The following is a 63,547-nucleotide window of genomic DNA, read 5'->3' on the forward strand; positions in this document are numbered from 1 at the left end:
CTTCTGTGCTTTCAGCATTGTAAATCACCATCATGTCACCTGCTGTCGTGATGTGAAAACTCCCAATCATCAGGTTCATTCCACTGGAAGCTTAGTCTTGGGCAAAACCAAGATGTGGCTGCTAACACAGTGACTACAATACATGGAGCCCCATTTCTAGGTATGGACCACCCAGCACCTCTAAGCTGATGGTCCATAATTCCGAGCAGGAACACTGCTTGATTCTGCACTCATCCCTAACCCCCATTTCAACCAAGTCTGGAGCCAGTGGCTCACCACAAGAGACTTGCTGCTGAAAAACGCCTTCCTCATGGCAGGGTCTTAAATGAATGTTTAAACCCGAGACACAGCCAGGGCTTAAAAACAGGTTTTTGGTCATCATTTTCTCCCCCTACAAGGCAAAGTCTGGAGGGCTGGAGACAAACTGCTGCTTCCAGACTCACCTACTCATTGGCAACTCCTGGCAGTTCCTAAAGTGGCAAGGAATTGGCTCAAGCAGCCTCTGTAGTCACCCTCTCTCCTGGAAGCTGGTTGGAGTGGGGTACAACGGCTTGCTCCTTAACTGCTGGCTAAAGCTCTGCTCAGTGGCATGTCCTAACTTCATCACTGCCTGGCACCCACCCCCATGACCGGTGCAATGCTGTCAGGCAGCACCTAAATCACTGAAGTGCTTTAAAAGCAGCACGCAATAAGAAAATAAATCATGTAAAGTGCTGCTGCTTCGCCCTGTGCTGTCGGAGGCCTCAGATCCATCCCGGTCCCAGCACGTGGATGAGTCAGGATAGGGATTAGCAACGAACCCTCCCGCACGCAGACCATGGCTTCAGCCAGCTCCACTCAGTTCAGAGGAAGAAGAGCCACAGGAAGCTACCAAAGTGGACACTAGGAGCACCCAGATGATGAGCAAAGGGTGGATGTTACAGGCCAAAAAGCAAACCTTCAGTATGACTTTCAACTACCCCCTTTATTTCAACCAGCATCATAGCCAAGGAGACGAACGAATTTATCTTCTCCCAGCTGTCCCATCATGAGCTGTATCTACCTTGGAGCAGCTGATGGGCAGCTCCTGATGGACTGGAACACAGCCTGTCCAGAAGCTGACTCCAGCTCTGACACCGATATCATCACCTTGTGCAACTGATCACGTAGAGGTTTCTCAGTGAAGCTCCACATCTTCACCTCATCCATCTCACCAGCATTGCCCAACACCCAGCTGTAGAGAGGCGAGTAACAACCCAGCTTCAGAATGAGCCCCAGGAAGAGGGGTCTCTGCCTGCAGGGACAAATCCTGTTCTTATTGGCAATTATCATGACCCATTAGCTTATTGTCATGTGAGTATTACACAAGGGGGTATTTATAACTCCCAGGTGAGCTTGTCCAAGCAGGTCACTGGATCCTTCTCAAGTGAGAACTAAGATGAATCAGCACCACAAGAAGCAGCTCTCCTGCCCACCAGGTGCAAGGAGAGGAAAAACGATTTCTGTTGAGCCAGAGCCAAAGAATTGAATTTCATCAACCCCCTCGTCTAACCCAGAGACCTGTGTGCATTTCACTAAGGGATCATCGAAAACAAAAACTGAACCTTGGATGCATCAGGAGCAGCATTCAGAGGTCGAGGTGCTGGATCTTTGGCACAAGGGTGCAGCCTGAAAGGCCTTGATGTGATTTATGGGAGTAAAAGAACCAGCACAGAGCAGCTTTTGCAGCTGAAGCTGACAGAGGCCGTAGCACTGATGGAGCTGAGGACACTGGGTTGCGTCAGGCCAAGGCATTCTGCAACATTCAGTACTATGTTCTGACCTCAAGACGTCTAAGAATCAGAGTGCAGTTTGTGCTGCAGAGTCTGCAGGGAGGGGCAGAACCGCTCATTACATCATCCACAATAGCTGGAGCAAACCCAAGGTACACACAGCTTTTATCATGCTGGAGAGAGAAGCAACAACCTTGAAGCCAAGGACCAGCTTATGCTCAAAGGAAAGGCTCAGAACTGACTTCCCAAGGCCCCCGCAGCACTCAGGGAAGTGGCAGGACCTCATATAGGCAAAGCAAGGCTGTGAGTCACAAACCTCCATCCCACAGGGGGAATGTATGAAGTCATCTCAGGAAGAGCTGGGCAGTTCACTGTGATATAGCAGAAACAGTATGAGAGAGTAACACCGTGTTGTGCCAGCTATGAGGGGTACAAACCCCTCCACTGCAGCCGTGGAAAAGCTACTGGAAACAGAGAACTGGGTTGTGAAAATGTGGAAGCTGGGGAGGGCTGGGAACACAACAGATTCCCTGGTTTCAGAGTCATGCCTGCAGCTCCTCTTGTAGCTGCACTGAGCTCATGTCAGGCAGCTCAGAGAGTCTCAAAAGAAGCCGTAAGTTCTGGGAATATATTTCTCCAGGATTTTTCATGGATGGGTTTGCTTGCTTGGAAGAACAGGCAAGGTACCACATGGACCTGGTTTGAGTGAGAGCACCTGGATAGTGCAGCGCGTTGTAGGAGCAGGAGAAGGGAAAAGGTACAGGTGAAAACAGATTTTGGGTGCCATTAATGCTTTACTTCTCTTCACATATCACTTACTGGCCTCAAAACTGCACACCCACATCATGTGGGTGAGAAGCCAGGACCTGGTGAAGGATGGGCTCCTTTAGACTGGATCCTTTATGACCCTCTGGGAAAGCTGATGCCAAAGGTTAACAAAATCCATTGAGATCTGGCAAGGTGCCCCAGGCTGGGGAGAACATGGTGATCCCTCCATGCAGCCACATCCCCAGGGTAAGGCCCCAGCAGGGAGATTCACCGTGAGCAGTAAAAGCAAAATGCAAGGCAAGATGCACCCACAGAGATGTCCTGTAGCTCAAGGCAGCAGAGCGATGGCTTTTACAAGCTGTGGTAGCAAACTAAGGAGCTTAGCACAAGCTCGGCCTGCAGGAATTCACTGTCCTAGATGGAAGATGTTGGGTAAGGATGGGTGAGTAGCCAAAGTGGGATGCAGTGGTGGTGGCTTCCATCAGCAGCTTATTGTTGCATCAAGGAGAAGAGAGCTGCGAAGGGATGGAATAACCTGGGGGCTGCATGGGTACCACCTGCCTGCAGGGGTCCCAGGGATCCCAGGGCAGGAGCTGTGGCTCAGGGAAGGTTTTCCAGGTGGCCTTTTCCCAAGCCTGGGTTCCTGGGCAGCCTCTTTCCAGGAAGCAGGGATGGGGAAGTCCAGGAGAGACTTACTCAGACTTCAGGATGCCAAAATTAGGGCAGCTAAATCCCAGCCTGAGGGGTGGGTTGATAAACCAGCACAGGAAGCACAGTGGCCGTAAGCTCAAAATAGCATCCAGAGAAGATCCTGGGATGTGGGTATCCTGCACAGACCTGTTAGCAGGTCTTCGCAGTGATCTCCACAGCTGGAGGAGGAGCTGATGCTCTGCTCCTGCACAGGGAGCCACCAACCAGCTCCACATCTGTAACTGGAAAATATCAAACCATGCCGGAGCATCTGCCCCTTTTGCAGGGGCTTCCTGGAGATGGCTACAAGTCCTGAGGCAGCTCTAGATGCAGACCCTAACCCCATACCTAATATCTATTAGAAAACCAAGTCGATAAGGGAAAAGTGTCACGGGGAACTAAATGAGGTTCTAGATTGGTTTGGTTACATGATTAACTCTTCTGCATGCTCTAGTTTCAATACTGGCTGATTCTCTTGTCCTTCTAACAGATTCCACCTGGAAAACCAATCTGTCTGGGAAGTTATTTGCTGATCTCATCACATTTCCCAAGTCTGACAGTTTGCAGATGCAGGTGCCTGAAACTTTGCACCTGAACCCAGGTATTTTAGTAACTGAAACAAAGGAGTAATGTTGAATTGCTGTGCTCCCTGTGAAGCCTGAGCACTGCAAGTCAGACCAGCCGTGTGCTGAGCAGAAGGTTACAGCTTGACCCCTTGACAGGCATCAAAGGGTAACAAGACAGTCAACAGGGGACCTGGTGCAACCACCAAGGCAGAGCCCTACAGCTCTGGCTAATCAATCCTCCGCTGGGTTCAGTGGCAGCAATGGAGCAACCACCCCAGTAAATCCATTCTGGTGCTTCACTCCTGCAGTTACAGCAGTTATCCTCAAGTTTAACCTATTCCTCACTCTCTGGAGCCAATCCACAGCCTGCCATGGATGAGGGGGTAACCAAGCGCTGCTGTCTGCTCCTGCCAGGCTTCTGCATGTTTGAAACCTCTTATCATGCTTCACCTGAAACTTCTCCCTGGGCTGCATCAACCCCTCACCAAGGTCTTCCTCCCCAGGAGGCTGCCCAAATATGGCCACGGTGCTCCAGCGAGGCCCCACATTACTTCATCCCTCGCATATGCAACACACCTCTTTATACACTTCTGGATGTTTGCCTTTCTCACAACCCGAGGTGTTCTCCCTTGTGCGGAGCGGGAGCGCTGCGATCCCCCCCAGGCTTGTTTTCCTCCCAGCCCCTCACCCTCCCCAGCCTGGAACGTGCATTTGCTCACCTGCACCCTCCTCTGCAGCAGCTTCTCTCAGACCTTTCCTCCAGTTTGTGCTTCCCATCCCAAGTGTGTCTCCCACAGTGCTTGCAGGCCTCCCAGCTCTCCATCCCCTCCACATTCAGTGGGCAGACAAAATCCCACCTCTATCGTCCCCACTGTTTGGGAAATACTGAATTTCCCCAGCTCTGGAAAGCTGTTTCCAGTTCATCCCAGTAACTATGAACAGGTATTCTTTGAAAGGAAGAAGTAAGACTTTATGGTCACAGCTTAACTTATTTCTCCCCCGTCTTCTATAAGCTAACACATAATACATTTGCACCTATCTGCCTGTGCCTTCCTCCTCCTTCCCAAGAAAAGGGAATGCTTGTCCTCCCGCCACCTTTCAGAGACTCACCCATCCTCATGTGATCTCAGAAGCCATTGCAGACATTCCTTCTGCACCTTGAGGTAAATTGCATCATTCAGAGCTATTGAGAAAGCTCTGACTTACCTGAGCTGTCCTCGCTCTGTTCTCCCCTCCTGCAGCCCTGCCGTCACTGATGATAAGATTTGCTTTTCTGCTTGCAGCTCATCTGCTTAGTGAGGACCACAGGAGTTGATAAGAAAGCAACAAAGCACTTAACCTGATAGGAATCATCAGTAGCTTTTCCTTGTCCTGGGAATATTATCATGAAATCTCAGCCTGGTTTGTGTTGGAAGGGACCTTAAAGTTCATCCAGTTCCTACCCCCTGAAATGGGCAGGGACACCTTCCACTAGAGCAGCTTGCTCCAAGCCGTGTCCAACCTGGCCTTGAACACTTCCATTAGTGTATGTGGAGATGGGCTTATTGCCACCCCTGCATCCCTGCAAGTGGTACCTCGATTTACACAACCTCTGTTCAGGTGCCCCAAGTCAATGTCACACATCCCCTGTGGGTCTTGGTAGAGCCATGATGGCCAGAGGCACTGCCAGTGAGGACAAGGTCCTGCTGGAATGGGCACACTGCAGCAGGAGCAGCTCCAGCAGCACACAGGAAGCTCAAGGACCAGGCAAGGCCAGCAAGGCTTGCACACCGCTGCGGTGCATAGCAGAGCAGGACCGGTCAGTACTGTGCCATCACTGGAGCACCTTCCCATGGCAGAAAGAAACCCCAGGGAGGACCCAGCCTCACAGCCAGGCTGGGCACAGCAGCCAGCACCCACCTCTGGGAGCAGCATCAGCCTGGCTCGCTTTGATCCACAGAGGCACCCAGGATTAGCTCCTTTTAAGGAACATTAAATACAAACCTTTCCCTGGAGGCAGCTGAAGTTAACCAGAGCTCACACAGAACGTGCGTGTGCACTCACCTTCCTCTGCCTGGAGCTGGGCCATGCCCATGAGGAAACACAGGGCACATCCCACAGCCCTGGGCCACACAGGGGAGGCAGCCGGGTCCCTGGTACAGGAGTGCCCTGGAACCTGGGATCATGCCTGCAGTGCTCCAAGCCCATGGGCTTGGTGAAAGCAGCTCATTAGCACACTCTATCAAGAAATACCTCCCAGCTCATGAGTAGGAACAATCGGAGGGTTAGCTGGCCTTCAGCTTTCAGCTCTTCCTCAGGAATCACTAAAGGCCCTCCTGCAACTGGAGGATGGGAGAGACAGGCTCAGAGGTTGCCCCAGATGATGCTCCTAGAGGTGACCAGGGCTGCGGGTGCAGAGCAGGGACACCATCCCAGAGCCCAGTGCAAAGTAATGGAGCCCTGCAGCTGAGCAGGGACTTGGGCAGCACCCATGAGCACCCAGAGAGACACCAGCAAAGGCATTGGTGCATCCCAGCAGGCAGGGGTTTGCCGTTTCCATCTCTCAGCAGCCCACACTTTGTTACTCAAGATTGCTGCACCCAGCATCCAGTCAGAGCACCCACAGACAGGAGCCCCCAGTGCCATTCACTGCCAGTTGATGTGGCAGGGACAAGCCACCCAGAGCTGGCTGGGAGGAAGCAGCTTCAGTCCACACCTGGGCACAAGGCACAGTGGTGGGTTATGTCAGGAACCACAGACACCTTGGGGGGACATCTCCAACACTAGCATGGAAAAGAGATGCCATTGGGGTGGAGCACAGGCCGTGCAGCAGTGTGCTAGGGTGCGAGCCCACCCTGGGATACAGCACAGGCAACACCTTCACCAGCCAGGCTGCTCCTTCCCTGGGCAGACCCAGTGATCCATCCTGCAGCCCAAAGCAAAGCTTCCACAGCAGGGAAGGGGGTGCAGGTGTTGAGAACCACTTGTCCCCCAGCAAAGGGGCTCTTCTGGTTCCGTGGGAGGTGGTTCTATCAACATAGGTCATTACCCTGGATACCAGAGGGACGTTGCCTTCTCCTGTAGCTTTAGGCACCTATAGGGAGAAAGCAACCAGTGCCTTGCCCACAGGGCCCCCTTCAGTGTTCCCCCCAGCTGCACACTTGGCCTGATGGCCTTTCCTGGCCCCCACAACAAGGTGTCCTCATGTCAGCAGCACCAAGAGGCAGTTCCCTCAGGGTGGGAGACCTAGGAGGAACCCAGGTTCAGCAGGACCCATCCCATGGTACCTGCATGGAGACCTGGGCAGGTCTGAGATAGCAGCCAGGTCCAGCCAAAAGTCCAGAGCAACCCAAAAGCCCAGATCCAGCAACACCATGGTGATGAGACGGGTCCAATATGAAGCCAACCCACAGATTAGGGCAAGCACTGAAAAGGCAGGCCCATGGTGATGGAGCAAGATGAAACAACAGGCTACAGGCTGAGATCTTGGATCAGCAGAGCATAGTTTAGGTACAGCCAGAACTACACTGGACAGCAACAGTCCTCCAACACAGCTCTCACAGGAACTGATGGCTCCAGCTGAGCTTAAATAGGGTTCTGAGCATGCTTAGCCAATTCCTCCCATGCAGGGAAGTCTCCAGGGAATGGGGAGCTGTCAGGTGTGGCTGATATGGGGAAGGGTAATTGGTACCTCCAGAGCTGGTGCTGATGGGTGCACTGAACACTTGAACAGGCTGCCCAGGGGGGTTGTGGAGTCTCCTTCTCTGGAGACATTCAAAACCCACCTGGACACATTCCTGTGTAACCTTATCTAGGTGTTCCTGCTCCGGCAGGGGGATTGGACTAGATGATCTTTTGAGGTCCCTTCCAATCTCTAACATACTGTGATACTGTGATCTTCTTCACTGGGAGGTGCTCCTGGAGGTAGCCCAGCTGCTCTGCAAAGGTCTGACAGTGCTGTATGTGAAGGGAATGCATCTTGCGCTCCTCTGACCCAAGCCCAGCCCTGGGGAAGCTGTCAGCACAGACCATACTGTGACCAATGTGGTCACAATTCCCATGCTGTGCAAGACACCATTTCGTATTTACTTTTACCCTCCTCCATCATTGTTATGCTCTCATGGGCAGTAGCAGCAGCTCTTCCCACATTCACCTATTGGGAATCACACTGCACTTTCCCCAGGGGAATTGCCCCATATGCCATTCTGGCTTTGGGATGCGCTTGTGGGGTGCAGAGTACCTGCTGTTCACCCCATGAGCCCCAGCCAGCCCGTGATGGGGAATGGTTATGCCAGTGCTGCTTTGGTTACTGAACCAGCTGTGCTTTGCTCGAGGCCAAAGGTATTGCCATGCCTGCAGAAGGGCAGGAGCTGCTTTCCATGAATCACTGCTCCGAGCACGACAGCAAGGTGTGCCTGACTCAGGAGGAGCTCTTGCAACTGAGGAAGCCTTCCTAGGGCCATCTACACCCATGCCTATAGCAGATATAGGCTGGTTGGAAGGAACCTTAAAGCTCCTCCAGTTCCAACCCCTGCCACGGGCAGGGACACCTTCCACTAGAGCAGCTTGCTCCAAGCCCCTGTGTCCAACCTGGCCTTGAACACTGCCAGGGATGGGGCAGCCACAGCTTCTCTGGGCTCCCACACATCAGGCAGCCCCCATTCACCCAGAGCATGCAGAGGAGCTGGATGAAGGCCCAGGACAGATGTGCAGCCACAGCAATTCTTTTTATCCTTATCAGTATCTCCTCCAAAGTCATATTTCTAGATCTTTGGATTACAAAGAAGCTATTAAGAGTAAAGAACGGCTGAAGAGATCCCTCATGGATGGCTGAGTCAATGGGCAACACAGCATGATACCCTCTGCGGCCCCCTACTCCATCATGTGTTGTACACACTCCTGAGTGCATGGTGCATTAGGCAGCAAGAGCTGGCCACAGGAGGGTGACCCACCCTGGTGACATGGGCCCTTGGGACCAGCTGTCCCAGCATCCTGTGACACCCATGGCCCAGTGCTACTGGAAAGAAATGAGCCTTTCACCAGGCAAAGGGAGCCAACAGCGCAGGGGAGGCAGTAGGGATGCCTCCAGAGTGAGGGAGTCCAGGCTGCCCATCAGCCCTTCAATACACAGCTTGGCTGTGCAGGGGAAGAGCAGGACCAGCAGTCCAAGTACCCCAGCATGGAGGGTTCTCTCCATCCTTCAACTTCTATCCCATCCCTCCAGCTCAACCAGGGTTTTCCCTGGAAAATGCAATTGGATAAAGAAATCCAGGCTAAGGAGGACAAAGTCTATGATGAAAGCATGTTTCCACATACCTGGCCTTTCAACCATACCCATCGAGTTAAAGCTCTCCATGAGAACCTTGGGTTCCATGCCAGGAGCATCCAAGCCTCCAAGAGACAGAGTGGGACGATGGACAAGCCTCAGCTCCCTTCTGTGCTTTGGTCCTCCAGCCTCAGCTGTGCTGCAGGAGGAGCTGTTGACTTCTCCAGCCAGGCCCATCAATCAGCACAGCCCTATGGCAGGTGTGTGCCACCGTGGGGGCTTGGCCAGGTATGTGTAGGAGTAGCTGAGGGATGAGCAACGTGACGAGTAACTGTTTGAGAGGTCCTCCTGGCTCTGAGCAGCAGGAGACTGCTCCTGTGCCGAGTGAAGAAGAACCTCAGTGGTCCTGGCAGAGCAGTGAAGTCCTCTCATATTGTGACAGCAGCCATTAGCGGACATTGTGAGGTTTGTGTCCTTAACTGTTCCTTTCCCCTAGACCAGCTTCCTTTGCACACAGCATTGAGAAGTGAGCCACCAGCCTCCTGGTGCTCAGCACTGCAGATTGGCCATGGGCCAGCTCCCCTGCCTTGAAAGTGCCTGGCAGGGCTGGTGGCTTTGCAGAGGTTCTCACAGCAGCTTGGGGTCTAGGACATGTCTAAGCTGGGATCCTGGGGGACACTGGGGATGGGACACCATGATGAGCCATTTGAGCTGGGATCTGAGTCCTGGGCAAGTTGGGGCTGGGAACAACCTGGCCACATCCTCATCTTCTGGCAGGGAGAGTCCTCTCCATGGCCTACAGGTTCCTGTGTGTTCTGATGAAGGTCTTCAGAGGTACAGGCTGTGGTGTGGGCTGGAGTGTGAGGAGGGTGGGCACGTGTACAGCACTGGCCAGGTTGAACTCCCCAGCACTGGCCAAGGGATGAGGTGGTCTTTGTGCAGCAGAAAGCTGAGCCCCACTTCTTAGCACGGAGAGGAGCTTTGTGGGAGGCAAAGACCTTGGCGGGTTTCAGGGTGCCCAGGGCACTGATGCACCCCATTCCTTTTGCAGCTTTGCTTTGGGACGGACTGGATGTGCTGAAGTGGGGTGAGATGGAGGGGGAGGCAAGACAGTGCAACATGTCCTTCATCTCCCCAGGAGGCAGCATGAGGCCCTACACTGCTGAGCCATGGGGTGCTGAGCTGCTCCCAGTGAGCCCAGAGCCACCCCGCACCCAGCTCTTGGTGGACATGGGACAGAAGCCATCTGCAATCCAGCAGCCATGGGCGTCTGCTCCGGCCCTGCAGACACTGATGGCACTTCCAGCTCCCAAGCCCAGGCAGGGTGGGTGATGTTGTCTCTCCTGTCATGGGGATTGGGCTTGGAGCAACTCTCCCAGAAACCAGGGACCTGGGTAGAAAACACACAGCATCTGTTCTGCTCCCACCTGGAAAGGGAGGGGAATTCTGGTCCCTGAGTCGTTTCTGTTCCTTATCCAAGATAAAACCAGGATTTTTACTACCAGGATTAACTGTCCTGGTAGAAAAGTGTCGCTAAGCTATGGAGACCAGCTCGCACACGTCATGTTTTGTGGCCACTGCACTCAGAAAGTGGCTTAGTTTCACTCAGAGCCCTTCCCCCAAGCCATGCACACAGCAGCCCTTCTGCCCAGCTGCTCTCACGGGCTCTTCTACATGAGAAAAAGTCTTCTCCAATGGATAATTTCAAGTGAAGGAACTCCAGTCAGGCCTTCCAGCCCAGCAGTATCTCAGGCAAGGACACACTTGGCTGGTCTCCAGCCTTGCCCACCCTGTGCAGCTCAGGGCGATGGAGGAGCTGTGCAGCACACTGCTGCCAGCACTGCTGCACGCTGTGGGGTTTGGATCTGGCTTTCCATGAGTGCACCTTGAGGAGCCGCACACACACAGTGCACCGAGAGCCTTGATCCCAATGTGAGTCACTGGGAAGCACAGGCACGGAAGTGCAGCTACATCCATCCAGAAGAGAAATTTGGGAAGAAAAGCAGATTTCAGTCAAATAAAGGAAATGTACTTTGAATGATTTTATTCGGGATCGTTTGGATTCATTCCTGACAATAGCTCTGGAAGCAGGAGTTTGTGATGGAAGTCTCTGGAGCCCACGTTACAAAGAGGCAAATCAAACCACCAGTGCAAACATCCACAGGACTACATAGAGGATAATTCACAGCAACTTGTAGGCACAAACCCAAACCCTGAAAAGGCAATGTCATAAATACCTGCTCAGTTGGCCTGCACAGAACAAGGACATGTGCTTTTCCTGAGGTGCTTCCCCAGGTCCCAGTGGCAAAGAACCTCTTCTTGGCTTCGCACAAGTGGGAACAAGCCCAGGATCCCCACTGCACTCGGCCCAGACAGCCCAAACTGTCTTTTCCAGTGTGTGTTGCTTAATATATGTCAGTTGCTATTTTGGGCTTCCTGGGTAATGGGGTGGTGAAGGGTACCCAGGAGCAAAAGCAGAAGAGCTCTGGGGATGAGCCGCCACCAGCAGAGCTGAAACAATGCGGCGGTTATTGCTGCAGTCTTCAAGACGAGCCCAGACAGACTCGCAGGGCACAAATCTCACTGGAGGTGCCAAAGGTGAGCTCAGGTATGAGCTCAGAAGAGCAATAGCTCAGGAACAGATCCAGAAAGGATTCTCTGGAGCACGCGGTGATGCAAGAGCAGGAGGAAGCAGAGCTCTGACTGCCCTGCATTTGGGGATGAGGAGCCACAAATCCTTTTTGTTCTTTTACACAATTACAAGGGCCTGTAGGGACAGGCCAAGGGGAATGGCTTTAACCTGCCAGAGGGGAGACTGAGATGAGCTCTTAGGCAGAAGCTCTTCCCTGTGAGGGTGCTGAGGCGCTGGCCCAGGGTGCCCAGAGAAGCTGTGGCTGCCCCATCCCTGGCAGTGTTCAAGGCCAGGCTGGATACAGGGGCTTGGAGCAAGCTGCCCTAGTGGAAAGGATTGGAGCTGGATGAGCTTTAAGGTCCCTTCCAACACAAACCAGGCTGGGATTCTGTGATTCTATGATCCTCTTAATTCTCCCAAGCATCCAGCACTGGTCTGCTCTGCACACCACCGGCCAGGACCAAGAAAAACAAAGAGCTGAAAACTGTGAGCCTGGAGAAGGAGTGAGAGATGGTTATGTGTACTACAGGGACAGTAACCCAGTTACTATTTCCTCCTCCTCACAGCGTCTCTTCTCATCGCACAACTCCTTAATGACAAGTATCCCAAATGAGCATGTGAGGAACAAAGCGTCTCGCAGTTAATGGGAGGTTGGTTGGGCTTCGTAGCCCAGGCCTTATTCACAGAACATTAGGAACAAGTGAAGCATCTGGAGGAGAACAGAGGCCACAGGGCTGCCATCCCCCTACCTGGACCAGGACAAGGTCAGTGCAGGGCTCAGGAGGACCCCTTGACCACAGCCTGCTGCAACGCACTCCTCCAGAAGGCCAGAACTTTGCAAATCCCAAGAGCAGGACTTGGTCCCTGCAGTAAAGCACTACAGCAGGTTGACTTTGGCCACAACCTGCTTGCAGCCCATCCTGGAGTACTGCTTGTCCTCAGTAGTGTAGTAACTGAGCTGACTAGCTAAGTTTTCAACATGTTTCTGGTCAGGATACAGCCCTTCCCTCCTCATCTCCTCTAGGAAGCAGTTTATGACATGAGTCTTCTCCAGGAGGACAAATGGGATGATATCTGCAGACTTCCAGAGAGGGTGGGCATCGATCAGTACAGGCTGGACGATGCTCAGCAGTTCTTCAGCTCCCCTTTGCTGACGCAGGACCTCAGCAGATGCATTTTGGATAACAAACTTGGTTATTTCACCACCTCCTATGTTGCTTATTAAAACATAGATGGCATTGAGGAACTCATTGGTTTGATTGGGCTCAAAGAATCGGCTGAGAGTATCCAGCAGGACTGGAGACATGAGTTCAACCTCATCCAGAATAAACAATGGGATCTTCTCCTCTATTTCGGCTCTTGTGACCATGTCAGAGATCTTCTTAGACAAATCTATTTCACATGTAAGCGGGGCCATGCCGCTGGGACAGTGATGCATAACAAAGTATTGAAGCACAAAGTCATTGTCCATGATGGAACGAAAATGTTTGGCCAGCAGCCAGCCAACATGACTCTTCCCAACTCCTGTTGGGCCATTTAAAGAGATGACTAGAGGCTTGTTGTGTATGTGGGTAGCCAGGTAGTCTTTCAGTAATTCCATAATGCTTTCCACAGCAACCTTCTGCCCAAACACTTCCCGGTGCATGGTTTTCTCCAAACCATCTAGGTCGTATTTTTGGAGGTTATCATCCAGGTTCTCTATTGCATTGAGAATCTGGAAGAAGATAATGACAATGAGCAAGAGGAGGCAGCGTTTTGCCTTGCTCTTCTCCTCCGTTGGCAGGTATCTCTTTGTTTTATCTGGGTACAGCACTACCCTGGATTTCCTCCGGTTCTTTTTCCGCCTGCATTTTTTCATAGCGTACTGCTCCACAGATGTGTCAAAGGTGAAGTACTGGGAACTTTCAAAGCTGCTCTGGTTAAAGAGGGACATGGAAGGGCCATACAGGCCAGTTCTGTTCAGGGAAAGCTGCCTCTGAAGCAGCCTCGTATGGACGAGCTCAGAAGGCTTCTCTCGGGGCAGCTCTAAATGCAGCCGGCTTTTCTTTTGCCCACGGTACCGCCGGCGCAGGCGAATGATTGCCCGCAAGGGAGAAGAAATGGAATACATTCTTTTGGAAGCAGCAGGGATTTCAGTAGCTGGTTCTTCTTCCTCATCAGTCTCATAGCAAGATCCCTCTCCTTTGGCATCACTCTTGGCACAGGGCATATCCCCTTCCCCATTGCCATCAGTGCTGGGCATCTCTCCTTCCACACTGCTGTCAGCACAAGGTGCCTCTTCTTTAAGGTTGGTCTCATCATAGGGCATGTCTCCTGCTGCATCGCTTTCGGTACAGGGCATGTCTCCTGCTGCATCGCCCTCGGTACAGGGCATGTCTCCTGCTGCATCGCCCTCGGTACAGGGCATGTCTCCTGCTGCATCGCTCTTGGTAAAGGGCATGTCTCCTGCTGCATCGCTCTCGGTACAGGGCATGTCTCCTGCTGCATCGCCCTCGGTACAAGGCATGTCTCCTGCTGTATCACTCTCAGTACAGGACATGTCTTCAGCATCGCTGTCTTCACAGGGCTTCTCTCCTCCCAGATCCTCCATGGCAAAGTACGCTTCTTCATCCACCTCAGCACAGGGCAGCTCTTCATCCATCTCATCTGGTTCTTACAGCTCATTCACATCATCTTCTATCTAAAAAGAACAATGTAAAAATCGATCTTTGTAAGATTTTGAAGTGACCATTGACAGTCAAATTAGAGAGATACCCCACCTTCTAATAGTGCAGATTATCTGCACCCATCAGCAATCACAAGGTGGCAGAGAGAGACTGTCAGACCTAAGCTAACTCTCTGGAAGATCGTCTAGACATGCAATACTACAGATGAAATTCAGCATAAATAAATCAAGTTGATGCCTATCACAAACCCAGAAGCATCCAGAAGGAGAGGTCAGAGCAGGCTGGAGCCAAAGCCGGGGCTCTGCTCTGTGCTGCCCGGAGCAAGAGGCAGGACACGGGCAGACAGACCCAGAGCTGCCCAGTCCTGTTCCCTGCTCTATTTAAGCAGGACACAAACCCACACCAGTGCACCAGCACAAGCACGTACACCTCCCTAAGGGACGTTGTCACTCACACCCACAGAGCCCTTACGGGGTGTGCGCACAGGAGTAACTCGCTGTGGAAACAGGGCTGTGGTGGCTCCACATCTCCCAGGGGGGAACTCTTCACAGCACTCCAACCCTCCTACCCACTACCCCTGCCCCATGAGCCCACACACTCACACCCCTGCACACGCAGCAGCCGCTGTGTCCTTCTCACATGAGAACCGGGAGCTGCAGGGACATGAGCATCCCTGGGGATAACCGTCTGCACGGAGAACGCACGCACAAACCTCGGTAGGTGCACAGGGAGGAGGAGGAGAGGCCGTGCTCCGGCAGCAGGGCTTGATGAAGGGAAGCCCCCCAGAGGAAACACCTCCCCAGGGCTGGCTGCTGCCACGCTGCCAGGACCCCGCACACAACCACCTCCGTGTGCCGCAGCGCCGGGACGGCTCTAATCCTGCCCGACACGACGGCGGTGGTGGCAGAAGCTGTGTCACAGGGGGAGGGCATTTTCCAGCCAGCTCAGGACCGCAGCAGCGCTGACGCAGGAGCAGTTTGACACCGTGACATTGCCAACCCCAACAGCAGGAAGAGGAGAGCCACCTTCATCGGCCGCCCAGGAACTCAACCCTCGGTGCTGCCGGCAGCAGCGCGTCTCTGGGCAGGAGGAGGAGGACCGAGGTTTCATTATTAACCTGCTTCAGCTCAGCGGGAAGTTACCAACCTGCAGAATGTCACGCTCCGGAGAAGGTTTTACTTCCCCAAGCACGGGGCTGACGCAGGAGCCGGTGCTGGGAAACGCTTCCAGCCACCTCTTCCCTTCACCAGGCTCCTTCCCCGGCTCCTCACAAATGCCGGGATATGCCAAGCAAAGCTTCACCTCTGCCCTGGGACAAGGTGATTTCTGGACCATGTGCTGGCATCCGGCTTGGTTTGGGATCAGAGCCAGGGCCAGCCCAGCGCTAATCTGCTGTGGAGCAATTAGCCCTGCGTGTTAATTGCTGACCCTGTGCAGGATTTGCCCGTGCCCAGAGCAGAACCAGCCGGACGAGATTCCTGCAAGCAGGAGCAGAGCCACCAGGCAGGAGGGCTGGGGGCCACCAGGATGCCACTGGGAAGCCCGGGCTGTCCCCACAGCACCCTGGAGTCACTCACTCACTCCTCCCCATCTCACAGACTCTGCCTTGCTCACACAGGGCCTGAAGGGACCCAAAGGGACCCAAAAAGCTGTCCCCAAAGCTCCTGCGGCACAGACCAGCACAGGCCACGGACCCCAGGGAGCGGGGACACCACAGAGCTCAGCCTGGGGACAGGACAACACATGTACATCCCATAAACACACAGTGATGCTTTCTCAGCCCCAAACCCAGGCAGGTGTCGAGGAGGGTGATGGAAAGCCAGGAGGAGCTGTGGGAGTTTTGGGAAAAGGTTTAGGGAGCAGAAGGATGCTGGCAGGGAAACATGCCTGCATGTTTTCCATGCATAGGAAGCATCCTAAATGCTTCCCTATGGATGCTGCCGGCACACAGCAGGGTGTCACTCCCTGCCCAACTATGGAGCACTTCAGCTCCTCACAGCCTGGAGCTGACTTTCCTACCACCATTGTGCCCATGCAGGGACCCCAAGGTCCCTGTGAGGCTGACAGAAAACACTGAGGACAGAGCACTTATTAGCCAGGAGATGCTCAAGGCCCCCCTTCCCAAAATCCAAGAGCCCAGATAGCACATCCATGCCACTGGCACAGGATGCACATCCCTCCAGATGAGCTGAATCCATCCTCAGCAAGAAATCTGTCCTGTCACGCACCAAATAATCCTGCTGAGCCCATGACTCAGTTCCTAATACCTGCTGCGATTTACATGGACTCTTTTGCAAGAGCAGCCCCCGCTTGCTCAATGTCAGAGCGGGGCCGGGCAGGCGGCGCTGCCAGCTTCCAGAGACGAGCCTTCAGCACCTTAATTGGATGTTTGGGAACAACAGCATGGAAAAGAACCCAGCAGTAACATCCAGAGCATCCCAAGTGCTCGTGTAAACACCGTTAGCCACTGCTCTGTGCCCGGTACCGCAGGGAGACCTGCACCAGCCCCGGCGAACCTCTGGCTTTCCTCCTTTAGCTCTTCCCATCACATCTGCATCCCTGTGTCACCCTGTGGCCGTCAAAACAAGGTTTCCACAACACAGGAGCCTGCGTGGGCAGAGGGAGGCAGCCAGGACACGAGCGGGATGGGGGCAGCCTCCGGGCATTCCGGGTGGGAATCAGCCAGACACCAGACAGAGGAACGTGTCCTGGTTAAAGTGCTGGCTGTTGAATCCCGAAGCTGGCACTGGAGAGGAGGGAGCTGCTCCCCAGACTCAGGTTCCTCGGGTTAGCAAAGCTGCTGGGAAAAGGGAACAGCTGGAAAATCCCAAAGGTTGATCCCCCCACAGCTGGAAGCTGAGTCCCTCCAGCCAAAACTGAGCGTTTCCAGGGAGAAAGCGGGGGGAAAGGGCCCCTCATAGCGCGAGCAGTGCATCAAAGGGTATCAGTGGCCAACACCAGCGACCAGCAGGGCGCCAGCACCAGGCACAGCCCCACGGCCCCAGCTCAGCTCCCCAGGGACACCACTTGGAAGCAAGCTGAGGAGCATGGATTGTGTCCAGCTTGAGCTCGGGGTGTGCAGGCGCTCGCCCTCCCCAACACCACCGCACAAGGGTGACACCAGGGCAATGCAAACCCCACCGTGCCACCCCGAAAGCCTGCGTGCCATCAAACCCCACCAGCCCCGCGCCCAGCACAAGCAATTGCCAATCCCAAAGACCGAGAGTGATGGGAAGGGCAGCAAGGGGAGGGAAGAGCCCAGAGCACCCGAAACCAGTGGGAACAGGAGGGTCCCCATGAAACTGGGGTGGGTTTTCTTGGAAAGGGGCCACTGGGGACAAGCAGGAGGTGGTGACGGGGATGGAGATGGAGGTGGCCGAGGCCAAGGGGTGCCCAGGGAAAGGGGAGCGGGATGGGGCCGCCGAACCGAGCGCAGTTACCGCAGCGTCCCCTCGGGTCCCCCTCAGCCTCGGCCGGGCCGGCTGCTCCTCTGCCCTCCTTATCCGTCTACAGCTGCGGCTGCAGGGAGGAAATGGTGAGGAGGAGTGGCCCAAGAGGCACTTCCTTCTCCCCGCGCCAGGGGACGGCCGCGGGGCCGGTTTTCTCTCCCCTCTCTTGGTCAAAGCCCTCCTTGGTGCCTGCGTCACATCACGGTGGCATCGTGCGGGGAAACACGACTCATGGGCAGCTGCAGCAGGACAGGGATGGAGCAGTGGGATATGGATGGGGCAGTGGGACAGGGATGGGGCAGTGCGACAGGGATGGGGCAGTGGGACAGGGATGGGGCAGTGGGATATGGATGGGGCAGTGGGATGAGCTCAGCACCCGCACAGCCTCCAGAGCCCCAAGGTCAAGGAAAACATCCCACCCGTTGGGTGACATCAGCCCAAAGCCTGTCACCAGTAAAGGTCAGAGCAATGAGGCTATTGAGGTTATCGAAGCTGAACCCACAGCTCGGGAACAAGGGGCCTTGCCAGGGAGAGCAGAAAGGAAGAGTGAAACTGGGAAAAAACAGTGAATCCATAAAAGCAGAGCCTGGGGGAAAAGCAGGCCCGGAGCAATGGCTTTGTCTGTCCCTGGGCACTGCAGCAGCTCCTGCACCGCAGCCCTGGCACCCCAGCCCTGCTGAGGCACAGGCACGTCCCTGCGGCACAGGACATGGGGACAACGGGGCCAGGCTGTGGGACCGGCCTCAGAAGCGATGCTGGGTGCACCCTGAGCCCTCCCTGCACTGGAACTCCAAGGGGAAAACCGCTTCTTCCCTCGGCTGCACTGAGGGGCAGGAGGAGGAGGCACCGGGGGGGTTCTGAGCCCAGCTCATTGGGGCACATCCGCCCTGCAGCTCAGTGCTCCTCCAGCCCCAGTGAACCCCCAGCACCTCCTGCCTCGCACCGCCCGGCCCAGGCTCTGCCCTGAGGAACAAACCTGTTTGGCAAAGGCAGAGCAGCCGCAGAGCGACCTCCTGATGGGGTTCAACTTCCTGGTGCTGGGAAAGCCCCAGCGGGAACCTGCTCCCCGCGACAGCGGCTGCAAGAAACAAACCCAGGAGCGGGGAAGGCTCTGGAGCATCGCGGGTCCCACCCTGGCTGTGATGCACACGAAGGTCCCCACATCCCCACGGGGCCGGGATGCTCTGAGCAGCGGCCCCCCAGCCTGGACCCGCGGAATCTCTGTGCCCCTGTGCCCGGCACTGGACCTCGCTGCGGCTGCGGTTGGGATTTGCCTAACAAATGCCTGCAGCCCTGGGGAATTGTGTGTCACGAAGGCGCAGGAGCTCAGCCGGGGGATGTCCATTGGCGCGGAGCACCAGGACCTGCTGTCAGGGTTGGGATGCCTGGGGCTGGACCCAAGCTGGAGATCCTGCCCCAAGGAGCTTGCTCCTTCAGGAGCAGCCATGGCAAGAGATGGGTTCTGGTTAATTCTGAGTTTTGCAAGGGAGGAACTTCCTCGAGCACGACTGAAACCATTGGGAAACCCCAGCAATGCCCCAAAGACCTGAAAAGAAGCAACTGGAGGAAAAGCAGCTCCCGGCCACCACCCGAGGGCTGTCACACATCTTGCTGTAAAGTGGGGGGGAGTGTGAGCCATCCCCAGCACCCCATGGGCAGCCCAGGGGGAACAGGGGGCAGGAAGCCTCCAAAATGCATCAGGAAACCAGGGGAGGTGGAGGAAGGGCACAATGCATGCCCTTTCTGGCCCAAGCTGCAGGCAGAGGTGCCGAGGGCCACGGCCAGAGCTCCTGGTTATAGTGGGGACATGGGACCAACCTGCATGGGACAATGGCGCATGGGGATGGGGACCCATGTGGGGCAGCCTGACCCAGGGTGCCAAGCACTGCCATGGGGTGCCCATGCAGGTGATGGGGTGACGCATGCGGGATGATGCAGGGCTGGCACTTGCAGCTGGGGACGGTGACCTGGTGCTGACGCCCATCGGCCTCCCAAAATCATCAGCTTGGCCTGGGGTGGTGGCCAAAGAAGAGGGGGGAGCGCCTGGGGGAGCAGGAGGATGGGGCAGGGGCATCACTGGCAGCAAGAAGGGTTCCCCATGGGGATGTCCCCCTGCTGTGGCCCATGGGGACAAGGGGGACAGGACCATGGAAAATGGCCCCTGCTCATGTCCCCGGCTGTGCTGCTGCTGCCCCTGCCACAGCCCTGGGCTCTGGGGACCTCTGGTACTCCGAAGTGGGGCAGCCAGCAGCCATGCTGCTGCGTGCCATTGGGAGGGGATGTCAGGGGTAGGGGCACACATGTGGGCAGTGTGGCAGTGCAGCTGGGGGGCTGCATGGGGGGCAGTGCACACTGGGGACCCCCACATGCAGTGCAGTAGGCTGTGTACATGGAGCGGGCTGTCTAATGAAGGGGGGCCACACATGGGCATCAGGGCAGTGCAGTGGGGGAGCGGGGTGGGGGACACACACGCCATGTAAGCAGGGCAGCAGTGGGGGGGCCATGCCTGTGCAGTGGGGCAGGTTACCAAGGGGGCTGTACACATGCAGCGGGGCAGTGCAGTGGGGTGGGGGCTGTACACATGCAGCGGGGCAGTGCAGTGGGGTGGGGGCTGTACACATGCAGTGGGGCAGTGCAGTGGGGTGGGGGCTGTACACATGCAGCGGGGCAGTGCAGTGGGGTGGGGGCTGTACACATGCAGCGGGGCAGTGCAGTGGGGTGGGGGCTGTACACATGCAGCGGGGCAGTGCAGTGGGGTGGGGGCTGTACACATGCAGCGGGGCAGTGCAGTGTGGAGGGGCTCTGTGCATGCAGGGGGGTGTCTGTTGCAGGAGGGGTGTGCATTGGGCCAGGCCTCTCTCCCCCCAGCCCCAGGCCCCCACTCACTGTGTCCCTCGATCCCCAGTCCCCATCCGTGTCCCTGCGGGTGCTGGTGCTGGGACTCCCAAGCTGGGCCCCTGGCAGGGAGGAAGCGGCCGGGCCGGGCCGGGCCCTTCCTGCAGAGCCACGGATGCAAACCCTGCACACACGTCCCCTCCGCGGGGCACCCGCGGGAAGGGTGAGAGATCCCCGGGGATGGGGACACGGAGACCTCGGAGCCGAGGTGCTGGCACCAGCCACCGAGCAGCACCCCCCGGTCTGGGTACCCGCAGGTGATGGGCACCCCCTGTTCTGGTACCCACCAGAAGGCATTGCTGCAGATGGGGGAACCACAGGGCCCATTGCTGCTGAGCACTGATTTACAGGGCAATTTTAGGTTTTTCCTCCATTTCTGCCTTGTTGCCAAAACCCCCCAGGGCTGTTAAGCTGCAGCCCAGACACGTGCAAATGCCCCCAGCACGGTGCTGCCCTAGGAGCCACAGGAAGCTCAATGAACCCCCCGAGGCCAGTGGGTCACTTTGGGGGCTGCCCAGGGTGAGCCCCATCAGCTCTGTGCTCCCATCCCCACAGCACCGGCCTTGCCCAGAGAAACTCTGCAAAAAGGAGGAAATCTGTTCAAAAAGAAGCAAAAAGCAGCTGAAAAGGTCACGGGCTTGGAGGTGCAGGAAAATGGGTGCAGAGATGAAATGTGCCCCATGGAGGCACAGCCTGGAGCAGGCAGGGAGCACCGAAACTAGAAGTGAGAGGTTTCAAGTGGAGAAGGGGAAATGGTGCTGGGATGGAGACACAGAAGCCCCATCCTCAGAGCGGGCCCCTGCTGAGGCCCCAAGCAGGGAACAATTAAAGTGTATAAGGAAGTAACCTGCCCCATGGTGGGAGCAGCTTCCCCAGCGTGGGGCTGCGCAAGCATCACCTGCAGCATTCAGCCCTTTCCCATTCCCAGAGCTCCTTTTCCAAGCCTGGAGCTGCCCATTTTGCCCTGTGAGCACCCACCCCATGAGCGATGACTTAGGCTCTCAGGTGGGGTTTGGTTTTCTATCACCCACCTTTGTGTCCCTGTGCCCTGAATCGCTGCTGCTGCTCCTCCTCATTCCCATGGGGTCCCATCGCAGCATCAGCGTTCCTGCATCCCGAACCTGTGACAAGAGGCAGGAACAGCAGCAACCTCAGTGTGAAGCCAGGAGCAAGAGCGGTGGCTCCCGTTTCCCCCAGCTCTGCCCGGCCTCACCCTTAGCAAAAGTTTCCAGCCCTTGTGAGCAGCTTCCAAAATAACCCAAACAGTTTATGCTGGGCCAGGGAGCAGCCCCTGCCGGGAGCCCGCATCCTGCTTGGGTTAGCAGGGCCCTTCTAAACTGTTTATAAATAGAGCAAGGTAACTGAGGGCGATCGCTCTTCTCAATGGAAAGAGAGGAATTTCATGGGATTTGTGTAGGCAAAGCCATTCAAGGGGTGCTGGTCCAGATGCCCGCTCCTAAAACCTGGCTGGAACCCGCTGCTGCTTTCTTCTCCAGCTGAGCTCCATCCCCACCTCACCAACACGACTGAAAGAAGGATAAAACAGGGAGAAAAGGATCCTGGCAGCTTCAGCCCCTCACGTGCTGCAGTTGGCACTGGGAAGGTCCTGGCTCAGTCAGAATGAGCTGAGCAGGCTCAGTGCCACAGCGGATGCTGGGACCAGTGGCAGGAGAGGGCAGGGACCAGTGGCAGAGGCTGCTGCACCAGGGAGGTTTCAGGGTCACACTTCGGGGAAAAAAAGTGAAAAATTGGGGGTAAAAATTGAAAATTTGGGAAACAATTTGGAAAAGATGAAGTGCAGCGAGTGCCTGCAGCTGCTTCCTGCAGCCGGCGGGACAGTCACCTACAGCACCCTGAGACTGTCACCTACAGCATCCTGAGACTGTCACCTACAGCGTCCTGAGACTGTCACCTACAGCATCCTGAGACTGTCACCTACAGCGTCCTGAGACTGTCACCTACAGCATCCTGAGACTGTCACCTACAGCGTCCTGAGACTGTCACCTACAGCATCCTGAGACTGTCACCTACAGCGTCCTGAGACTGTCACCTACAGCGTCCTGAGACTGATACCTACAGCGTCCTGAGACAGTCACCTACAGCATCCTGAGACTGTCACCTACAGCATTCTGAGACAGTCACCTACAGCGTCCTGAGACAGTCACCTACAGGGTCCTGAGACTGTCACCTACAGCATCCTGAGACTGTCACCTACAGCATTCTGAGACTGTCACCTACAGGGTCCTGAGACTGTCACCTACAGCATCCTGTGACAGTCACCTACAGCATCCTGAGACAGTCACCTACAGCATCCTGTGACAGTCACCTACAGCATCCTAAGGCAGTCACCTACAGTGTCCTGAGGCAGTCACCAATAGATGTCCTGGGGCAGTCCCTTACAGGGTCCTGCTGTAAATATCAATTCATTTCACAGGCAGTGACCAGAGAAAATCTCCCTCACTCTCTGCTGTGTGAATGAGTGCTCACAGAAAGGGTTTGTAACATGCAATAAGGGTGTCTGTAAAGTGCTGCAGAGGAGCCAAAGCCATTTCCGAGCCCCTAAAAATAAAGAGGTGGGATTGTACCTGCATTTTCAAGCTTTGAATGCTTTTTCCTTTCTTTCATCTAAAAGCTGTTGGAACTATGTAGTCTTTAAGGTCCCTTCCAACTCAAACCATCCTATGATTTGCAAAGGCAAAGACATGGGACAGGGCTTTGGCCAGTGTGTGCAGCTCCAGCCTGAAGCAATGCGGCTGCACAGCCAGTAGCGGAGGGAAGAGCCCAAAGCCCTTTCTTCCCACCCTGCAGCTTCCTCTGTTCAGGCTGGAAGCTGCATTTCCAGCTTGTTCCAATCAGTTTTCAGACTTCCACATTCCATACAAGCCCAAGTGCTCATTAAAGCAGGGGTTTTCCTACTGTAACACTGTGGAACAAGCACTTTACAACTCAGGCAGTGGCTCTAGCTCAGCTGCACCAAGACTCCTGCAGGGAGAGAAGCAACCCCGGGGCCCCTCAGCAGCAGCAGAGCTCAGCCTTCAGCTCAGGATGGACGAACTCATCCCATCCCATCCCACAGCCCCATCCCATGGGGCAGCAGCAGCGCAGCTGGGAACAGTCAGGACAGGAAAGGTGCTCGTCCTGTGCCCTTCCCTTCTCTGATCTCCATGGCAGGGCCATGGCTTTGGGCATGGCGAGAGGGCTGGATGTGCCCCTCATCTCATCCTGAGGTACTGCTGGGGATGGGTAATGGCCTTGCAGCACCCTGTCCTGGGGGTGGACAAAGCAACGTGGGAGGAATATATCCACCTGTACCCATACATACATAAATAACATTGGCTAATCACAGGATCCCAGCCTGGTTTGTATTGGAAGGGACCTTAAAGCTCCTCCAGCTCCAACCCCTGCCACGGGCAGGGACACCTTCCACTGGAGCAGCTTGCTCCAAGCCCCTGTGTCCAACCTGGCCTTGAACACTGCCAGGGATGGGGCAGCCACAGCTTCTCTGGGCACCCTGGGCCAGCGCCTCAGCACCCTCCCAGGGAAGAGCTTCTGCCTAAGAGCTCATCTCAGTCTCCCCTCTGGCAGGTTAAAGCCATTCCCCTTGGCCTGTCCCTACAGGCCCTTGTCCAAAGCCCCTCTCCAGCTTTCCTGCAGCCCCTTTAGGCAGACCCCGGAGCTGCTCTGAGCTCTCCCCAGAGCCTTCTCCAAACCAAACCAATGCAGAAGACTTCTGCAGTTACAAGCGTTTGTGCCTCTGTGAGCAGAGCAGAATCAGCCGGGCCCTGCAGTTCCCCCCAGCCGCGTTCCTTGCCCCAGCAGCCAGCCCTGGCTCCATCGGTGGCCGCCAGCAGCGCTGGCACAAAGCTGGTGGTTCCTTTGATCCCAATAGATCAAAGAGCTGTTTCCCCACCCCGGCGCGGCCGCAGCGTGCCCAGACACTCGATGGTCAGCCAAGAGAGGAGCAGGATGTGCTCTGTCACAGCCCGGCGCTCAGGCTGCCCTGCGGCTCCCACCCTCCGGATGCTTCCCTGTGCTCAGCTTCCTTTCCTGGAAAATACCCCAAAGCAAAGCACAGGGAGCTGGGAAAGGCAGCCCTGGGGCTCTGCACCTGCAGCACGCACAGGGAAGAGGTGTCCTGAGGGATGTCTGCCCAACCAGCCCGTGTCCAGCTCCCGCTCGCCCTCACGGGCATGTGGGGTTTGGATGGAGCCCAGGCACTTGTGGGCTGCTTTGATTTATCCAGCGTGGGTGAGTGTCTGAGCTGTGCAAAGGCACAAGGAGCTGAGCAGCCTTTGAGGGAACGTGGAGACTCACAGAATATGGAGAACGCTCCAGGAGGTGGTTTCTGCAAGGGAAAACCCACCAGGACCCGCGGCAGGAGCACCCAGCGGCAGCAGAGACCCCTGCCTGGGGCTGAAGACCGACAACATTCCATGTCTGGTGTCCTTGCCATGCGGCTCCCAGGGATGTCCCCAGCCACATCCCATGCAGGGCACAGCAATGACAAGGCCGTGTCCTGGCCACTCTGCCCAGCCCCAAACAGCAGCAGACCCAGCCGGGTGGCCTGCAAGGCGCTCGTGGGGATGCTCATGTGTTTCCCTTCCCTGCCTGCTGCCATTTGGGCTCAGCCACTGTCTATCCTTCTTGGCTTTACCTGGGGCAATATCCTACATGTTCACAGGCTGGGATTTGTTATTGCCAGAGCCTCTACAGCACAAGGGACACTCTAAGCATAACAAGTAGAACACACCAAAGGGCTCCCAGTGCCACACCAGCATCAGCAGCGAGGGAAGTGCCACAGGGAAACAGGAAAACATGCTCTCACCCGCAAGGGTAGAACAGGAACATGCACAAGGGGAAGATAAGCACCGAACTCCACTGCCTGCGGCTGCACAAAGTGTGAGCCTGGCAGCCCCTTAGGCACTGACAACCCAGGTTAAATGTTAAATAGGGTGATTTGCAGCCCTTCCTTTCTGTGTTTGCAGTCTCCCGTGCCCCTGGAGGCACAGGCGTGAGCCAGCACCGCAGCCTGTTCGTGTTTTCAGTGTGACCCTTTGCCATCTCAGCTCCAGCTCCTGCCCACAGGCTGGGGTATTAGATTCAGGAGAGGACAAAGACTCCCTGGGCTGTGGGAACTCCTTCGCTTCCCAGGAAGCAAGTTCTTAGTAAACCCCCCCCTCCATTGCCCTGCATTCTATGATCCATGTTCCTCCCGAAGAGCCAAACTCACCGAAAAGCAGGACTGAGGAAGCCTGAATGCTGTGGAGACAGAACAGAACCCCCCTGCTCGATACCCAGGTTGGGACACAATGCTTAACCAGGGGAGTTCAAGGATTCTCCCATCCAACTGCTTCATTGATCTCAGTGATGATGGCTCAAGGGCAGCCCTGCACTGCTGGGAGATGCAAATGCATGCCATGGTAAAGCAGTCCTACCACTGCCTCAATAACCCACTTAATTATCCTCCCGGACCCAACAGCTCGCCCTGAGGAACTGCTACATCTCATCCATCTAAAGCACTCCTCATCCCACAGTGAAATTATTCCACCCAATTTAACAGTCCCAAACAAGGAGAAGCAGACCCTGGAGTTCCTCCCATGTAAGCCAAAGGCAGCATCAGCACTTGCTTCTATGCAGGGTCTCACCCATCACAGCCAGATGCAAGACACTGCGTTAGCCACACAGAGACCCAGACAGCAACTGGAGCCAAGAGCCCCCTCCCAAAACCTCCTGGGGACAGATGAGACCCAGTGAAAGGGACATGGTGTCCGACAGATGGGGGAATTTCCTCCCTGCCCTTCCAGCATGGGAATGCTGATGCCAAGCGTGGAAAGAGTAGAGAAGAATTGGTACCATCTGAAAAAGGAGACTGCTGGTTTTTATTAACCAGTGAAGTAGGCCCAGACACTCACATAAGGGAGGAAAAGCAAAGTGGGGAGCAGGCCCAGACCCAGGCGTTGGGGTGTGCATGGCCCAGGCTGCTCCTGAGCTGTCTCCATGTGGAAAAGGACACCCATCCAGGGAAGAGGGCACAGAGAAAGTACCCAGAGCTGGGTGGCACCAGGAGCTGAGCACAGGCCCAGAGCAGGGACACTGGCCCCCTTAGTTGCAGTTCTTGGGCAGGCGATAGACACCTCCGGAGTAGATGAGCTGCTGGTCCCGGACCTTCTTCTGGAGGAAACCCTGGAGCTCTTGGATATCGATTTCTGTCACCACGGGGCCTGTCATCACGAACATCTTCAGCATGCTGTGAATCCTCTCCAAGGACAGGCTCTCCAGGTTGGTCAGCATGGCCTGAATGTACGTCCAGAACAGCTGCAGAGGAGACACAGCAACAGTAAATCACATGGACGTCTGTACCATGAGGAAAGGGGTGCTTTAACATCCTGTATCCCAAACGCAGAGAAGGGCTGGAGATGGCAGCAAGTTCTGCTCTCAGCCATGAGCGTTTGGTCTTTAAACAGAACAGCATCAGGTGTTGGGACACACAGCAGGGCACTTTTCTGGACGGAAGGCTGCAAACCAGCACATGCACCAACAAGCATTAATCAAGAGACACCCACTTCAAACACCCTCCAAAAACCTGGACGTGCCATGGAAAATGCAAATCCAAAGTGCATCAACTTAATCAGATTCCCCAACCCCAAAAGCAGGGGATGTTTGCATCATCCTGCTGCCTTTGCAGGCAGCCAACACACACAGACAGTACCTGCAGCTCTTCCTCTTTCTGGTCAGCCTGTGAGGCCATGGCAGAGTCCCCCTCCTCATCACTGTCTATCAGAACGACCTTCTCCACCTGGTCCTTCTGCTCCTCCTCAATCACAGTGAAGGTGCCCTGGGGCTCCTCTCGCAGGACACCCTGCTGCAGCCACAGCGTCATCTTGCGCTTCAGCGACGTCACGGGCACCTTGAGCACCTCACTCAGCTCCGTCAGCGTCCATGTACCTGCAGAGAGCATGGGTATCAGGGAAGAGAACAGGACACCTGCCCACCCCAGCATGCCAGGGCTTAGTAAGAGGATGGGGAAGGCTGGGGAGCCACTGTCAGGAGCAAGCAGTGACTGCCTGAACACAGAGTGCTGAGCTGTGGCCCTGCTGGGTGCTGTCTCCTAGGAGAGCTGGAGACCTGGTTGATTGCTGTGGTAGATGCAAGCCCATGAACCAGGTCTTGGTCCTGCTCGCAGAGCCTTCAGCCGCCCGAGTACCACAACCTTCCCCCCCACCCCTGGGAAGCCCACAGACACGGGGGGGTAACACTGAGCTGCTGCCACTCACTTTTGGTCTGGAAGTGCAGAATGATGGCAGCATGCACAGGAGACACAGACAGCGAGAGTGTGCGATCCGCCAGCTCCACGTCCAAGCTCACCAGGCCCAGGTGGTACTTCCAGTTCAGGGTCCTCATGGCCTGGAAAAGGGGAAGGAGCCGCTCACAGCAGATCTTCCAGCAGGAACCACTCAGTGCTGCATTACTTCAAATGCCCCTCTGCACGTCACACACCTCTGCCAGGTACCAAAGCTGCTCCCCTCTCATGAGTCACCCAGCACTGCCACCATCCCTCATGGGGAATATCCTCCTCAGCACAAGTTGTTCAGCCCTTACCCAAGACAAGTGCCCCTCTCCTACATAAAAGCCAGTTACTCAGCTCCCTGGTAGGGTAATGCACAGGTTGAGGAAACACTGGAAGACCAACTGGGTTGCTTAGGACAAACTCCTACTGGAAAAGAAATATCTATCTGGGGCAGGATTTCCACAGAAGAGAAGCTGACATGAGAAGAGCGCTGCTTGCTTTAAGGCTGAGGATGCTCAAGGAGGCTGCTCCCTCCTTCACAGAATCATAGACTAGTTTGGGTTGGAAGGGACCTCAAAGTTCATTTAGTTCCAACCCCCTGCCACAGGCAGGGACACCTTCCACTAGAGCAGCTTGCTCCAAGCCCCGTCCAACCTGACCTTGAACACCGCCATTCGTACTCTCCTAACTAATTTTTCTGCAGGCACAGACATCAGCTGGCATCCCCATCTGGCATGCAGCTATGGGAGAAGAGACAGGATGTAGAGCTGGGAGCTCTCAGCCTCATGGCACTTATCACCTCGTGTATAATAACAAGAAAGGATATAGAAACCCAAGCTGGAAGTGGAGTCAGAGCACAACTGGACAGTTAAAGAGGAACATCTGCATAAGGCACCAAACTGTGTTCAGGTTGGCTGCAAAGAACCACCTGCATGTGCACACATGGTACCAGCTTAACTGCTAAATCTGAACCATCCATGTTCCAGATGTGCATTCTGCACTCCAGCAGGTAAGAAGCTTTAAGACAAGAAAGCCAAGACCACAACTCTGGAAATGACCTAGATCTCTCTTTGATTTCCAGAGAGATGCTCCTGCTTCCAATCCCCTCTGTATGTGCAGTGCAAGACGCACCTCAGCCTTCTCTATTTGATTAACTGCTGTGATCAAGCGCCCAGGAAACACAAAAGAATATTGCACAGTTGCTTATATTTCCTGTGTCTATCTCCATTCGATGCTGTTTATAAAGGCATGGATTCTTTGTCTGAGCCACTGTCAAACATATTTGCACCTAAACTGTCTAACATGTTCAGGAACCCTCCAGAAATGGATGAAACAACTCAGGAGAAACCACAGGCACAAGAGGCAGCAGTATTCACCTAACTCCAGACTAAGGGAATCTTCAAATGAGACCATGTTAAAAGAGATCCTTTTCAAGAGGATAAACAGGGCAGGAGAGCACCAGAGTAGCGAAGAACAGAGACCCAACAGGGACAGGAGGTCGCTTCTACTACTACAGAACTTAGGCCAACCAAGCTTAAGAACTTCCAGCTCAGTATGCATTCAACCAAGAAACACTGTCAGGTTGTAGAAAAGTCTCCTACCAAACTGCAATCACCACAAGGACCAGGCACCCCACAGAGATCAACCCTTCCTTTGGCTCAGCTAAGCTAGTGCAGCCTCCAACACTGATTCAAAGCTGAAGGACTTTGGGATTCCACTGTAACAGTGTGGGTGTACTAGCAGCTAAAGCTGAAGGGATGTTAAAGGGGACTTCTCAAAACCCATATAACAATGCCTGCCTCACCTTTAATTTCTCATACTTCTTGGAATAGGCTTCCATGGCTTCCTTGACCTGCTCTGGAAGCTCCAGCTTCTCCTCTTTCAGTGGCGGCCAGAACTCACTGGACAGGATAACAGCCACGAGGCTGAAGGGTGGCCTCTCCTCCTCTGGGAGCTTCTCTTCTTCATCACGGATGTTGGCGTTAATGCGTCGGGAGTCTGCCATATCCTGGCAAAGGCAGAGGAAGCTCAGGCAGCCCCTTCTCCCCAAGTCAGCGTTAACCAATAGTAAACCTGAACAAGGCAACCAGCGTTGTCTCCAAATGATGATGGGGACATTAGAAAGGACACAATCGTGTGTCTGCTAGAAAGTCTGCTGCATACTCAGAAACATTTGTGGGGAGGTTGAGGAAGGGCCTGCAGTTCCACACTGGCCTGCACTGGAGTCCCTCAGATCTGTGTCCTGCTCAAGGTGCTCCAAGTGAATTAAACTCCAGAGCCCCAACCTCAGAGGAGCTGGAAGAGCTCAGCTCTTAAATGCCAGGATATTGTACTGCGGGAAGGGCAGGAGAGACAACAGCACCAGAGCAACCATCCCCCAGGGTCAATAACACAACCCACAGGGCTTAAAAACCAGACTTGATTTGAATGCACTTCTGCCTGTCATGAAGCAGTGCCCTCACTGGGATGCTGGGAACCCAACTTTCCTAAAAGACCCTTTTTTGGGTCCTTCTCTTCCCCAACAAGCTCAAAACGCCAGGATTTGAATGTCATTAATAAAGAAAGTTACTTTTAACATGACTTCACAATAGTGCATCTGAGCTTCCCCAAACCGCAGCTTCAGCAGCTCCACGTTGCGAATCTCCCTGGTAAGAGAAACAGCAAATCAGACCCAGGTCCCTCAGCCAACGAGCCTGGCTTGGCCTCCACCCCTTTAAAGACAGCCCAGACAGGCAGACCCTGGCACAGGGTACTCCTCCTGGGAGCCTTGCAAGGCTCTTTATATGAACAGGATGCCTCCCAGCATCTAAGTGAGGAACAACCTCTGGAGGCCAGCAGCTTTTTGAAGACCTTCCCATCCCTTTCATTTGGATAAGCATTGTGTATAGCCATCCCCTCAACAACACAGAGCAATCTCAGCATTTGGTGAGCCACTTGCCTGAGTTTGCCCATCCCAGATATGGTTTGCAGTAGAAGCACTTGAGAGACAGGAAAACCACTGAGCTGTTGAATCAAGAGACACAGCTGTGTTGCAACTGAGGTTTCCCGACGCTTCATCCCTTTTTCTTGCTTGGACACTTTCTGCTAACCCCCAGCAGCCTGTGCAGGTTGTGAGGGCCACCAGAACATGTGAGATGGAGCTAAGAGGGTGTTGGTCCTCCAATATCCTACGTGCTGCCCTACTAGTGCAAGCCAAGGGCAGGACTGAGCAGGAAGCAGTCTAAGAAGAAGTGAGCACATGAAATTCTAGATGCAAACCCAAAGCTACAGAGAAAATGGCCAAAGACATTCCTGGCATTCACAGGAGTTAGTCTGAAGCACACCTTTATCAGGTGATTTCACCATGGAATGCCCTGGGCTTGGGCACTTGGACCTCACCTCTCAGCACTGTAGTTGAACTGATGCAGCAGCCGGTCAGCCAGAAGTGTGCGGTACTCATTGATGAACAGGTCTTTGCTGCCATAGATGCTCACCAGGAGGCTGATGATGTCTGAGGAACGACGCTTAGAACTTGATTTTCCTGGTGAAATCCAGCAGACAACAGTGTGAGATCAAAAGAGACTTGCCCCAGCTCAGCTCGGGAGGACAAGCAAATGAGCTGCTCAAGACTGCAGCCCACCAGACTATTACGACTTCTGGTCTTGACATCTAACCTGGATCTGCATCAACTGGGTCAGGAACCCAGTCCCCTGGTTCTGCAATGTCATCGTCACTCTCCTGGCCATTCTCCAGGGTCACTGGGTCAGCTTTTGAGAGCTCATTTGCAAGATCACCAGAGCCCTCAGCATCCCCTGTGAGACCAGCCACGATCTGCCGCACTGTGTCCTCCCGCGTCCTGCCAACAGCAACAGAAACAGAGCAAGGGAAGGGAAGAGGAGGGAAAGGAGGTGCCTAAGGCTGCCCCACAAGCCTCTTACCTCAGGTACTTCCTGATGGGCTCACAGGCGACCTCCAGGATAACCATGGAGGGGTCAAGCTCCCGCAAGGCCTTGATGGCCGAGATATACAGAGTGATGATGTCAGATGTGTTGACTCCTACAGGAATGGGGCAGAGGGAGTCAGAGTCCCAGAGCACAGACTAATGGCTTGGATGCAAGGAGCCTGGATGGGCTGCAAGCCCTTGGTTTGATCAATGGAGTCAGAGGTGAAGGGCTTGCTGTCCTACTGCCCCAGCCAAAATGACAGATCGGATCCATGTGTCTGAGAAACCAGTTCCAACCGTGAATACAGGCTCAGAGCGCACTAAAAACCAGCTGAGCCCCGACTGTGCATGAGGAGCTTCAACCACACACAGCAAAGAAGCCTGTTTCCACCTGGACCAAAGCTACACTTCCAGTGCAGCTCCTCACCATACTGTGAAAATGAGGCAAAATTGGGCTGGCTATAACCATCTACTGCTGTCCATGCACAGCTGAACGCAGGGAGCATGTGATATGCCCAGTCTGACTGCCTCTCACTCCTCAAACACAAGATCAGATGATGGCTCCCAGCAGATCCCCACTCATGCCCAGGCTCCTTACAACAACACGTGTTACAACACACATGGGGATGCAAAACTCACCTGGATGCAGAAGCCGCATCTCCAGAGCACTTTTCAGGGAGCTGAGCAGCTGCTGCCTCTGATTAGTCCTTTCCAGGCAGAACTTGAGGTCCTCCACTGCAGGCTTCGACTCTGGGAAATCTACAAACCAAGCAGTGACTATGAACAGTGGCCATGCTCCTTTGGAAGGCAGGAGGAGGCAGCGTGGCACATCAGGGGACAGATCTATCATTCATCCGACCCAAGTCCAAGAGTGAACACTGAGTGGGTCTCACCCACCTCGAATAATGCTGAAGAGCTCTTCAATGCGCATGCTGGCGTAGATGCGGTAGAAGAACCTTTGGACGTGGCACCGCCAGCGCTTCAGGGTGCTGCTGGCTTCTGAAGAGGAGCGAGCAGAGGGACCATCTTGCAGGAAAACCCTGCTGAGCCAGCCAATTACCTTCTCAATCCACTGCACAAGGACAGGGAGAGCACAGAGGTGGTGAACACCACAGCTGGATGCACAGCTGCATCCCACACTTAACCCCTCACCCCGCAGCTATCACAGCAAGCAGAAATGGGCAGCTAGAAAAGGACAGCATCACCTCCAGCCACTGTCCAAATACACCCTTGTCTGGGTTACAGCTGAGGATCATAGAATGGTTTGGGTTGGAAGGGATCTCAAAGCTCATACAGCTCCAACCCCCTGCCACAGGCAGGGACACCTTCCACTAGAGCAGGTTGCTTCAAGCCCCATTCAACCTGGCCTTGAATGTGAACTTTAACTAAAGATACAGGATACACACTGTGCAGATGTGTCTGAGAAGATAAGGGGCGACTGAGGACTGTGCATGGGTGCTGGGCTCCAGAAAGGAGCACCATCCTCAACCCAAAATCTCTACAATTCCTGAAACCAATGAAGAGCAAGCAAGCCATGCCAAGGGCTCAGACAACCACCCAAACTCAGGCACTTGAAACCAAGACCTCAAATACCAGCCTACTCACTGAATGACAAAACGAAAAACTGAAAAGGGAGCATCAGAAGGTTCAGTTTTCATACATTTCAGATTGAGTTTTCTTACAGAGAAATGTGTAATTGGCAAATTCCAGTGTCCAGATGTTCAAGAGAAGTTTTTGGGGCTTTTTTAATTCCCCCTTTAAGGTGACAAATTGTGGCACTTCTTAGGATAGTACCTGAGTATTAATAGTTACTGGATGTTGAACGGTTTTTGATAACTAGATTTCCACAGCCTGCAACACAAATGCTAAGTCAAGGTCTGGTGCTGGTCAGTTTTCATTACCCACCCAACTGAGGAAACACTGAATGAAATGCACAAGTTCTGCCAATGACAGGGCAGGATGACAGCAGGGACTACAGAAGACCTGGGCACTGAGCTGGGCAAAAACTGTGGCACAGCGGATAAGGAATGTTCCTAAAGGCCGAAGGGAAGGGCTGTAACTGATGCCACACAACTCAGTTTTAAGGAATATAATTATTATCAAACCAACTCATTTTTCCCCATGAGTTTATCTCTGAGTGCTCCACTTACACCCCAGTTGTGAGCTGACACCCTCTGTGTTGGGCTGCTGTGTTCGGCACAGGTTTGCTCTCAGCACCTGGACTTTCAGCAGGCTGCTTCTCAGAGTCTTTTTTCTCCTGTCTTACTTTTCTTTTGCCAGGCTTGTGCTTTTCGTCCTTAAAATCATCTCTTCCTGATTCTGACATGCTCCAATACTCTGGGGCCAAACACACCAACCCTTCTGAGGAGGTGGGAGCAAAGGGACCTTGTCTGGCAAGTGGAACGCAGCTGCATTTTCTCTTAAACAAGCTCCAGGTCAAACAAAAGCTTTTCACACCAGCTCCAATAAAGGAAGTGTTGCAGGGCAACTAGTGGGAAGTAAACATAAAGTGACTGCTGATGCTTGCAGGAAACTAAAGAGGCTGGCATGGGAAACAGCAAGGAGACCAGGGAACCAGAGAGCAGCTGGATTTGCACAGCAAACTGACTTCATGGGTTGCTCTCTGACACAGGCAAAGGAACAAGGAGCACCTGAAAAAGCCATAACCTGGAGAAGAGTCTGACTTTAAGGCCGCACTGGGTAAACAGCCCCACATAAACTCGGTTCAAGGCAGCAGCAAAACAACTGGGTTGTTGCAAGGAAGGAATTTAGTTCTGTGCAGTCCGATGGTGAGATCTATCACAGAATCCCAGCCTGGTTTGTGTTGGAAGGGACCTTAAAGCTCCTCCAGCTCCAACCCCTGCCACGGGCAGGGACACCTTCCACTAGAGCAGCTTGCTCCAAGCCCCTGTGTCCAACCTGGCCTTGAACACTGCCAGAGATGGGGCAGCCACAGCTCCCCTGGGCACCCTGTGCCAGCGCCTCAGCACCCTCACAGTAAAGAACTTCTTCGTTAGATCTAACCTGAACCTTCCCTTCAGATTGAACCCACCACCCCTTGTCCTGTCACTACAGTCCCTTATGAAGAGTTCCTCTCCAGCATCCTTGTAGCCTCCTTCAGACAATGGAAGCTGCTGTGGGGTTCCCACACAGCTTCTCTTCTGCAGGCTGAACAGCCCCAATGTTCTCAGCCTGTCTTTGTAGGGGAGGTGCTCCAGCACCCATCCTTGCTTCCTATTTTAATGGGGTGCTGAAAAATGGGAAAGACGACAGAAAACAGCCACACAAATTATAACGATTATAAAATTATAAAGATTATACTGATGCAGAGGGAGCGTCCTCTGCAGGTGAGGCGCACGATGTGTTCTTGTTGGTAAAACGGAACCACAGCAACTCCCTCATTACTAGAGACATCAGCAGGTGAAATACAAAGGTCTATTGTACACAGGGCAGAGCAAACCTCCCTCTCAAACATAAATCAAACCAAGGAGCTTTAACCACGTCTCTGCCAGGGGTGGTGGAGTCACAGCCCTGGACCAGAGGTTTTCAGGTTCAATTTGCTTTAGGCTGACCTGCACCAGGAGTGGCTGCACTCTGCACAGGCAGGGCCCTCGCTGCCCTCCTTACCTCCTGGAACTCGTTGAGGAAGGAGTGCTCGTATTCCCCCCGGCACCGCTGCTCCATCCTCTCCTCTATCATCCTGTGCAGGATGGTGGTGACAGCATCAGCGCTCACTCTCTCCAGCAGGTTCAGCCGGCGGCTGCAGAGACCAGCAGTGACTGAGCTCAGAGCAAGGGAAGCAAAGGTAGGAGCAAACAGAGACAATCTGACTTCCTGAAGGCACCTTGCTCCCTGCTGCTCCACTGCTGCAGGCCACATAGAAGCACAGGTATGTAACACATGACACTACCACCCCCCCATCCTCCTTAGAAACATTATTTTCTGGCCATCAAAAGCTGCCTCATTTAGAAGGGTTTGCTTCCTTGCAGACAGAAGGCCTCAGAGCAAGAAGATGCTCTCATATCCAAGGAGAGGAACTTTCTGTCTGAAGATCTGCTCTAGTTCAACCACCAGTTGGCAACCGGCTGCAGAACCTGAGTCAAGTTCCCTACCCAGTACCACAGTACAGACTGACCCCACACCTAACTCCTGTATTCAGAGATCAAGATCTGCTGCTGCTCCCCACCCACACCATCTGCTTGCTCTGAGGGGCAGCCACCGCCCCATATCACACGTACAGGATGTCGTTGAGCTGCTGAAACTGCTCCATGGCTTTGGGGCACCAGCACTGCTCCCTCCTGCTGCTGCAGCCCGCACACAGCGCGCTCTCTCCTCCGCCCTCCTCAGTATCACTCTCCTGCTCGGTCTCACTCATGCTGCTCTCACACTCATTGGTTCCATCTTCTCCTTTCTTCCACTGCCGCATGTATATCCTGAATGTGCGGCTGTAGAACTGCTGGATCATTTCCTGGAAGGACTTGGTAGTGGAGAAGAAAAGGATAGCTTTGAACATGGTGTAGACCTTCTCTTGCAGCATCTGAGCGCCTGTCCCCAGGAGCAGGCCTGCCTTGGTCCATCTCTCCAGGAGTTCCAGGCTGTTCAGGTAGGGGTCCAGGCGGCACTTGAGGAGACAGAATGCATCCAGGAGGAGTGAGGAGCACTGGGGCTCCTCGGCCGTGTTCTCATACTGGCTGATGCAGTTCCAGAACTCAGGAGCTATATTTGCCTGGAGGTCCGTCTGCAGCACCTCGATGAACCACTCCTCCACGACCGAGTGCAGGTCATAACACCGCAGCACATCCAGGGCTGCCCGCAGGTCAGCATCCTTCAGTGGCCCCACAGCACTGGACCTCGGTGCGGCCTGAAAAGAGGAGGGAATAACAAGTTAAGTTACAGACTTCTCTAGGAGGATCTGTGGCAGAAGAGACCCTCAGCACAAAGAGCAGGGACCAAATGCACATGGGCTCTGCTGTCAAACAGCATCAAGTGGATGCTGTTCCTTCATGGAGACCTGGTGGGGATCCAGCCCCAACCCCGTGCCACGGGCAGGGACACCTTCCACTGGAGCAGCTTGCTCCAAGCCCCTGTGTCCAACCTGGCCTTGAACACTGCCAGGGATGGGGCATCCTTGTCCATCGCCACCCCCGTTGGTGCCTCCTGCAGCACATGTGCTGGGGGGGGGAGCCACGGCTCACCCTCGGCTCCCCAGAGCCCAAACCCTCCCCGGCTGTGCCTGGCTCCCCGCGGAGCCGCAGCACGGACGGGGGGAGCGGAGCCCTGCAGGGCACGGCTGGACCCGCCAGCCCTCCGCTGGCAGCCCCGCGCACACACAACCGCCGCACCCCGTTCCCCCCGGCCCTCGTTCCAAGCCGCCAGCTCCAGGCTTTCCCCCCCAGCCCCGGCACCGAGAACCGGACCCAGAAGCGGAGGGACCGGATCAGGACGGGGCCGCCCCAGGGCCCGCGGTGGCGGCCGGAACCTCCGCGGCCCTGAGGCCCGTGAGGGCAGCGGGGAGCGGCGCGGCCTTCCCGGCCCGTCCCCGCCCTCCCGCGGCCCGTCCCGGCCCCTCACCAGCCCCAGCGCCGCGGGCGGCACCAGCGCGGTGCTCAACGTGTGCCAGGCGGCCGAGAGCCCGGCGCCCGCCGCCGCCTCCATGCGGGCCGCGCCGCAGGAAGGGGCGGAGCGCGGCGGGACGTTGGGCAGGGCCGGGCCGCGGCGATGAGCGGGCTGGGGGCCGCGCTGCGCGGGTACAGCGGGGAGCTGCGGGACGGTGAGCGGAGCCGGGGGCTGCGGGGCCCGGGCCGCGGCCGGCGCTAATGCTCGGTGCCGCGCAGGGCTGGCGGAGCTGCGCGCCCGGCGGGACGAGCTGAGCGGGCGGATCCGGGAGCAGGAGGCGGAGCGGAGCCGGCTGCAGCGCCGGATCTGGGCGCTCACCGAGCGGCTGGCGGGCACCAGCGAGAGCCTGGCCCGGAACCTGGCAGCCCGCGCAGAGCTCGACCGGACCATAGCCGAGACTGAGGTGGCCTGCGGCCAGGTACCCCCGACCGGCACCCCCGGCCCCGTAACCCCCGCCCGGGCGGCCCCGGACCGAGCTCCGGGCACACGCAGCGCCCCCGATGAGGAGGTCTTGGTTTGGGTTTGTTTTGGTGCATTTGAGCCTGGGTAAAGCACTTTGTTACGAGACATCAGTGGTCCTTAAGTGTACCCCAGTAAAAACCGTCTCACAAAGCATCACTTGCGGGGAAATGGAGCAGCTCTGCTCTGGAGCCAGGCTGAGAGAGCTGGGCTGGGTCAGCCTGGAGAAGAGAAGGCTCCTGAAGGGGAGACCTGAGAGCAGCTCCAGTGCCTAAAGGGGCTGCAGGAAACCTGGAGAGGGGCTTGGGACAAGGGCCTGTAGGGACAGGCCAAGGGGAATGGCTTTAACCTGCCAGAACAGGGGAGACTGAGATGAGCTCTTAGGCAGAAGCTCTTCCCTGTGAGGGTGCTGAGGCGCTGGCACAGGGCGCCCAGAGAGAAAGGAGGAAACCAGAGCTGAGACATTGACCCAGAAGACCACACATTCCCACAGGTAACAACACACTGCAGTGACAGAGCTGTTGGCCTACTGACCACTCTGCTTGCCCAACTTGTAATGTCATTTATTCCATCTCTAATGGAACAGCATCACTAAAAGAGTAGAGCTGTTGGCTCAGTACAGGGGTGGGAAGGAGACAAACCCCACAAGGGTGCTACCATTATTTTCCTTCCTCTACCCATTCACCTTTCCTGTAGCAGCAAACTGCCAGGCAGGGAGTGCTTGATCCTGCACATAGGGTAACATCTGAATTCACTTCTGAGTTACACATTGCTCAGCCAGCCTGCTTTCACATGAGCATGATCTTCCTTCTGTGGGTAACCAGGATCTGTTTGGTTCAAAAGCACCGTTCCCCTGTCAGCTGCTGCTGAAATTCTCCTTTTCCCATTTGTTGAATGGGATCAACCTCTCTCTGTCGCATCCTCATCTCCCAAAGTCAGTACCTTCCCGTGACACTTACTTCTCAGGGGAGGCCGGAGCTGCTTTCTCAGCCTGCTTCAGGACCTGATGGTTTGGGGTGAAGGGGGAACTCACATAAAAACTGAACAGCCTAAAACTCGGGTTGTGAACCTGCACATGCAAACAGCAGCTTCTAAAAGAAACCTTATCCAAGGTACAGGTCACAACAGCCTGCAAATGAACCCCTGTTTACTGAAACTTGCCCTCCCCAGCCCCTGAGAAACACAGACCTCGCTCCACCTTCATCCAGGAACAAGATGGTAACATCCCACCAACACATCCTATCAGTGTCTTATCCTGCAGGCACTTACCTTCAGCTCTTCTCTGACCACACAGTGATTTCCACAAGCTCATAGGAACATAGATGGTCTCTGGGACTGCACCCTCATAGCACACTTCATTACAATTGTCCTCTGTGTTAAAACTAAAATGGTGAGATGGATGGGCAGCAAGATCGAAACCTGTTGCAGCCTCGCTTCCTAGAGGATAATGAGTGGGAGTGTTGGATTACATACAATGTAAGCTAAAAATAGGAGAAAATGAATAAAGGGGAAGATTTAATCTAACTTAAGGCCATTGTGGACTTAGTCTTGAAGCAAGAAACCTAAAGAGTGCAGTTTTAACAGTGGAAGATGCCTGAAACCAGCTCAGCTGAGCACTGTTTAATACTGCTCTGAAAATGCCAGGTATCAACAGCTCCCTTGGAAACAAACCAACCCACCCAAACCCAACCCAAAGTTCACCCCACGTCCTGCTCCAGAAGTTCTCTGCCTCCTGCTCCAAGCCATAAATTGCCCAAGGTGTTTTGTAGTCAGAGGTATTCCAGCAGTGATATAGGATGATACATTACGGAGAAGTAGACGCTGTGAGGATCCTTCCTGCTGCAGGATCGATCAGCTGAATCCCAAGGGAACTCCCAAACAGTTTCTGTAAAAGTAAGCTACGTTTATTTCTTCCTTTCCCAGATCCTGGAGAGTTCTCAGACACTGCTGGATACCCTGGAGGAAGAACCTGGGAATGCTGGGAAAGGCAGCGAGCAGCAAAGCACTTCAAAAGAAGAACAAGCACATGAACAAAAGCGTTCCTGAACTTGTTCTTCAGCCTGGACAGCCCTGCTGGTCTGGGACAGCTCCTGCTCTGGTGCAAGGATGCCACGTTTAATAAAGGTCTTTGGTTCTGCCGATTTCCCTTTCAGATGCACTGTGGTGTTAGAGATATAAAGTTAATCCTCAAGTGCTAGAGATCAGGGTGGGCATCTGCAACAAAATACCCTTTATTTTGAGCACAGTGATGCTGAAGCACAGCCCAGGAGGTGACCTGGCAGCTACTGCCTTCCAAACAGCATTCGCCTTGCTCTGCCAAGAGCAAGCTGAGAGTTCCTCTGCTAGAGACAGGGAAGTGCAAAGGCAGCAGTCACCGAAGTGCACCACAGCTACAAGGCAGAGCCCTACATGTCCTCTTGAGAAGCACACTCTACACTCCCATACTCCACTGAGCCTGTCCTAGCCAGAGGAGTTTTAGGCACTGAGAACAGCACCAGGTGCCCAGAGAAGCTGTGGCTGCCCCATCCCTGGCAGTGTTCAAGGCCAGGTTGGACACAGGGGCTTGGAGCAAGCTGCTCTAGTGGAAGGTGTCCCTGCCCGTGGCAGGGGTTGGAGCTGGATGAGCTTTAAGGTCCCTTCCAACACAAACCAGGCTGGGATTTGATGAAGTCAGTGGGAGTAGCTGCAGGATATTGTTGGCTTTAGCATTCCTCATTGATTCAGAGCAGAACAGTTAGGAGTAGTTCAGACACCTTGTCCCTAACTTTAATTGCTTTAGCCCCTGCAGTTGCAGATCTAGAAACAGCTGCCTTAAACTGGCCTGAGCTTTTCTGCAGTGCAAGATGCTCACTGGGTCCTTTTCTGCTAGAAAAGCTTTGCATGAGCTTTTCTTCAGACATAGCCCCCATCTCCTTTGGCTGTATGCACAGCTACTGACCATGGGCACTACTCAGTGTTTAACTCTGCATATCTGGTAACGTACTCATCCCTTAAGTCTCCAGCAGTCACTAGAGATCCTGCAGTTTTCCTCATTCTACCCCAGTCTCAGAATCTTGTCCTGAAGTATTTCATTAATGGGAGAAGCTTTTAGCCCATGGGATCCACTCGTGTTTACATGGTACTTGTGCCCCATTGCCTTAGAAGTGCAATGTCCTGACGTCATTCCGCAGAACCTTCCACCTGCTACAACATACACCAAACCAAGTGCAAGGTATGCAGAGCATTTTCAGTTCATAGCCCAGTGCCATCCTGAGTCGAGATTTATCATCTCTACATAATACACAAACCAATAAACACACAAAATTCAAACAAAGATACCAGCCCCTCCCTCTGGATAGGGCCACACATGGGGGTACCACTCATTCCATAAAGCCCAAGGAGGCAGTAGCTATTCCAACTATCTCTTTTAATCCCAGAAGTACAAATCACATTAGCAGCAGTGTTCCATCTTTTCCAGAATGCAATTTTGACCCTGAGTTTACAGTAGTAGAAAACGTCAATGGAAGAGTCTAGCACATTCCTTTGCATATTGGCTGCATTAAACCATTACAATAGAACTATAAAAATACTAGAAAAAAAAAATAAACCATATTCCTTGTTCAAGTTCTGCAGAAGGAAGGAGTGAAACTGCCCTCCTGTGCTTTGCATCAGAGAAGCAGAGCAAGCGTGGCTGGAAGGAAGCCTCCGCACCAACCAAGAGAGAAATTGTGGGCATTAGATGCTGGAACAAAGCAACAAGAGGGCCTGGCAAACTGAAGCACAGTCAGCAGTTACTGGAGACAGAACACCAGGGTTGGGTACGGACAGATCAAAGCTATGGCCAATGGCTGGGAAGCTGCAAGATCCTCAAGCCAGTCTGGACACTTCCCTGCAGATCAGTGCAAAAATGACACCTAAAGCCAAAAGCATTTAATTCCCCCCCTATCCCTCAGAATGCGTTCTGCTTCCCTCAGAAGAACACAACTGGCACGCTACCTCCATGCTGCTTCAGCCCAACTAGAGCCAGAAACATGCTGAGAACAAGCCCTGAACCTTCACTGGCTTCCCAAACTGCACCCCCAATCCAGCTGTCAACTCACAACCACTTGTGTGAACCCAGTAACTGCCCAGGTACTCCCAGTGCTCCAACTCCAGAACCATCCTTCACTGGGGCCTCTGATGGGAGAAGTGGTACAAAAGCCTCCCACCCCCACACAGTGCCTGGATGAGCGGACTCAGATAAGCACCAAGAGACTCTGCATCCATCCTGGGGTTACAGGTCTGTTCTCAAGACACTTGCCCAACTGGCAGCTGATCTTGAACAAGGAACATGCAAGGCCACAGGTAGAATAAATCATACGTCTTAAAAGTAGTAGTTAGGTCCCAGAATCCAGTGCAAATATTCTCCGGAGATGCCTGAGAGCATCTCATCCACCCTTGGCATCAGGATCCAACAAAAACCGTGGTGAGGGAGGGACCCAGAAGCTGTTTCTGCGGTGCTGGCATGGACCTTGGGAAGCTGCACTGACACGCTTTGTCCAGCAGCCGCTGCTGCAGGCTAGGAGGTGAAGCCATCAGAAGTAGAGAGCAGGCTCGCTGCTGAAATCCGAGAGGCCGCCCTTGTCTGCCGGGGTGAGCTGTGGAGAAAGCAGAGTTGACATGGGGTGTCATCAAACCCAAAGCACGGGAGTACCCACACCTTCAGACTGCACTGGCACCTTGCCCGGGGCTAACAACTGCATTTCATTCCCTCCTCCAAAGGTGCCCTGGAGTACAGGGTGTGCCAGATGCCTCACCTTCACCTATGCAGGTCTGGCAGCGGGACCTGGCATAGAATCCCCTTGTGAGCGGTGCACAGTGGAAGGCACATACCATCCCACCCACTGTCCAGGCCAACCCAAGCACCAGATAACAGCACAGCAGGACAAAGCCACGACTTGCTTATTTAATGTCTCACCATCACTTGGTTCCCCTGGGAATCAGCTTCCTTTGGGAGGGGTCCCCCTGCAGCAGGTATCTCCTCATACTTCTGCTCCTGCCATTCGCTGAACTTCACGGAGTGCTTTGGGGTGTAGCTGGATAAATCTGCTGGAAGGACAAAGCTGATGTAAGCATTTCTCACCATCCCAAAAGAAAGCGGGGGATCAGGAACCTGGCAGAGACAGCATGGAAACTGCCTATCTGCAGGTCCCTGCTCTGTTTCAAATCTCATCACCACCAAGCCCCAGTTCTGCTGTCAGCTGGCAGCAGTTCCACCTGTATGGAGCCCCATAAGGGTCTGTGGGAAACATGGACAGCATCAGACACCATCATTAACCCCACAGTGCCAGCACAGTGCCTCGCTCACCTGAGTTGGGGGTACTGGGATGCAAAGTGCTGTTTGGGCATGGAATGTAAAAGGTGGAAGATTTGTCCTCCTCTGCCTCAGAAGCATGCCCTTCCTCTTCCTCCTCCTCCTCTTCTGCCAGTGAGCTCTCTGATGGGTACTCAAACATAGTCTGCAAACTTGTCTCGTTGAAAGAGATCTTCATCTAGACCAGAGCAAAGAAGAATCATTAGAAAGCAGCACAAGATCCCAGCACTTGCTCTGGCAAAGGCCACCTCCCATGCTAGGGCTTCATCCTGGTTTCTAAACCACTGCATATCCCCCACCTTGTGCCTCGCTGAATCTTTTATCACGCTGAGAAACCACCGAGGCCGATAGCCAAATAGCCAGGCTGGAGGCAGGAGGCTGAGAGGTCCAGAGTACCTCTGGCTCTTTGCCTGGCACATGCTTTGTCCTCATCTGACACTGATGCCCAGCAGCCAGGAGGAGCTGCCGCGTCTCCCGCAGGAGGGATCAGTGTTCCCAAGGAGAAAAGGAAATCATCCACGTGTTGGAAAGGTGACTTCACTATTGCCTCCCAACCCGTTCGTGTACCCGCGCTCTACACAACAGAAACATCAGGGATCAGGACTGCATTTGCGGAGGACGTCCTGGCAAAGGCTATTTAAGCTGGGTAAAAAACAGGGCTTAATTCCAGAAGTGGCAAGACAGAAGCAGCTGCAGGAGAGAGGGTAACAGGGGTAGGAGAGAGGAAAAATACTGGACAAGTGGGAGGCCCTTAAAGGTTCTGTTCTGAAACCAGTTTTATTTAGTGTCTCACTAATGACCTTGGCACAGTAACTGGGAGACTGAGCAGTGGAGACGACTCAAACATGGGAGCTCAGAGGTGAAAAAACAGAGTTTTATAGGTCATGAAGAAAACTACAGACCAAGAACACTAGAAATGGGTGATGTTTAACACCAACCCTCGCTCTAAGAGAAGTTCATCATCTGTGAGTAACTGAGAAAGAAAGTTTGATTGGTTACAGGACTGTGACCATCATTAGGAGGCTGCTTAAATAAACCAGGAATAATGCAAGGCATCTCCACTGGAAGCAGGGTCTGTCTGGCTCCATCCTCACTGCAACACCCAGCAGGCAGTGGACGGCAGCAATTGGAATCCCCCCTTCTCTCCTCCAGCTGAACAAACCAGGTCCCTCAGCTTCTCCTCACACGCCATCCTCCAGCCCCAAGAGACTTTGGCAGCCTCCCCTGGCCCTGCTCCAGTTCCTCTGCATCCATCCTGCAGCAGAATGCCCAAATCCTGCCACAGTAAGTCCCAATGTCCTCTTCCAAGTTGAAAGGGGAAGCTGAGGGAAGGCGTTGTTCCCTTGTAGCCTTCCATCTCCTCATCATTATCTACTGTTCTGCTTAGCTGTGGTTACGCATCATCTCAGCAGGTGCAGAGGAGGTTCTGTTCACACCAGCAGAAATTAAGGATGAGAAAAAGCACGAAAGCAGTTTGGAAGCACACCAAGAAATAACCCCAAGGAGCAGAGAACTGCTGATGCCAGCAGGCAACAGACAAACAAGGAGGAGAAGCTTGCCAGGAGTAAATTTAGGCCAAAAGCAAGGAAGCATTTAGCCAATGTGGCTCAAGGCTCAGGAGCTGCTGCTTTAAAGAGTGTTCTGATCCATTTACTTCTAACTAGAATTAGAATTGAGCTAATAGGGTTATGAACAGAACTGGTGGTTGCTTGTGAGAGGTGGTAGGAGCTGGATGGCTCAGATCTCCCCTGATGCTGTGTAATAACTGGTAAGAAGAGGCCCAGCCTGGTTTGTGTTGAAAGGAACCTTAAAGCTCCTCCAGCTCCAACCCCTGCCACGGGCAGGGACACCTTCCACTGGAGCAGCTTGCTCCAAGCCCCTGTGTCCAACCTGGCCTTGAACACTGCCAGGGATGGGGCAGCCACAGCTTCTCTGGGCACCCTGTGCCAGCGCCTCAGCACCCTCACAGTAAAGAGCTTCTGCCTAGGAGCTCAGCTCAATCTCCCCTCTGGCAGGTTAAAGCCATTCCCCCTTGCACACACAACAAAGTGCAGCACATTTACCCCATGTGCCCTGTCTGCAGTTTCCCTCACACATGCTCACCCTCAGGCTGACAAACAATGCCCCAGGCAGGTACCAAACCACCACCCCTGCTGCCCTGGTCCATGTGCTCCCCCAGCAGCAGCAGCCACCTCCCTGCCTGCCCCATACGATGCCGCTGCCAGGCTCTGCTGGAGCCAAACCCACAATTGCACAGGGGCCAGAGCCTGCAAATGAGCATGCAGCAGGAGCACAGCATCAACCTGTGCTGCCCAGAGAGACACCCTGCAGCTCTGTGGGTCATGAGGGTTTGCAAGGCAGAGAGTGAGCATCTCACTGCTGCTTTTCAGTAAAGCAACAAGGGGAGCTTAAATCAAATCTGGGTTACACGGTGAGAACCTAGCGTGTCCTCCATGCTGCAAATAACGTCATGGAGCTGTGTGCTACTCTGTCCAAGTTCAAGATGTATCTTGGACACTGGCTCTCTCCCTTCCCCACACTCCCAAGGGAAGGCAGAATGGAAACAGCAGAGCAGCAAGCTGCCTTCCCCCATTCTCTGCCCTAACCCCAAAGCCACTCTGACCTTTTCCAGATGACACATGGGGAGAGGAATGGTTGTACGTCAGGGAAAAAGCGTTGGAATAAAAAGGCCCTGAAAATCAGAGCATCCCAGTTGCTGTTCCCTGAGTTTCTTGCCCCTGCTGCTGACCTAGATGCTCCTTGATCCGAGTCAAGCAGCAGAGCAGGCAGCCACCGCTCACAATGTGGCCTCTGTACTGCAGGGACGAGCCCTGCTGCCAGGCAAGAAGGCCACAAGGCTGGAGGTGCCCAGGGCTCCCAAAAGCTCAGAAGCATTCCCAGAACCACCCTCACAGGGAAGAGCTTCTGCCTAAGAGCTCATCTCAGTCTCCCCTCTGGCACGTTCAAGCCATTCCCCTTGGCCTGTCCCTACAGGCCCTTGTCCCAAGCCCCTCTCCAGGTTTCCTGCAGCCCCTTTAGGCACTGGAGCTGCTCTCAGGTCTCCCCTTCAGGAGCCTTCTCTTGTCCAGGCTGCCCCAGCCCAGCTCTCTCAGCCTGGCTCCAGAGCAGAGCTGCTCCAGCCCTCGCAGCATCTCCATGGCCTCCTCTGGCCTCGCTCCAGCAGCTCCACATCCCTCTTGTGCTGCTGCCCCAGAGCTGGATCAGGACTGCAGGGGGGGCTCCCCAGAGCTCAGCAGAGGGGCAGGATCCCCTCCCTTGGCCCAAGTTAAAAGCATTTCATTTAATCTCCTCTATTTTCATTGAATTCCATCAGGCCACGTTAAAGCTGTTGAAAGGCAGCAATCATTAACCACACTGTGCCAGCCCCACGCACCCAGGGCCCCAGCCTGGGGGAGAGCTCATCACAAGATAATGTGCTGCTTCAGCAACACCTCCAGGCCACCACAGCCTGCACACGGGCTGACACCAGGCAGCCCTGCTTGGTGTGAGTGCACCGTAGCAATTCCCCCCCTAGCCCCACGTTGGCTTCGGTGGCATCCCATCACCCTGCACCCTGCTCCCGGGAAGCAGGAAGAGCCCCGCAGCCACTCTGCAATAAAGCACTTGGACGCACCCAGGAAAGCAAACACAGGAGGAACAACCAGGCCCTGGCACAGGCTTGGACTCTGGCAACAGGCTCTGCATGAGCAGCTGCACCCCCCGGGGCTCAGTCACCCCTGCCTGTGCAGAGCCAGAGCCCCAAAACTCACAGGGACAAACCTGCCCTGGCACCCCACGAGCTCCCTTCCCCACACATGAGGTAGTGACAGGGGAAGCACAAACCAGCTCTGTTCAATCTAACAGGATCCCAGCCTGGTTTGTGTTGGAAGGGACCTTAAAGCCCATCCAGCTCCAACCCCTGCCACGGGCAGGGACCCCCTTCCACTGGAGCAGCTTGCTCCAAGCCCCTGTGTCCAACCTGGCCTTGAACACTGCCAGGGATGGGGCAGCCACAGCTTCTCTGGGCACCCTGTGCCAGCGCCTCAGCACCCTCACAGGGAAGGCAAAACTAAGGCACACGTGGGGCAACAGAGCTGCCTCCAGCAACCCCCTGAGCAGAACCGAGCACTGTGTGCGGGGAACAGAGGCAGACTCAGGCTCAGGAACCATCTAAAGAGAAAAATCAAGAGCCCAGTAATAGCAGAGACAACAGCTCTGCCCAGCCAGCAGCCCCTTGCCAGACCATACAGGCTTTTATGGAAGCACAAAAGGGAACACGGGTTGTTTCCTTCAGGAGGAAAAGCATATCCCAGAAGAGCCAAGCACACCCGAGCCCAGGCAGAGAACTGCTCATCCTCCCTCTGGTTCCCCCAGTTCCACCTCAGCAGCAGCTGCCAGTGCTGGAAAGGAAGAATTCTGCCCCCTTCAGCTGTGGATGTTTGCAGGGATTTGTCACTATTTGCTCAGCTGAATGCTTCACCCACAACCGTGTCACCAAGCCAGGGTCCAACCCAAACCCACATATCTATGTGTTAATACTCTGCCCAGCCAGCTGAGCCACGCGGGGAAGGATAAGGCAGGCATTTCAGGGAATCTTGTGCTGTTCAGCCAACAGATCCCTGTTGCCATAGCAAAAATCATTCATTTATCTGCTAGGATTTGAATAGTAATGAGTAAGAGAGTGCCCAGGAAGGAGAAGCCAGGGTAAACACTGCCCAACATGCATCAATCCGGGTAGTTACACAGGGCTCATTCAGAAAAGGCAAGCTTGTCTCAGGGGATGCAGCCCGCACCAGAGCAACCACCAAAGAGCCCCTGTGTACAGAGACATCATAGAAACAAAACCAAGCAGTTTACAGAAACCAACCTGCGACATCAACAGCAGCCACCTCACTCCAAACACTGAGGTGGGAAAGTCTGAGACTCTGCAGCTAATGAGAGACCAAACCCCCTATGGCTTCTCATAAACCATCTCTGTTGAATTTTAGGAGCACGTCATGGGGTTCATCTGCATCCTCAACTCCACAGGATCACTTTAGTGTGGCTTTTCTCTTCTCCACCCAGTATTGCTTCTGCTTCTTGGCAGATGTGGCAAAGCCAGAGTGATAACACTGGGTGTTTTGCACCTTTCAAACAGCAATCTCTTTGGTAATCCAAATCCTCACCTTGCAAAATTAAGCAAAAACCATTAAATCCTTCTAGTCATTAAAAGCGGAAGGGAAAATAAATCACTCTAGCTATGTTCCAGTAAGGAGAGTCAGAGTCCCGCACTGATCTCATCAGAGCGGCCTTTGTGGACTGGAAACCACAGAGCCCATTGCCCCTTCCCCACAGAGCAATTCCCAGCAGCCATCTCCCAAACCAGAGGCTCTTGCAGGAGCCGGATGGGATGGCAAATTGTGAAGCACAAGCTGGAGTTTATTCCTGCCTCTGCTAACATCACACAGTACCTCCAGCACATCCAAACCCACCACACTGCAGACTGGATTAGAGGGCAGCGGCTGCTGCGTGGTGACAAGGACACAGCAATTCTGCAGTAAGGTGGTTACGTTACCCAGGTACTTCACAAGATCAGATCTGAGCAGCACCAGGAACCAAGACTTGCTCTTTCCAGGTACTAATTTCCCCTCATTGTCCTCTCTCCCCATCCCATCCAACCCTGAAGTGACCAATTTAGGGACTGCACTGACTCCCCAGGGCATGCATGAGCTGCTGATGTGCTGGGTGTGATTTAAACCAGCTTTTCACACCTGGTCTATGAAACACCTCCTCCTTTCTGAGCAGCTGATGACAACTGCAGGAAGGGCAGACAAGCAATTCATCATGAATACAAAAGAGTGATTGGTATCTCTGAGAGAACAGGCAGGAACAGAATCAGGGTTTTGCTTCTGTGCAGTCTGACATGGAGCTTTGCTAATTCTGCACCACTGACTGTCTAAAGATGTAGTCAATGAGATGAAAGCACAAGGCATCACACCCAGATACTTGACAACTGCAGCAGCAAACTGCTGGGGGTGCAGCAGGAACCTCTTGATACCGAGCATCCCATAGGGGCTGGCAGGAACAGCCCCCCAGGCTGAGCAGGAAAGCTCCTCAAGTACCATTAGGTAGGCTGGTGGAGGCTCTGCGCAGCAGAGCTCAGAACCCATGTGGGGAGGAGGGTCTCCTAACACAGAACAACCTCCCACCTCCACACTGACACGGGGTGAAAGGGAAGGTCCCTCCACAGACAAATAACTGCCTGTGAGACTGGAAACAGAGGGTAGAAGCAGGTATTTTAGGGTGGACAATGATCCCTGAAGGGTTTTCATCTGACCCTGTCTGACTGTTCTCACAGATCACAGAGAGAGAGTGGTGCAGGAGCAGTTCATAAACTGCAAACCTCTGCACGACCTTCATTTTTCTCATAACAACCTGCAGTCAGTGACCTGGACAACTCCTGTGGGATGCAGCTTTCCCCAGTGATCTGGACAACTCCCGTGGGATGCAGTTTTCCCTCTGGAATGTTCAGATGAAGGACATATAGGGAAAACGAGCTATTTCAGAGGAGGTAGCAGCCAGCTTATCTACATGCCTGCACTTGTCCTGAAAACATGGCCAAACTGTTGAACAACTCCAGGCACAATCTCTATGCGCAGCAGCCTGGAACAGAACCCTGGGGGCTGCAGCAGCATCAGCGTATTACCAAAGCATTTGCTATCATTCAGAAGACAAGCGGCTTTTGCACCTCTAAAGCTTTTCAGACGCAGGAAGAAAGGGTTTTTCCCTGAGAGATACCTCTAGGAATGGAAGAAGCTTGAGACTTGGTTCCTGTATCAGATTAACCCTGGATTGCTGCGGCTGAAGCCGCACAAGTATGCCCAGAAAACTGCAGATGGCACTTCAGAAAGGTACTTTTCTGTCATTCTGTACAAAAAGCAGAGCTTTGGGGCACAGGAGTTGGCTGCTCCACCATAGGCTCACCCGACCATGCTTTTCCAAGGGCTGTTTCCTATGCGTAACCCTGAGTTTTGCTCAACTATGAACAGCATCACAGAGTTAGTCACTGAATAGAGCCAGCAGCACTGAAGATTTACAGCAGCAGCACGTCAGGGAAGCTGTGCTGCTGGCAAAGGAGAGGTTGCCTCCAGGGTCACATCCCAGCTCCCAAGCCACAAGGCAAAAGAAGAAAGTCTCCATTTACAAGGCAACCCACAAAGGCAGCTCTGTGTAATCAATCTGCTGAAGCACATGGTAGATAGGAGCATGGAGATTCGAAATATTAAACTCCTTGTACAGGACATGGGGAAGTTTCAAATTCCTGATGAGCAGTGACAGGGTAGGGACAGTCCCAGAGCATGGCAGGGCAGCAGCGTTGTTAACTCTTGACTATGTGGGACAGGAAGAGATTCCCAAACAACCAGAGGGCACTTGGGAGTCCCAGTCTAGCAGGGCACAAAGCAGCTATTCACCTCAACCCCTTCATTCCCCTGCACATCTGCAGACGGAGGAGCCAGAGCCTTCCAGTCAGTAACAAGCAATTCAAATATAACTTGTTTCACAAGAATTTGATAGACCCCCCATATATGAAATAAATCTGAATACACAACGAGAGCAGGCGTGAGCAAGGTACAATCAGTGTCAAGCCTTGGGATCCTCATAAACAACGCACAAACCTCCCAAGAGCAGAGGATTCTGCTGTGCAGGCAACTCTGAGCTGTAATTTGCGGCTACGACCCGATGCAGAACTGGGAGGTGCCACACACAAACATCTCTGTGCAACCAAGGCTGACCACAGCAGTCCAAACCCATACTGTGGTCCGGTGCAAGTGAGCAGTCTCCAGCTGGAATGGCACAAATGGAGCATTATTTCCCAGGAGATATGGAGAGGTTGGGAACAGAATTACCTCCCACCAAGGAACTCATGCTGAACTTCAGAACCAAAAGGCTTCTGTGATGTGACTGATGATACCAGTCACACAATACAGTTCACGTCTCTCTTGCCCTTTTCTGTACTACCAATCTGCAGAAGAGAATTCCTCGAGGAGAAGCAGCCAAGTGCAGCAAGTTCACCGTGAGGCTGAGGGCCTTGTCCTCAGACCTGCACTGTCGCTCCCTGCAAGCCATACAACTTCCCTAAGCACACAAGTGTTCCGCTTGTGATGTCTGGGATGCTGCCTTCAGCTCACCTGTGCTCCTTCCAATGCCTACAAACCAGCAGCTCCATCCTGCCAAGTTCCCAAGATCATCTAAAGGCCACGTCCCCAAAAACATCAGCACAAAGCTTCTTCCGTCCACATTTTCCCGGGGGGGTTGGGAAGTTTCTGTGTGTGATACAGGGGCTCCACATGACTCTTCCTACACAAACTGGCAGAACAGTGACAGCTCCATGGCAGACCCATGTTCCAGTCACTAAGAAGAGGCTTGGCTTGTAAATACATTTTAAACTGCCCAAGTTTCATTCAGGAGGGGACTAAAAGCACAGCCCCAGAGGTGAAGGAGATGGTGCTGCAGCTCCCACTGAGATTTCTTTCACTGTTGCTGGATCTGGAAACTAAACATTACAATTTTCCTACTGTTTCCTACACATCCCACAGGCAAGCAGGGGTTCTGCCCTTGCCTGAGCATGTACTGACTGCCCAGCTCTGCTGAGGAACACTGGGACCACATCCTGGAAAAAGCAGAGCAGGGAGGCAAATCCAAACCCAAGGCAAGCTGAATACTGTGGATGGACAGAATTTATAAACTATCTCCAAACTGGTACATAGATCAGGGGATCCTGCACCTCTGCTGCACTATGGGAGACCCCCCCTGCAGTTTTGATCCAGCCCTGGGGCAACAGCACAAGAGGGACCTGGAGCTGTTGGAGTGAGTCCAGAGGAGGCCATGGAGATGCTGCGAGGGCTGGAGCAGCTCTGCTCTGGAGCCAGGCTGAGACAGCTGGGCTGGGTCAGCCTGGAGAAGAGAAGGCTCCTGAAGGGGAGACCTGAGAGCAGCTCCAGTGCCTAAAGGGGCTGCAGGAAACCTGGAGAGGGGCTTGGGACAAGGGCCTGTAGGGACAGGCCAAGGGGAATGGCTTGAACCTGCCAGAGGGGAGACTGAGCTGAGCTCTTAGGCAGAAGCTCTTCCCTGTGAGGGTGCTGAGGCGCTGGCCCAGGGTGCCCAGAGAAGCTGTGGCTGCCCCATCCCTGGCAGTGTTCAAGGCCAGGTTGGACACAGGGGCTTGGAGCAAGCTGCTCTAGTGGAAGGGGTCCCTGCCCGTGGCAGGGGTTGGAACTGGATGAGCTTTAAGGTCCCTTCCACACAAACCAGTCTGAGATTAAAGAAACCAATTACGATAACATTGACTGTAATCTGTATGATCAGAACTCGGAGCACAAAGCATTCCAAATCTGCTTTCAACCTCTGGGGCTGCCTGAGCCCTGGGCACATCCTAACCAGCTTGAAAGGCAGCTCGCCTCTTATTTGCATAAGAGTTTCTATTTTAGCTCTTCTGCCCTGTTCCCCGTGCTGTTGACAGCAGCAGCCGAGCAGGGGATGGGAGGCAGAGAACTAAGGGGAATTTGGGAGCAGCTCAGGCTCCCACTGTGGCATGGGAGCAGTGAGGCCACGGAGAACCTCAGTCACAGAACATTTCCCACTCTGGAGATGAGATAAATGTGAGTCATGAGCTCTGCCAGGGGGTTTGGACAACAAAGTACCAGCACTTCAAGGAGCTGGCAAGCAGCAGGGAAACAAACCCAACCTCCTTCCCCACCGTGAGCCCCAGGTGCAGCCTGTGAGGTGGTTTAAAATCTGTAACCACAACAAGATCCTGGCTTCTGGAGTCGCTGGCCATGAGCGGCACAAGCTAAGAATCAGACTGAGAAAAGGGCAGGGAAATAGCTCTGTCTGCGTGAAGGAGGTTTTCACATTGACAGCTAATGGAAATCACCTCCGCAGGGGAGGGACCTGATCAGCCAAGACACCTATTTCTGAGGAAATGTGTCCCTGCTGAGCTCACCTCCCAAAAATCCAATGCATCCACGTCAGAGACATCCTACAGCCACTCCTTAAAGGTGGCACATGGATTTGGCCCAGCAGAGCACAGTCACAAGGCAGAACATGAAACAGGAACACAGCTCCCTGAGAGCTGAAGAACACCAATCTTTGTCCTGACGCCTCCAAACACAGAGACAGGAGAACCAAAGTAATACTTCAGAGGCATTTTTGCCTCTGCCACCAGGTTCATTCACTGGAGTTATGGTTAATTTACTTGTGATATACATTGCAAAAACATACTTCAGGCAGTCGCTGGTGTTTGGATTCCACGCTGCGCAGACTTGCTCCAGACAGGTCTGGGCAATAGTTGGAAGGGTTCATTCCTCCCAGCATCTCGAGCCTACACCTGGTTCTCACAGGAGACCATCTCCAGCACGACTGAACAGAGGGAAAGCTACAGAACAAGAAGTGCAGCAGGTTCAACCTACAAAACTGCTGCCCATGATGAACAGCTGAGGAGTGTTCAGAATACTCCTTTACCATTCATTTAAGTGGGCATTTGGAAGCCAGATTCAGGCTTTATGCAGCTCAAAACATTAGAAAATAGACCACAAAGCCCAGGTGAGCTGGAAAGGTTTGAAGTTCAGCTGAAGCTGAACATCTCTGAAGTCAACTTTGCAAAGAAGCAGGAAAGACTCCAACTGTTTGGATCCCACCAACCTTGTTCTGGTTAAGTCCCACTCACACAAGGCCCAGCTCACCTTCCAGCACCCAGCAAACTGCCAACTGTGACGAGCAAAACACATTAAAACCATCAACAACCTGATGTCTGTTGGCTCTCATGTCCTGTTATTTACAGGATTTGGGTGGCCTGGCCAGAAGTCACCTTTCCTGCAGCATTCCAAAGAGGCACCAGGTCCTGAAGAGGACAAAAACATGCTATGACTTGGGATGAGCTGCAGGAGTGACAAGACAGAAGGAAGGAGCACAGTTTGGGTTAATTCTATACACACAGGACCTTCATGGCAGAGTCCAGCCTCCAACAAGATGAGAACATGAAGCCTAAAGACAGAAACTACTGCTCAGGACCTCGGCAGTCCTCAGTCCTTTCCAAGCACTCGCTCCAACATGCCAGTCACATGTTTTACAGATACCCAGATCTCTATCTTGCTGACAACTTTATTGTACATCATTCTGGCAGGTAACCAAACCAAGACTGATCCTTGTCAGCTCAGCCAAGCTAGATTTTATCCTCTGAGATCCCAAAGATCCGCATCCTGCAGCAAAGCCTTCCCTTCCTCCTAGGGCTGCTGTCAGGCTGAAGTGTCTTTACTTCTTCTGTAATAACAAAGATGAGCACTGAACAGAGGTCACCAACAGTGCTCTGCATCCTCTGCCCCGCTCCCTGCTGGAATAAAGGTCAGGAGGTCTCCTTCCACCCCTGCACACGTATCCTGTCCTCACTCTTGGAGCTGACAGCTCAGCCAGGCTCTCCCAGCAGAAGCCCAGTGCTCTGCTGGAAACCCAGCACATCAGTTCAAAGCTGCAAACGTTCACTCAGTTTTCAAACTGAAGTCACCCTCCCCAGCTTTATCTGAACTGATTTGCTTGGAGAGGTCTCAAAGAACTTTTATTGCTTGGAGAGGTCTCAACCCAGCCACGGAGTAGATGAAGAGTCCTCAAGGGCCTCTTAATGCCGTAGGAGGACAAGAGCGCCAACTCCCTGCCCACACTGGCAGTCTGGATCCCAGGATGAATATGGCTGGGGCTGCCCCCTCCTTCACCTACAGATCTTGTCCCATCATACACAATCAAATAGAATCACAGAATCAACTAGATTGGAAAAGACCTTCAAGATCATCAAGTCATGTTCACCTTCACAGCCCTGGTGAACAACGACTGTCCCACCGTGGCAGCTCTGGTTGCACAAGAGAGCCGGGAGCCCATTTTTCATTCTGATCGAGGGACAGCATTTCTCTCTCCCTCATCAGCTCCAACACAGCACAAACAACTGCTTCACATACTTGAAGTGTCTGGAAGGAGCAAAAAAGCTGTTTTTCCTGAAAGGCCTTGAACACCAGCAGCGTTCCTCAGGCACAGCAAAGTCACAAGCCCCTGCACAGCCAAGAGCAGGGGGCTGGAGCTCCCTCCACACAGACCAGAGCAGCACTGAACCCATTCCCACCTTGTCTCAGCCACCCTCCCACTCCGAAAAGCCACAGAGGATGTAGACCATGGAATCAGCTCCATTTTGCTGGTGTCTCTGCTATAGTCAGGCAGTCAGCGGCAAGATGTGGGGACAGAAGAGGGAGGCTGAGTTTCCTCATTTGAAGAAAACCACCATTTGCATCTCACAGAACACTCAGTCCAACTGCCACCACCTCTCTCCCTCCTAATAAATCATTCGCCCTGACTCTAAGCACAGATCCTGGCTGATCCGACCCAGGCCGTGCTGTTTATCTCACTCAGATTCCTGCTGGACATCAGCAAGCCGATGCAGTTTTCCAAGTCAAAGTTTCACAGAACACCACTTTTCCTGAACCCGGATCATAGTTAAAGGCCTTTCAGCAAATCCAAGGCAAGGTTTGGAAAGGAAGATGCTCAGCAGGAGGTGGGCTCACCCAGCAGATCTGTCTGGGGAGCAGAAGCACCCCAAAAGACCCAGGCAACTGCTTATTGAAACCAGCATCAAGTTGGATTTTGATACCCCCAAAAAGGACATTGGTTTTAGCAAAGAACTGCAGCTTCCAGCTCACAGGAAATGTCTGCTTCTGCCCAATTCAGGCCAATTCAAGCTTCTGAAACCCCCAACATATCTACAAAAGAGAACCTTTGTTTTTGGCCAGTTGCCTCAGCGACACAGAGCCATCCCTTGGGAAGAAACCAAGGAATGCATCCTAATGCTAGCTCCTTCTTTTTCAGGCATCAACACTCAGCCTTATTGCCCAGAGTAAAAGCCACAAACATCCTCTAGGTTAAGAGTAAACAGCAATCTTTCCATTTGCTATGGCGTCAGCATCTTCTAAACCCTGGCTACAAAGTCAAACTTCAATGCTTGCCACCCCTAGCAGGACGAGAACTGAAGGAAAACCTGGTGTTTATTCCACTACCACATTTAATTCTACCCACAAACTTCTCCTTAAGCTGGATCTTATTTCCAAAGGGTCCCCATTTGCTTCATCCTCCCGCGCTCTGCAATTTTACAAGCAGCTCCTTCTTTGCCTTTTAATATCTCTCTTCTCAGAAACTAGATCTTTATGCAAGTTCTCATGCAGGACATCCCACACACATAACTCTTAGCAAACCCCATTACAGTTACAGATGCACCATGCAGTGTTTAGCTTGCTTCACCTTCAGAGCGCCTGCAGAGAGGGACAGTTAAAGCCATAAGCTGATACAGACACAGGTGGAGAAGCAGCATGACCTGCCCCATGTCACGCAAACCCAACACTGAACAGATGTTAACCAGTTTCAAAGACTCATATGATAGCTGAGGTTGGGAAAGGACCTCCGGAGGTCTTTAGCCCAAACTCCTGCTCCAAGCAGGATCTGATCAATTGCTCAAGGCTCTCCCCTGGCGAGTTTCAAGCAGCTCCAGGGATGGAGATGCCACTGCTTCTCTGGGTTCCTGTTCCAGTGTTTGACCAACTGGAAACAATCCAGTCACTGCACCAGCCTTGTCCTTGTCTCCCTCCTCCTTTTTTGTACTGGTAAGGATGCTTCCACTGCGCACCACTTAACTGGCTTTGCTTAATTGAGGCTTTACTCTCCTACCAGCAAGCACCATCCTGCACAGAACCATCAGCTCCTCTGCCTCCAGCACAAGCCAGCCTTATCTAAGAGTTTGTATCTTCTGCTCCATTCTTAGAATACCCATAACTAACATTTTGTCTTGACATTTCCACCCCTTATAGCACACCTGATTTGGTGTAAACCCAGTTAATACCCAAACTGCTCAGTTGAGCAGAGCCAAGGAAACAGCTGGAATGAGTGCATGCCAGGAGGTATTTAAGCAGCAGAACAACTCCAGGCTGACCAAGCATTTCCCCATGGGAGGACATGGAAAAACTCATGCAGGAGCATGAGGAGGAATCAACATTCCTGCTTATTTGCTTATTCTGGATCTCATGGCACTCATGCTCCAGACTTGCCACCTGCATTAGTCACAATCACATTAATATAGACTGCGTGTTCTTATGAGGGAGTTTAACAACATCAAGCCACGACAAAGAGCTCTCCCTGCCTCCTTCCTAAATGACAAGCACCCTGTTCAAAGGATTTCCTCAGCTTAGAACGCTCAGTGCCTCAGGCACCCATGTGGATTCAGTCCATCAAATATTTAGCTGCATTCAGGTAACGGAACAACGTCAAACAACTCTTCCCGCTATGGAAAAACATGTCATGTCACAGACCTACAAATCAGGATCCGTCACCCTAGCATGCTGCTGTCAGAGCTGAACAATTCACACCTCCTCCTCTGGCACAGCTCTTTCTGCATGACTGTGTCCTTATCACATCCACATGCATTTCACCAAGCCACACAAAGATTAATTCTCAATTTAAGGCTCACAAGGATCTAAGTCAGAACCTGGCATTCGCTTCAAAGACCTGGAGCGATCAACATCTCTCAGATCTTCAGAGATGGAGCTGCACATCCACAACAAGCAGCCAGGTGGTATAAGCCTATCAAGGGAGTTAAGTTGTTGCTGATCTCTTCCTGCCTAATAGAGACCTAATTCTTGAGTCTCTATCAATAGATCACTAATGCGGGGAATACGCCAGTGCCACGCTGGCCACTGTCCTGTGTCACAGGCGGGGCAGTGACAACGGGGAGCTCAATGTGTCCAACCCCACCAACCAGCGAGCAGAGCTGCAGGAGGCAAGCCCACAGCCATTCAAACCATGCAACTCCCCATCATTGTCTGAATACCTGACATATTTTACTTCCCGTTATCATACCTCCAACAAGCAGCTGTGAGAGAGGCCCTGCAGTTATCCCAGCTCATATCCCACCCTTATCTGCTTGTTAGAACAGCACCCAGTGCCCCATCCCTGAGAGCAAGCCTTGGCTCTCAAAAGGCGGATGAAACCACTGCCCATCTCATCACCCGGTGCCTCATGGAAACCCAAGCCAAAAGCACACCCGAGTTACTGTCAGCCTGGCTCCTTGGTGCAGAGGTTCCCCAGGCAGTTACCTTCTTGCGGCGAGAGCCCGTCTTGCTCATGCAGGACCTCTCCAGGGACAGGTACCCTCCGATTACTTCGATCTCATTCACCGTGGGGTATCGCTTTTTATGGGACACCCCAACTTGGGGCCCATCAGCGTTCTCCACTGATCTGCCTTTCGCTTTGCTCTCCTCCTCCTCCTCCTCTTCCTCCTGCTGCGGCCTTCTGCTGGCATCAGTGAGAGTCTGCAGTCCCGAGGCAACGGGCTTCCTTTTGGGCACAACAGTGAAGGTGCTGCCTCCCCTCTGGTGCTGGGCAGAGTGTGCTCTGTAGAGGGGCACGGAGGAAAACTCCATCTCCAGGTCAGGGCCAGCTCCTCCCGGCTGATCCAAGCTCCCCGTCCTCAGAGCCCTGGGACACAGCTCCCCGCTGTCCGGCTCCACAATGTCATCGATGTAAGTCACTGGTACCAGCGGATCCAGCGGCGCCGCTGGGGAAGCGACGGGCTCTTCCTGCTCCGGGGCGGAAGCCCTCGGGGGCTCCTTCGGTGCCTTCTCCTCGGAGGCCGGTGGCGGTGGCCCTGGCCTGGCGCTGGGGGCCGGGGGCACAGCTGGGCCGCCATTCCGGCGGGGCACGAAGAGGAAGGAATTGCGTGAATTGAGGCGCAGCTTGGCCAGGGCCTGTGCCTGCAGGTCGTGTGCGGGGATGGCAGCCAGGTCGGGCTTGGGGGCCGGGTGGATCTCAAAGGAGCCCCCAGCCCGGGGGGCTGAGGAGGAGAGCGGCTGCGTGGAGCTGGTGGCACTGGGGGCCGGGGTGGCACTGGGCAGGGGCGGCACGGCCGCTTCGGCCTCCTCCGGCTTTGGCCTCCTGGCGTTGGCTCTGGCATGGGGAGCGCTGGCGGGTGGCGCGGATGGCACTGGCGGCCCCTTGGGCAGCGCGGGACGGCCCGCGGGGACAGCGCTGGGCTCGGGGACGCGGCTGCCGGGGGGCAGGCCCCGGGGGGTGACCGTGAAGGAGTTGGAGCTGATCTTGTGCAGAAAGCAGTTGGCCAGGGGGGCTGCGGCTTTGGGGGCGGCCGGGACCGCCGGCGGGGCTGCGGCCCGGGGGGGAGCCGGGGCAACCGTGGGCTGGGGGGACACAGCCCGGGGGGGAGCCGGCTGCAGGACAGCAGGCGGAGGGGTGGCAGCCCGGGGGGCAGCCGGCAGCGGCGGAGGGGTGGCAGGGCGGGGGGGAGCCGGGGCTGCCTGGGTGACCGCGGGCTGGGGGGCGGCAGCCCGGGGAGGAGCCGGCAGCGGAGATGCCGGTGCCGCCTTTGGGGCCCGGGGGGAGCCGGGCACCACGTGCGGAGGGGGAAGCCCGGCCCGCGGGGATCCCGGTACCGCCGCAGGAGCAGGCGGCCCGGGGCGGGGGGAGCCGGGTCCCGCCGGCGGAGGAGCAGCCGCGGCGCCGGTCCCGGTCAGTGCCTCCCCTCCGCGGCGGCGGCGGCCCCGCGGGCGCTGCCCGAACTTCTCCAGGAGGCGGCTGACGGTGCCCGGCTCGGCCGCCTCGGGCGGCTCCGGCGGCTCGGCCGCCTCGTAGATGACGACCTGGTCAGCGCGGATCTCGGCGAGCGCGGCGCCGCGCCGGGCCAGCAGCTCCCGCAGCGGGTCGGGGCGGCGCGGCGGGGAGGCGGCGGCCGGGTCTCGGCGGCGGCCGGGCAGCGCCTCCCCCTCGGCGAAGCAGGTGGCGGCGTCACGCTGGGACTCGATGATGAGGATGTTGTCGGCGCGGATGGTGCGGATGCCGGGCACGGCGCTGTACAGCTCCAGCAGCTGCTGCAGCGGCCGCGCCGCCTCGGGGCCGTGCCCGGCCAGCCCCTGCCGCAGCCGCCGCCGCTCGCTCTCCAGCCGCATGAAGGGGTTCTCGCGGAGCGGGCCCAGGCTCTCCGCCACCACCAGCCGCTCCCCGGCCGGGGGCTCGGGCTCCCCGCCGGCCGCCCCGGCCAGCTTGGCCCGCTTCCTCTCCAGGATCTCCCGCTTCCAGGCGGGCTGAGCCCGCGGCCCAGCGCCGAGCGGCGCCTCCGCGGTGTTCATGGCGGCAGCACAAGCGGCTCTGCGCGGCCCGGCCGCCGCCTCCCGCCGCACCTGAGCAGGCCCCGCCGCCGGCCGCGGCACCGCCCTCCGCGGGGGGCGGGAGCGGGGCGGGCGCCATGACAGGGCCTGGGAGCGGCTCCTTGAGGCGGTGCCGGAGCCGGGGAGTTCCTGGTGCAGGGGCAGAGGAGAGACCCGCGGGGCTGCCGGACACGGCCCGGGGACGCGGCCGGGGCTGCCCGCACTGCCCTCCCCTCACACACAGCGCGGGGCCCGGCTCATCGCTGCCCAGGAGCCGCAGGGACCGGTCCTGCCCCAGCAGCCCCGGTCTCCCATGGCCCGTGTGGTGCCAGCCAGGGAAGAAAGGAGTGGAAAATACCCTTTGGGGTCACCCAGCGTGAGGTGGGAGCAGTGCCTGGTGTGAGCAGCCGTGGTGGGGAAGGAACAAGCCATTGGCAGCCCGGGACAGTGCTGATGGGAGCTGGCAAGTTGGGTTTCCACAGCGCACACAGCAGGGCGGGAAGGGCTTCGCTCTGCAGCGAACGCTGCTCGTTGGGCACAAAAGTGCCTCCGCTGCGTTATTTCCAGGCAGCGCCTGTTATCAACGGCCAGCAGGTTCCTTTGGGAAGTCCGTTGGATCAGGAAATGAGTGCTCAGGGATTTCCGCACCTGATAGCACTGCGGGTCAAAACCCTGGGCCTGCGAGGTGTGGGCACACGGCACGGCACTGCACAGCTCCCCTCTGGGGACACTGCACTGCACAGCTCCCCTCTGGGGACACTGCACGGCACAGCTCCCCTCTGGGGACACTGCACGGCACAGCTCCCCTCTGGGGACACTGCACGGCACAGCTCCCCTCTGGGGACACGGCACGGCACAGCTCCCCTCTGGGGACACGGCACTGCACAGCTCCCCTCTGGGGACACTGCACGGCACAGCTCCCCTTTGGGGACACGGCACTGCACAGCTCCCCTCTGGGGACACGGCACTGCACAGCTCCCCTCTGGGGACACGGCACTGCACAGCTCCCCTTTGGGGACACTGCACTGCACAGCTCCCCTTTGGGCACACTGCACTGCACAGCTCCCCTCTGGGGACACGGCACTGCACAGCTCCCCTTTGGGGACACTGCACTGCACAGCTCCCCTCTGGGCACACTGCACTGCACAGCTCCCCTCTGGGGACACGGCACTGCACAGCTCCCCTCTGGGGACACGGCACTGCACAGCTCCCCTTTGGGGACACTGCACTGCACAGCTCCCCTTTGGGCACACTGCACTGCACAGCTCCCCTCTGGGGACACGGCACTGCACAGCTCCCCTTTGGGGACACTGCACTGCACAGCTCCCCTCTGGGCACACTGCACTGCACAGCTCCCCTCTGGGGACACTGCACGGCACTGCACAGGTAAACAACCTTTGGCCAGCATTCGCAGCCTGCCTGGGAGCTGTGGAGCCGCCCCCGGCAGCCTGGGCTGCTCTGTGTCACGGGCGGGAAGAGCGGATCCTGCTGACAGTGCTCGTACCTTTGCACTGCTGAGCTGGAGCAGGGCAGCTGCGCTTCTCCGAATGATACCTGGGAATGATACTGCTGGAAACAGGAGTTTGTTGCTGGACTACAGGAGCCGTGTGCTCTGTGCCCCAAGGAGCTGCTGGCAGGTAGAGCTGAACGGAAGGAGGCAGCTCTTTGCGGTTCAGCTCACCCAACACAGGGGTGAGTTAAGATTTACCCGTGACCCAGCTGAAGCCAAGGTCCCTGATGCACCCTGCTGTGTCCTGCCCAAACCTGGGGTTGGGGATAAAGACCCAGGCAAGCGAGCAGTGACATTTCCCTGTCTTTGGTGACTCATGGCTCAGGCACGTCCAGAGCCAACAGTGTGCCTTTGTACTGGGCAGATCTCGGTGCATTTCTCTTTCGTGGCCTTGTCTGGTTGGCTTCTGAGCCCGCGTAAAGCCCATAAATCCTCACATAATGAATCCCACGCAGTTTGGCTGCACCTGGTGCAAAGAAAACTCCTCCCTTTGTGGGGAGCGAACCTGGCATCTGCCAGTGTCACTGCGCTTCTGCCTGCCTGATAACAGATCATGAAACCAGCCATTATCCATCTCCTCCCCTGCCAGCCGGGATCTGAGCCTTCCATTGCTCTGACGACTGCTTCTTTCCTGGGCTGTCAGTGGAACAGTGCTATGGACTGGCCAGTGGAGCTTGGCTGGCAAGCGGGTGCTTTGGAGCTGATCGCCTGCCTTGCTGGATGTACACCCATCACTGACCCTGCAGTTGTGTTACTAAGAGGCTCCTGGCAATCCCGCTCAGCGCCCATCTTCTGTCATAGAAATGAATGCTGGGTTACAAAGCCCAGGTGTGACAACAGCAGGGGACAGGCTCTGGAGGGTACCATGGCCGAGTGCACAGGCACGAGTACCCGGTGTCCCGGCAGTGGCAGGGCACAGCTGATGTGGCTGCGAAGCCAGCAACAGGACATGTCAGTACCAGACATGGCTTGAGAGGGAGTAGGGCTGGAAATGGAGGGATCTGCTGGGACAGCCACAAGTGCAGGGTCACAAAGGAACAGGGAAAGAGCAGAGCCTGGTGGGACTGGAGACACTTGAGTTAATTTTAACCCCCTGCAAGACATCTCAGTTCCTCGCCCTTTTACAGGGCAGAGCCAGACTCCACCCGCACAGCTCCCCCTGGTCCCTACCACCCCCTTGTGAGTAACAGAGCACAAATGGTCAGGGAAGAAGGCACTAAGTAAAAATAATCTATTCTAACTGGGCTTCTGCAGCAAATTTGACCTTGTACCCTATGATGGCTTATTTAAAGACAGGACAGTGCAGGCACGGAATGATTCCAGGATAAAGAGTAAAGGTGCCAGGATAAAGACCATCTTTCTAGGCACCAGGTACTCCGGGCAGCACTGATGCTGCAAAGTTCTTGGGGAGAACACTGGCCAGAAGCTGGCTGTGCGGTTGGTGGTAAGGGATTGAAAGGGATTTCTGTCATCTATTACACTGCTAAGCTGGATACAGCACGTCCCAACCTGCTGTGGTGCGCAGCAGACACTCTCCACATG

The 63,547-nt window shown here is 54.7% G+C and overlaps 3 protein-coding genes across 3 annotated transcripts; all 3 read right to left on the minus strand.

The window, feature by feature from the left end:
- Positions 1 to 12,529: 12,529 nt before the first annotated feature.
- TOR4A (torsin family 4 member A) lies at positions 12,530 to 17,818 on the minus strand (the record flags this gene model as incomplete). The annotated part of the gene is made up of 2 exons (XM_080630696.1): positions 17,759 to 17,818; positions 12,530 to 14,332 (listed from the first exon to the last, which is right to left on the minus strand). Exon 2 carries the CDS (start codon positions 14,291 to 14,293, stop codon positions 12,530 to 12,532), a length of 1,764 nt encoding a protein of 587 aa, XP_080486822.1. The 5' UTR covers positions 14,294 to 14,332; positions 17,759 to 17,818.
- An 8,785-nt stretch (positions 17,819 to 26,603) lies between these two features.
- On the minus strand, positions 26,604 to 37,527 carry ANAPC2 (anaphase promoting complex subunit 2; the record flags this gene model as incomplete). Its single annotated transcript, XM_080630741.1, has 13 exons — positions 26,604 to 26,977; positions 27,372 to 27,607; positions 27,937 to 28,066; positions 29,755 to 29,958; positions 30,520 to 30,595; positions 31,329 to 31,470; positions 31,604 to 31,785; positions 31,868 to 31,985; positions 32,512 to 32,631; positions 32,770 to 32,944; positions 35,500 to 35,632; positions 36,111 to 36,733; positions 37,444 to 37,527. The coding sequence occupies 13 exons, from the start codon at positions 37,525 to 37,527 to the stop codon at positions 26,765 to 26,767; spliced, it is 2,436 nt and encodes an 811-aa protein (XP_080486867.1). The 3' UTR covers positions 26,604 to 26,764.
- A 3,655-nt stretch (positions 37,528 to 41,182) lies between these two features.
- TPRN (taperin) lies at positions 41,183 to 60,477 on the minus strand (the record flags this gene model as incomplete). The annotated part of the gene is made up of 4 exons (XM_080630806.1): positions 41,183 to 42,563; positions 42,884 to 43,014; positions 43,274 to 43,457; positions 58,435 to 60,477. The coding sequence occupies 4 exons, from the start codon at positions 60,475 to 60,477 to the stop codon at positions 42,501 to 42,503; spliced, it is 2,421 nt and encodes an 806-aa protein (XP_080486932.1). The 3' UTR covers positions 41,183 to 42,500.
- Between the last annotated feature and the right edge of the window lie 3,070 nt (positions 60,478 to 63,547).

Source organism: Psittacula echo (assembly GCF_963264785.1).
Source record: "Psittacula echo genome assembly, chromosome: 16".
In the NCBI taxonomy this organism is placed as follows: Eukaryota; Metazoa; Chordata; class Aves; order Psittaciformes; family Psittacidae; genus Psittacula; species Psittacula echo.